Source organism: Engystomops pustulosus, chromosome 2, assembly GCF_040894005.1.
Source record: "Engystomops pustulosus chromosome 2, aEngPut4.maternal, whole genome shotgun sequence".
NCBI lineage: Eukaryota > Metazoa > Chordata > Amphibia > Anura > Leptodactylidae > Engystomops > Engystomops pustulosus.
In genome coordinates, this window is record NC_092412.1 from 53,094,361 (window position 1) to 53,151,228 (window position 56,868).

General features: G+C 44.0%; 2 protein-coding genes across 3 annotated transcripts; one reads left to right on the top strand and one right to left on the bottom strand.

Annotated features, from left to right (window-relative positions):
- Nucleotides 1–18,270: 18,270 nt before the first annotated feature.
- Nucleotides 18,271–34,812, top strand: SP1 (Sp1 transcription factor). Its single transcript, XM_072134621.1, has 6 exons — nucleotides 18,271–18,449; nucleotides 18,969–19,051; nucleotides 28,237–29,641; nucleotides 30,278–30,443; nucleotides 30,880–31,079; nucleotides 31,283–34,812. Exons 1-6 carry the CDS (start codon nucleotides 18,443–18,445, stop codon nucleotides 31,597–31,599), a joined length of 2,178 nt encoding a protein of 725 aa, XP_071990722.1. The 5' UTR covers nucleotides 18,271–18,442; the 3' UTR covers nucleotides 31,600–34,812.
- A 10,201-nt stretch (nucleotides 34,813–45,013) lies between these two features.
- LOC140116489 (cell division cycle-associated protein 7-like) lies at nucleotides 45,014–51,402 on the bottom strand. Of its 2 annotated transcripts, none has more exons than XM_072133004.1 (8): nucleotides 51,297–51,402; nucleotides 50,471–50,722; nucleotides 50,290–50,370; nucleotides 48,999–49,160; nucleotides 48,488–48,631; nucleotides 46,480–46,629; nucleotides 45,534–45,670; nucleotides 45,014–45,133 (listed from the first exon to the last, which is right to left on the bottom strand). In XM_072133004.1, the coding sequence occupies exons 2-8, from the start codon at nucleotides 50,714–50,716 to the stop codon at nucleotides 45,100–45,102; spliced, it is 954 nt and encodes a 317-aa protein (XP_071989105.1). In that variant the 5' UTR covers nucleotides 50,717–50,722; nucleotides 51,297–51,402; the 3' UTR covers nucleotides 45,014–45,099. The 2 variants fall into 2 exon arrangements, with proteins under 2 accessions (XP_071989105.1, XP_071989104.1); XM_072133003.1 differs by having other exon boundaries at nucleotides 51,317–51,370.
- Between the last annotated feature and the right edge of the window lie 5,466 nt (nucleotides 51,403–56,868).

Below are 56,868 nucleotides of genomic sequence, written 5' to 3' on the forward strand. Positions count from 1 at the left end.
CTAATTCAGACTAAGCGCGGGATTTAACTTTCAAATTGTGTCGCAAGACAATGCACTTACATGCACCAGGAAGAAGTAGGCGAACTCTGTCCGACCTGAGCGGGGAAGCGACACATGCAGGATATCGGGCACACAATCTTAGTGAATCCCGGCACAGTGCATGATCGTCGGACAGGTGAGTAAATGTACCCCTGCATGTCAATGTGATTTCTGCAGTTTTTGGTAGTATTATTTGGCAATATTATTCCACTATTATGTATAGTGTGGAAACATTGGGGAGAATACATTAAGTCTGGCATTTTGAACCCCTGCTGGCAGTACAAAACCCATATTCGTCACAGAAGCCAGAGAACTGTCAGGGAGGAGGAGATTCATGTGCCTTCTCTGCCATAAAACTTTTGGAGAAGGAATCATGAATTTCCCCCATTGTGCCATACATTTTAATGCAGAAGTGACAACAGTGTGGCAGTGACTAACAGGCACCCATTGTAATATGAAAGGCCAGGTAAATTTTCTGCCCCTGTTCACACAACCTGAGGTTCTCTAAGGCTATATTCACACTGCCGTTGCCCGCCCGTACCGTACCGTAGCGGGCAACGGCAGTGTACGGGTAGAGGAGGAGGAGGTGAGCGCAGCTCACCCCCGCCCCTCTCCATAGCAACCTATGGCGCACGGCCCCGTATTACGGGAAAAGATAGGACAGGTCCTATCTTTTTCCCGGGTACGGAACGGTACGGTGCCGCACGTGTGCGGCACCGTACCGCTCCCGTAGGGTGCCGTGCGCCCATAGGAGTGTATGGGGGACGTATATCGGCCGTATATACGTCGGCCGTATATACGTCCCCCATACGTTCGTGTGAATATAGCCTAATTATTAATAAAATCCACAAAGTGAGATCAAAGAAATCTCACCAAGACAAAGTATGGTATAATATCTCAATCTCTATGGAGAAGTGATGCCATGCAAGGCTAAGCAGATGATTCTCTCAGCTCGTCTCGCCGCTCATTAGTATCCACCCCAAACCCCCTCCAACATCCTTCCTATATTCCCCCTCCCCTACCACCCATGACATGGGCTTACTGCACAAGCACATCTTGAGCTTGCGCCGTGAGACATGTTATTCTGACATGCAGTGAGTAGCGAGGAAGCTCGCGGTGCCTCACTGCCACTGTGCTTGTGCCAATTCTTACTCAGGCTTTCTAGGCACTGAGGAGGTACGCAAACTTACTACGCAGTTTGCATATGTCCTCGATGCCTATAAAGCTAACGTATGAAACGACGCATGCGCCGTGGCAACGAGGCACGTCGAGCTGCCTCGCTGCTCACTGGGCATGTCAGAATTACATGGCTTGTGTCACGGGTGGTAGGGGGAATATAGGGAGGATATAAGAGGGTTCATGGGGTGGATACTAATCAGCAGGGGTGTAAGCTCAAAGAAGATTCAAACGAGCAGGCCTCCTTTGCAATATGAAAGGCACAGCCCCCAGGACTTTGATGCGCGAGCTGCCATTGAGAAATGTAAATTTTATAATCAGATATTATTAAAACTAAGTAACTTAGAGATAATGTATAAACATGTTTGATAAGGACTTTTCTGTCTCTATTGGAACCTGTCACCTTGTAATACCTTGTTACACTTTGATGGACTCTGTAATATTACTTGTTGTTGTTGTTGGATTTATTCAATATAATTGAAGTCAGATTAGCTGGCCAGATTGTGTACAGCTTGGTCCAGATATCCAAAAAAATATGAATTTTAAAAACAGAGGGTCCTCCTTTTCACTACTAGCTGACAACTGAACCCTGCAGCATTGTTATAAGCCACCCAGTAGTTTGCAACCGACAACCGAATATTAGTAACAGCTGCTGTGCATATAGACAGTATAGACAGGTTCCCTATAACACAGAGTCATTGACAGCTGCTTGCTTGAGGCATGCGGAAATAAGGATGAATGGAAAATGTAGAACAGCGTCTTGTTAAAGCATTTTACGATTATTATATTAAAGTGGTATTGTATGTTAGAACTCGAATTTTTGGATGTAAAGGTTTCTGTTCAAAATGGCTATCTATCTACCACAGCTTACAGAAAACCTACAGCCACAAATTCACTCCTCCACTACACAAGTTACCACCCACAACATACCAAGGAAGGCTTACCATATAGCCAGTTTTTGCGGCTCAGGAGATTGAACAGTGAGGATAGTGGTTTTTACATGCAGGCGGAGCAGTTAAAGTCACGACTGGCAGAACGCGGGTACCCCAAACCATTGATAGATAGGGCACTACGTAAAGTAGAAAAGGTACCACGAGATAGCTTGTTAAGGGGGAATAGAGGTGCCCAAAAGAACAGAGAGGCAGGGAAAAATAGACGCTTTGTGTTTACCTTCGATTACGGCCCATGTGAAACTGCCATAAAAACAGCCATAAACAAACATTGGCATATTCTTAAGCAGGATCCCCAGTTGGATCAACTGACCACACAGAGACCCATGATAGCCTTTAGAAGGTGTACGACTCTACGTGACAAGTTAGTCCGCAGTAGATACTCTTCCCCCCGGAGCACTTGGCTTTCACAGTGTGCCCCTAGGGGGAACTTTAAATGCGGAACATGTCGATATTGTGACTTCAATAGCCAAGTTAAAAATATTTCTTTTGGAGGAGTCACCCAAGAAGTTAAGGCCTTCATCACATGTAGGACGAATTTCGTCGTCTACGTTGTATTTTGTCCGTGCCAGAGATATTATATCGGCAAAACGGTTAGAAGCATGTTCACCCGTTTCAGAGAGCACAAAAGGTCTATTACTACTGGTGTAGGCTGCCCACGCCTGATTGAACATGTAAGATTACAACATAGTGGGAATGCAGATGTCCTTAGGTTCGCTGGTATAGAGAGAGTAGAAAGTACCCCGGACGGAGGAGACCGTGCCCTAAACTTATTACGTCGAGAAAGCAGGTGCATCATGAAATTTGAAGCTATGGGTGCCCTGGGCCTCAACGATCGTAATGAAATGAAGGTCTTTCTGTAGTTAGTCATATCCCATGCTTGATTTATCTCTTTATGACATGTGAGTGTCCCTCAATGTGTGTTTTTAAACTGTTGGTATTGCTTTTTGCAATTTTTAATTTCACACTGTTTACTGTACATTCCGTTGGTCCGCTCTAAGATCTTATTACTAATTATATCTTGCGGTTTTCTTCGCCCATATATATTTTTTCAACCTATCGTTGTTAATTATTATGATGGAGGTACTTATGTCCTCCCTTTTTTGCGAACGAATACGGAGTGTACAGTATCATCAGATTGTTTTGCTGTTTCCATGACAGCGCATGCGGGCTTCCGCCTTCTCCCTATTTCCGGCGAGAGGCGCGCATGCGCTGACATAGCCTGGAGAAAGCGCCGAGCGGCGCGAAACGGCCCGTCGGCTTAGCGGCACTGCGTGCCTCCCTGTATTTTATCCTGCACCAATAAAGAAGACTTTTTCACCACCGGTGAGTGCCATCTCATCCTTTCCTTTCTCATTATTGGACTACTGCTGTCTTTGAGACTGAGCACCACCACGGCATAGTCAACCGCCTGCATATATACCCCCTGTCCACTCCACTGCGTTGTGCTATCTGGACTAGGTGTCTGTGCGGTGCCCGCGCTTCCTTCTGCTGTTGTTAGCGTATTGTATGTTAGGATTCAGGATTTGTTGATGGAATTTTTTAAATTTTTTTATTACTTTTTATTATAATAGTACAAAAAAATTGCAATAGACTTCCTGTTTAACTTTTCCTGTTGTCAACCTAATGACATGTTGGCCAGCACTACATAACCATGGTATTCATTTGCAGGCTGCAGTTCATATACTGTATCTATATACGGACATATTACAGGTATTTAAGAAGTGTCTGTGCTGCAATTGTGTCACATGCGAACTTCTTGTGGCGCAGCTGCGCTGGCCTCCATGCAGCATAAATTAGGCGGCGTGCCGTCAGAAGGTCCGACTGATTTGGACCGAGCGCCGTATTTAACTTTCAAATTGTGTCACGCAGCCTACGTTAAAGATGCACCACAAAAGAGATGGTGAACTCTGTCGGACCTGAGCAGAGAAGATTCATGATTTCTGGCACACAATATTAGTGCTACATTATAGACGGATAATGCACTTCCCAGACAGCATTTACCCTCTGAAGCCATTGTTATTAAAGGGAGGGTGTAAGCTAGTATTATAGATATTAGATTACATCCATCCAGTATAGTTTACAAAGGCCATAAAGCATTCAGTGCAATTGAATATGTTGTTTTACCTATTAGGGAGTGGAGATTGTGAGAAGATCAGATATGTTCAAATATTCTAGACAGGTTAGATCATACTAAAGACTACATAGAGAGGCTTGTAGATGTGGTGACAACAGTAACCCGTCAGTATCAGTACCAGTCACAGAACTGGGAGATGTAACCTGCTCTGACAGTGGGTCATCTTTGCGGGAGCTGGGTATTGGACCCACAATGTAATATTGAGGAGCTATTCTGTTTATAGGTTTTCTGTATTTTTTAAGCTAAGAAAACACCTAATATTTAAAGGAACCTTAAATAAAATGGTGCCGTTTTAAGCGGCTGCCTATACGTCAGCTCTAGCTTTGTTTTGCCCTTTACCACCTCTCTTTCCTTGATTGCCCCTATTTTTTCCCCTACTTTCCTCATATTTCTATTCCAATTTCTCTCCTCTCTACCAACCATGCCCGGCATCAGTGGCGGTGATGCGGACCATGGATCTGTGGCGGGGATGACCACTGGACTGAGAAGACATCGGAGGGAATCAGAATTGGCATGGCGGACACCTGTGGGAGCAGGCAGCAAAGGTGAAACTGACACCAACATCCGGACAGCGCCATCATCAACCTCCAGTGGGAACGTGGAGCGCAGCCTGGCTTCTTTCACAGCCTCCAGTTCGGGTCAGTGAGTGAGGCCCCAGTGATCAAAAATTCCTGCCGCGAGACACCTGTTCTCCCTGTGCTTGGAGACCCTAGTTATGGGGAGCATGTGGAAATGGTCATGCTGGCGGCTCAGCTGGCAGATGCAGGCCTCGAAGTAGTGCATTGGATTACAAATGAGGGATCCCAACTCGAGAAGCCACCTCCGGTACTATCAGTACATCCATAGTGCCCCCACGGATTAAGCCGGACTATCAGCCACATAACATACCACCCCAACCCAGCATTACACCAGGAGCCTTCTACCTGTGGTAGTGCCAGCTGATCATGCCTGTTGCCTGATGTGACCAACATCACCAAGTATCAACTGAAGAAACAAATTTACTTACCACTTTGATTTGTAAAGATTATTATTATTATAAGTTAGTATTAAGTTCACCTGGTACCTACCACAACTAGATACCCCATTGCCCATATTAAGGCCTCTCCTACCAGGTCCCACTGAGCTCCTCGACACACCATATGGAAACCATACCCCACTGCATCAACTCCTTCTCATGTCGGTACCTGTACGGTATCCCCTGTACCAGGCAGCTTGGTCTCCTAAATGAGGGCAACAGAGCAAAGATTTTTCCAGGCTGCCATTCACGCCAGTATCAAGGAAACACCAAGCTGCCAACATGCAGGTATACCCACCACAAGTGATACTGACCCAGGTCCAGCTTAAGTGGCAGTACTGTGGTGCCGCTGCAGTGTGCAGCTTCCACCAGCATTAGGTAGCATCACAACGCTATTCATGTGCCTAGCTTAAGTGCAGGTAACCGGCATATAAGCTTTGTGATCCTTGTTGTATCCATTGTGAATGTCAATTATGTAACATGCTCGTCCCCCCTCTGTATGTCGTGTTGTACCGTATTTTATCTAATCATGTAACTAGTAACTTTAGAAATTGCAAAATAGCATGCAAGTTGAATAACTCCTAAAAGTGTGATGGCTATATATTTTTGTCTGCCACATGTCCCTCTATGTATATGTAGCTACACCTCTGTAACATGTAACTGTAAAGCTTTGCTGGACACTCTGTGCAAAAACATTTCCCCCCCGGGGATCAATAAAGTTGTATTGTATTGTATACATCGTATTTCCAGAGGGAGAAGTAAGGGAATGATAAACAAGCTGCAAACTATCTCAGAAATGTGGGAGATCAGTAGAAAATAATTAACAGGGTTAATGTACAGTCAGTTCTTCAAAAGGAAAAGCCTGAATGAAGGTTGTTTATATGAGGCCTTCAGGGACCTGATAATAATTATAAGAATGAAAACCTTTACCTTTTAACTATGTTAAGTGTTGTGGTGGCCACGCTGCATCCAGTTAATGAATCAATGCTATCATGAAATACATAAGACAAATTAATACATTATATATCAAGAATAACTTATTACAATGTCCCAATTACAACCTACCACCAAGCCTGTAGATAGATGATGTAGGTGTCTCCCATATAAAAGAAACAATCAGGTATGTAGTAAGGTAGGTGAACACCGTAGCGTTGTTCTTTCCAGCTTTTAAATTCAAACTACTTATATACAGTATTATGTATTGTCTGTGTTCACATGGAAACCCCTTTTAGTTTTGGTTCTGGTTTGAATAAAATATGGATTGAAATTCCCCAGTTGGGAACCTGTTCCTTCTGGAATAGATATACTGGTTTGGCTTTAATACTGCATTGTGTCATAAGGCTTCCTGAAAGTCATTTTTGATGTTGCTCTACAAGGCAACTAGGTGGCAATGTTTTCCTTATGACATCATGGAAAATGCATTTGCATATTTCCTGACAGAATATGTTTTTACATATAGACTATCTTTTCGAAAAGAAAAATGGTCTTTTTTTTCAACGCTGATAACCCCATTGCACTGAACATGTACTATATCTAAAATGAGTGGAGACCTCTTATATTGGGAACACACAGTATGGTAATGCTGCAGTGGACCTTCCGCAGCTGTGACAGAAGACAGATGAATGCAGTCAAGATAAACTTTTGCAATGTAAGAGAGTTGAGCAATCAAACTGGAGAAGGATGGATCAGATGGAACAGCAATCCTTGACTCCTGATGTCGTTCAGAGAAGTAGCCACTTCGCTAGGAAAAATAGCACTAAGTCAAGCGTAAAGTATAATGCAGGTTTGTGAAGAATGGGCGTCAATAACCTAATGGCTCACCACTACGAAAACGTAGGTGCACCGCCGTATCCCAGTGGAGTGTGAAGCCGGCATACATCAGGCAGAGGTCACCCGGAGAAGATGATGTGGAACAAGGACTGCCACATGGGAAAAGGGCAGGCGCTGCTCCAGTGGTGTCTTTATCGTATAAAAAAACTTTTATACAGCGTGTTTCTGCTGCAGGTTGCAAAATAATAAATAAAATTTTTAACTGTACCAGACGAAGACTGCGACCTGCAGCCAGAACGTGCAGTTCAAAAGTTTTTATACAATAAAGACACCACTTAAACCGCTGAAGCAGCGCCTGCTCTTTTTCCCGTCTTGTGGCATTCCTTTCCTTGTTCACATCAGCAACATAAAGGCTGAATGCCACACACCGGCAGGGGGAGAAGAGCCCTGCCCCCTGTGCAGAGCCCTGGCTCATTGGTGGTAGAGCAGCAGCAGGGGTCTGTGTTCTTGCTGCTGCTCTCCCCCATAGACCAAACAAATACTGCAGTAACTTTGAGGGGGCATTCAGCAGCTCTGTGAGGGAGAAGCTGCTCTGCTTTGTGAAAGCAAAGCAGAAATACCTTAGTCCTGGCCAGTCGGGATTTGGCTGAGGGGAGGGGAACACAAAAGCAGCAGGAACAGATCCAAGCACAGTGTGCAGCTGCTAAATAGTTCCTGCCTGTGAGTGCCATAATAAAGCAGAAAAAGTCTGGGCTGCTACCTATAAGAGGTGCATACCGTATATACTCGAGTATAAGCCGAGTTTTTTAGCACAACTTTTGTGCTAAAAATTCAACACTCGGCTTATACTCGGGTATACAAAATAATAAACTGACTACTCACCATTCCTGACGGCCCGGACAGCTCCTCTTCATCTTCATGCCGCAGGTCCGCGGCAGCTCCGTGGCCGCGCCTCTTCTGTCTTCATGCCGGCTCGGGCCCGCGACAGCTCACGGAGCACGGAGCTCACGGAGCTGTCGCGGCCCCGAGCCGGCATGAAGACAGAAGAGGCGCGGCCACGGAGCTGCCGCGGACCTGCGGCATGAAGATGAAGAGGAGCTGTCCGGGCCGTCAGGAATGGTGAGTAGTCAGTTTATTATTTTTTTACCGGCAACAGGGGGCTGGCAGGCTGGCTTATCTACAGAAGGGGGCTGGCAGGCTGGCTTATCTACAGAAGGGGGCTGACAGGCTGGCCTATGTACAGAAGGGGGCTGACAGGCTGGCTTATCTACAGAAGGGGGCTGGCAGGCTGGCTTATCTACAGAAGGGGGCTGGCAGGCTGGCCTATCTACAGAAGGGGGCTGACAGGCTGGCTTATCTACAGAAGGGGGCTGGCAGGCTGGCTTATCTACAGAAGGGGGCTGGCAGGCTGGCCTATCTACAGAAGGGGGCTGACAGGCTGGCCTATCTACAGAAGGGTGCTGGCAGGCTGGCCTATCTACAGAAGGGGGCTGACAGGCTGGCCTATCTACAGAAGGGGGCTGACAGGCTGGCCTATCTACAGAAGGGGGCTGACAGGCTGGCCTATCTACAGAAGGGGGCTGACAGGCTGGCCTATCTACAGAAGGGGGCTGACAGGCTGGCCTATCTACAGAAGGGGGCTGACAGGCTGGCCTATCTACAGAAGGGGGCTGACAGGCTGGATTATCTACAGAAGGGGGCTGGCAGGCTGGCCTATCTACAGAAAGGGGCTGGCAGGCTGGCCTATCTACAGAAAGGGGCTGGCAGGCTGGCCTATCTACAGAAAGGGGCTGACAGGCTGGCCTATCTACAGAAGGGGGCTGACAGGCTGGCCTATCTACAGAAGGGGGCTGGCAGGCTGGCTTATCTACAGAAGGGGGCTGGCAGGCTGGCTTATCTACAGAAGGGAGCTGGCAGGCTGGCTTATCTACAGAAGGGGGCTGGCAGCTATATACTGGGAGGCTGTGACCAATGCATTTCCCACCATCGGCTTATACTCGAGTCAATAGGTTTTTCCAGTTTTTGGTGGTAAACTAGGTACCTCGGCTTATACTCGGGACGGCTTATACTCGAGTATATATGGGTATCTAGCTATTGTAACTCTGTCTACTTGTATAACTTCTATCTTCTTTCTTCCTATAAGCTATCTTTCCTACATCTTTCTCTCTATTTTTCAATCTTAACCAAATAGCTTGCAGCACTCAAGAGATGGACTGTAAAAATATTGGGGAACATTTACTTACCCATGCCTTGGAGTTCACAAAAGTGCTAAAACCGTGTTAAAACGGTCCAAAAACGCGTTAGGGTGATGCCACACATGGAGTTTTGAACCTGTTTTTGGTCCGTTTTTAAATCAGTCCATCCAAAAACGCATGCTTATTTAGAACATCATAATAATCACCTCAGATGCTGAAGAACCTCATTATACACATCTCAGCTGCTGTAGATAAGCAAATCACATATCTCAGCTGCTGCAGAACCTCATAATTCTCACCTAAGCTGCTTTAGAACCTCATAATACACATCTCAGCTGCTGCAGAACCTCATAATACACACCTCAGCTGCAGTAGATCATCATATAACACACCTCAGCTGCTGCAGAACCTCGTAATACTCGACTCAGCTGCTGCAAAACCTCATAATACACTTATCAGCTACTGCAGAACCTCATAATACTCATCTCAGATGTTGCAGAACTTCATAATACACTCAGCTGCTGCAGAACCTCATAATACGCACCTCAGCTACTGCAGAACCTCATAATACACACAGCAGCTGCTGTAGATCATCATATAAGACACCTCAGCTGCTGGAGAACCTCATAATACACACCTCGGCTGCTGCAGAATATATTATTTATATCAAAGGAATGTTAGAATTGCTTTTTTGCATAAGCAAACCTTCTACAAACATGGCTGTGGTTCGTATTCTGAACCCGCCCCCTTTTGTTGACTCCACCTTCTGAGAATTTGGACCAACCCACAACATGGGGCCACTTTTAAAACTTTTTCCCGGGCCATATTAATTTCCCAGTCCCAGTTCTCTACACTGGGTAAATTCTTCAGCCATTCCACAACATGTGAATATAGCCTTAGGCTAACTATAGCAGAATGGTAACATAGCCATCAGCGGAAATCGTCGGCTTTCTGATGCGTCTTATGCCGCACTAGAGGGAAGCTTAAACTCAGCATTGCAAAGGTTGATTTCCACACTGTAAGCCAAGCAATGAAATGATACGCTGCAGATGATTGTAAAGGGCTTTTTTTCTGCAGATGTGACTGTGGGATTTTAATAAATACACTACACTGGTACAGTATAAGGCTATATTCACACTGCCGTTGCCCGCCATACCGTAGAACGGTGGACACACCGCAGTGCCGGGGAGAGGAGGAGGGGGAGAGCGCCGCTCACCCCCGCCCCTCTCCATAGGAATATATGGTGCACGGCGCCGCACTCCGTCGAAAGATAGGACATGTCCTATCTTTCTACAGGGTTCGGAGCTGTACAGTGCTGCACTGTACTGCTCCCGTACGGTGCCGTCAAGCCATAGAAGTGTATATGCCGTATATATGTCGGCAGTGTATACACCCCCCCATACGTTCATGTGAATGTAGCCTAAGACTGTGCAAAACCTGCAGTTAATGGTGGTCATTTACTAAGGGCCCGATTCGCACTTTCCCGACGTGTTACCCAAATATTTCTGATTTGCGCTGATTTCCGCGGGATTTTGGCGCACGCGATCGGATTGTGGCGCATCGGCGCTAGCATGCATGCAACGGAAATCGGGGGGCGTGGCCGAACGAAAACCCGACGGATTCGTAAAAACCGCCGCATTAAAAAAAAAAAAGTGTTGCGGAGCTTGCACTTACCTTCACTAGGAATAGGCCGGTGAACTTGAGTACGTTCCAATGCTCTTCAGCGCAGCAGCGCCACCTGGTGGATGTCTGAGGAACTGCCTTAATGAATCCCGGCCGGACCCGAATCCACCGCAGAGAACGCGCCGCTGGATCGCGAATAGACCGGGTAAGTAAATCTGCCCCAATATGTTCAATGTGTGGGTGCCACAAGGTCCTATTCACAAGCACTAGATTTGTTGCACACATATACATGGAATAATTAGGAGACCCTATCACAGAAAGGCTTTTTTTCTATTTGGGGAATGTTAGACAACATGTAACTATGCAAATAAGAGCTTTAACTTTAAACTCCTGTTTTGTTCCTCTTTTCATTCTGCCAGTTTCTGGAATTTTTCCAGCAATGGTATCACACATACCGAATATTAGACCACACCCTGAGTATTCTGAAGAGACCTTTCACAACTTTAAAAGTCTGACAAGGAACAACCCAAGTCACATCCACAAGCTAAAAATAAAATTTTGAATAAGGAGTTCGTCAATTAATACTGTGGAAGATTTATTTGGAATTACACCTTACTGACAATAAATAATAAATCATTTTTCAAAAATACAAATGAAAAGTGGAGTAATAATCCAATAGTGGCAATAGTATTGGGGTAACTCTACATAGAAGAGCCCCATTTATTTGGCTTGTACAATATTAAAAGGGCTTTTCCCATCAAAGAAAGTTCTTAAATGTTATTCCCCTAGTGATGTTTATGCAATAAAGATCATTTTTAACCCCTTACTATACACTTTTAGTCAATTTTATTGCTGTTTTTGGTCCTATCACTCCCTATACAGGTCAGTGTAAAATTCCAGAGTGTGGGCGGGGACTATCTTAGCAGATACATTATGACTTGTTGTGTCCTGACAATGTGCTTAGATTATCATAGTACAGGATTTATCTAGACTTTTATTTCACTTCTGAAAAGTCTTCTAGTATCTGACACATAGAAAAAGAGAGATGAGACAGATCGGAGATCCATGAGATGGATATAAAACCCGACACTCTGAGCTCCGCTAACTCACCTAATCAATAAAACACACAGTTAGATCTGCTATAAAGACCTTATCTGTCTGTAGTTTGTAGAGTCTCTGCAAATTTCTGCTTGCTGGCAGGAAGTGTCTGAGCTGATCTTGTAATGCAGGGGGAGGGGCAGGAGGCAGAGATCACTGCAGTGTGCAGACAAGAGAAGCTATTCATGAGAAGAATCTGACCATAATAAGAAGATCTATGGTTGTATCCAGGGAAAACCAAAATTGTAAACACTAGGACTGATAGAGACAGATTAGAATTATATCTGTGAAATCCTGTATTTTTGTTTATAACAGTGAATTAGAGAATGTGTTATTTTGTTATGCTAAGTATACTTAAGAATTTTGTCTTCATGGGAATAACCCTTTAAGTCAGTGATGGCGAACCTTTCAGAACTCGAGTGCCCAAACTGCAAGCCTACACCCACTTATCTATCCCAAAGTGCCAGCATGGTAATTTAGACCAGTAATACCCACAATAACACTATTTAAACGCCAAATAATACTGCCACATGATGAGCATCACTATTACAACAACATAAATGGCATCATGCTTAATATTACCACCATACAGTAATTGCTTTTAATGCCAGTGATGAACATTGGCGCCATATAGTGATAATTATCACCGCCATACAGTGAAGATATGGCATCATGTAAGAGGACACCAATGCTACTGCTACACCAGTTTTAGCGTCCCCTTTCTTGCTTCCTCTTAGGATTAGTCCTCTTCTTTAGTCCATGTTCACACACTGTGATTGACTGAGGGTGCGATCAGATGCACCACTTTCATTCTGTTTAGAAAGAGCATTAACAGTGAATGGGGGGGGGGGGGGGCGAGCCATGGCCCGATCATATATGCATTGCTATGGAAGTGCATTAGATTGTCAGCTAGCACCCAGTGTCTTGCTTTCAACAAGACATAGAAACACATATATAAATCGAGCCATGGTTAGCCCCCATGCACTTTAATTCTGTTTCTAAACTTAATCAGAGCGGTACATCTGACTGCACCATCGCATCCATGAACTCGCACCACATGTTTTCCATTATTTACAATCCAAACATGTGGGGATCTATCTCAATCACAAGAATTTAGGCTTAAACCCCCTTCCACGCTTGTGAGTGTGATGCGCTGAACTCGCAGCATGTGCTGCCTGGATCTCCCGGCCTGAACGCTGCAAACTGGTACTGAATTCAGCATGTCAGTGCAGTTCTGGTTTGCAGCATTCAGCCCGGGCAATCCAGCGCATGCAAGTTCAGCGCATCACACTCGCAAGTGTGAAAGGGGCCTTAATCTATCAAAATTTAGAAGGTGAAAGCAGCGCTGCGGGAGAGGGAAACAGGGGCAGGGACTGAAAGTGCCAGGAAAAGTGAGTAAATGAGGTCCAAGTCGCATCTGGTACAATAAATACAAACTATCAGGCACTGAGGGGATGGGGAAACCTATTTAGCAAGATCTCCTCACTGGGGCAAACTGGGTGTTGTGAGGTGGAGGGCACAAAACACTGAAGTCAATTATTTAACACTTTACCTGCTGCCTGCTTACACAGACAGCAGACAATGCAGTACCTGGCTTCCCCTGCCTGTAGTGAGGGACTGCATTCCCTTATCTTCCTTATCAGTGATCTTGCTGCTGTGAACTCCTGGCTGCCGGCTGCCGGCTTCTGGCTTCCCGGGCTCAGGTTCAGTGAGGAGGAGGGGGAGGGAGCAAAGAGAGAGGCAGTGACACGCTGCTGCTGCTGCTGCTTCACAAGTTATGGCAGGACAGGTCAGCTGCTGCCTGCACTGTGAAGCCGACAGTCCGTCCGAGGGCTGAGGTGTATGTAGCAGAGCAGAGAGTGTGTTACCCTCTGCTCTGCCTCTCCGATGCTTATTGAATCACTGGAGCTCCGGCACGTAGCAGCAGCTTGTAGCCTGGCCGGAGCTCCATTAATAAAACAGACATGGTGGAGGCAATGGTGCGCGTGCCAGCAGAGAGGGCTCTGCGTGCCCTGTCTGGCACGCGTGCCATAGGTTCGCCACCACTGCTTTAAGTGATTAGGTAGAATTACAGTTGTCGCCTAGCCTAGGAGTCACATACATAACTCACATACGCACTGCAGGAGTCACATACATAACTCACATACGCACTGCAGGAGTCACATACATAACTCACATACGCACTGCAGGAGTCACATACATAACTCACATACGCACTGCAGGAGTCACATACATAACTCACATACGCACTGCAGGAGTCACATACATAACTCACATACGCACTGCAGGAGGCACATACATAACTCACATACGCACTGCAGGAGGCACATACATAACTCACATACGCACTGCAGGAGGCACATACATAACTCACATACGCACTGCAGGAGGCACATACATAACTCACATACGCACTGCAGGAGTCACATACATAACTCACATACGCACTGCAGGAGGCACATACATAACTCACATACGCACTGCAGGAGGCACATACATAACTCACATACGCACTGCAGGAGGCACATACATAACTCACATACGCACTGCAGGAGGCACATACATAACTCACATACGCACTGCAGGAGTCACATACATAACTCACATACGCACTGCAGGAGGCACATACATAACTCACATACGCACTGCAGGAGTCACATACATAACTCACATACGCACTGCAGGAGTCACATACATAACTCACATACGCACTGCAGGAGGCACATACATAACTCACATACGCACTGCAGGAGTCACATACATAACTCACATACGCACTGCAGGAGGCACATACATAACTCACATACGCACTGCAGGAGGCACATACATAACTCACATACGCACTGCAGGAGTCACATACATAACTCACATACGCACTGCAGGAGGCACATACATAACTCACATACGCACTGCAGGAGTCACATACATAACTCACATACGCACTGCAGGAGTCACATACATAACTCACATACGCACTGCAGGAGGCACATACATAACTCACATACGCACTGCAGGAGGCACATACATAACTCACATACACACTGCAGGAGGCACATACATAACTCACATATGCACTGCAGGAGGCACATACATAACTCACATACGCACTGCAGGAGTCACATACATAACTCACATACGCACTGCAGGAGGCACATACATAACTCACATACGCACTGCAGGAGTCACATACATAACTCACATACGCACTGCAGGAGGCACATACATAACTCACATACGCACTGCAGGAGTCACATACATAACTCACATACGCACTGCAGGAGTCACATACATAACTCACATACGCACTGCAGGAGGCACATACATAACTCACATACGCACTGCAGGAGTCACATACATAACTCACATACGCACTGCAGGAGGCACATACATAACTCACATACGCACTGCAGGAGGCACATACATAACTCACATACGCACTGCAGGAGTCACATACATAACTCACATACGCACTGCAGGAGGCACATACATAACTCACATACGCACTGCAGGAGTCACATACATAACTCACATACGCACTGCAGGAGTCACATACATAACTCACATACGCACTGCAGGAGGCACATACATAACTCACATACGCACTGCAGGAGGCACATACATAACTCACATACACACTGCAGGAGGCACATACATAACTCACATACGCACTGCAGGAGGCACATACATAACTCACATACGCACTGCAGGAGTCACATACATAACTCACATACGCACTGCAGGAGGCACATACATAACTCACATACGCACTGCAGGAGTCACATACATAACTCACATACGCACTGCAGGAGGCACATACATAACTCACATACGCACTGCAGGAGTCACATACATAACTCACATACGCACTGCAGGAGGCATATACATAAAATGGCAGTTAAAAAGATTGGAGACGATTGAACTTTTTTTGTTATCCGGTTGCAGGATAAGGGATAGAGAAAATAAGCCAATAAAGATCCAATGCCTATCCAGCTCTTCTATCTCACCATATGCAGTCCCATAACTGGCACTATTAAGCCACCAGCTTCTCTTCTCTTTCTCTCCCTCTTACCTATCTTCACCTCCTCTTCTTCTTCACCCTTTTATACAACAGCTTCTCCCCCTGTTGTTCTCCAGCTTCTACTACTCTTCTTTCACAGCTTTCTCCCTCTTATTTTCTCTAGCTTCACCCCCCCCCCCCCTTTCTTTCTCAGCTTCTCCTCTGATTTTCAAGTTCGGGTTCCTAAACCTCACCCCCACCAATAACACCTGCCTTGTTATTACATGACTTGTCTTCCCCAATCAGCTTTCCTAAAGGTGAAATATAACCTCAGAACTAAATGTGCTTTTTCGGCAGATACACTGCCACAGATACATTATGGTTGTACCAAATGAATGTAGCTCTGCAGCAATAAACTTACAGCCTAGGAATTCACCTTTTAAATATAGGTACACACAGGACAGGACTACTCCGGTCAGACAAGAGTTCTCTGAATGTTGCCAGATAAAAAATTGGTGCATTTATGCTGATCACGCTGATGTGATTACACTGGACTGAGTTAACACATGGTGTTTTGTAACCCATTTCAAAGGCTGTGGCTGCTTTCACGCCTTAACACTACTAATGTAAATGGGTTGTAAATGCAATTCAAAAGTCAAAGCGGCCTCTGGGTGTGTGGTGCACTGCATGGATAACATCTCATCCACTCCTCTAGTATGATATAACACACCGGCTCATGCAATGGTGCTAGCGTTGCCGTCCAGATGTTATGTTACCAGGTTATGTTTAATTTTATTTTATGTTTTACAATCCCCATCAGGAGCCATGATTGTCTTTATTTTTGGGCCCTGTCTCCTATTGTGGCTGGTATTTTGGCTCCTGCTTCTTCAAGGTTTTCAGATGCAGTTTTTGATGTCCAAACCAGGAGTGCAGCGAAAAAAGATGAGTAGTATCTATCAACTGTATGCTCTCATCCATTATGACCCACACTTGCTTTTGGCTTCAAAACCTGCATCAGAAAACCTGAAAGTGTGGACCCTCCCTAATACAACTGAGACTTTTGAGGCAAGGCTATCACATTCCTCAGCTTCATGTAAGTTCCCGTCCTCTTTTCACTGACCGCCCGGAGTCCTCCTCCCACCTATGTTATCCTGCAAGCACTAGGTACCACCACACAGGTTACTCATCTCACTGCCTGTATATAAGATGATGGCCAGATGACCGGTTCATGCAGAAGCAATATTTTCTTATTAATTCTTAATATTCCGATCTCTCATAGAGAATGGACGTATCATTATATAAGCTCATATTCCCCCTGTGTCCACCCCTTCCTCCCCATAGACTGTAAGCTCTCGTAAACAGGGCCCTCGCTCCTATTGTTCCGTATGACCATGTAATTACTCTATAGTGTTGTATATATTCCATATAATCTGTACAGCGCTACGTTATTTGATGGCGCTATAGAAATAAAGATTTAATATTATTATTAATAGTAGCAACCCTAGAGGACATGATTTACTGTCGCCCATTGGGTTTGATGCCATTTCCTTCCATGGTAGCAGTGTGCACGTATCATTCATCTGGGGATTGCTTCAGAAACAATTACATGATGTCTGTCTGCACATGCCAATCATATATATGGGAAAGATGAAGCAATAACAGCAATAATGTGAATTGACCCCTATTCTCACGTTAATATTTGTCATGCGGTACAGTCACAAATCGCTCGTTATCGATGGCCCTCTCCCATCAGCCCAGGCAGCCACATGGGGTCGCACTGTGCCGTAGTGCTCGCCCATAGGGCGTTACCGCAGCTGCCGAAGAACTTCTTGCGGTTACAGGGACCATGTGACACAAGCTCCATGGCACCAGCATATAGAACTAGAAACTGGAGTCACTAGTAAATCCGGGAACTTTAAATTCGACGAAATGGCGCCCAAATTTGTGCAAGACCAACTGCACTTATTTAGTCAGTACTTTAACTTGCTACCTCTTTCTACTCCGTCTGGTTATTGGCTGCTACGAGCGAGGCCGCTCTCCTAACTCGCTCAGTCATTGGTCAGCAGACACGTCGGTTATATTTTGGAGGGGAACTCAGCAGGAGAAGAGGAAGAGAGCTACGCCCTTCTTCCCGCCCATGCCACATTCCTTCTTCCCCTCCCCCCAGTTGTTACAACTCCGTCACTCCGTGGCGGTGGGCGGGAAGAGGCGGAACGGCACGAGCTGTCATTGGCCCGTTCCCGCTGTCAGTCTTGAGCCTTTTCCCGCCCACCGCGCCACCCCATTGGGCGGGTGGAGCCGCCCCTCAGCGGGAGTGGTCAGGCAGGCTGTCGATCTCCGCCCGTAGCCACGCCTGCTCTCCGTCTCCGCCGCGCGGCAGGCAGGTTAGGTTGCTATCGTCAGCCGAGGTTAGTGTGAAGTGCCTGCGCCCCTCAAGACAAGATGAGCGGTAAGTAATGGCGGGGTCTAGCGGGAGTGCTCCCCGGGTGTGAGGAGGGGAGTGGGAGGGAGGGCGCTAGAGACCAGGGCGGCCGGTGCCTGGGGGGGAGGGGAGAGGCCGGTGTTACCGGAGGAGAGCGGGGCTTGTGTGGACATGATATCCGCCCTCACCCGCGCTGGCCCTGTGCTACCTCGCCCCCTTTTTCTTGCCCCACAATCGGAGGTGGTGGCGAGGATCCCTCCCTCCTGTCTCTCCACCTCTCCCGCCCTTTTCGCTGTCCCCCTGGGTGGGTGGGGTAGAAAGGTAAAATTGCCCCCGTCCCACCCCACTTCTGCCCCCTGTGTCCTGACATGTCCCGCACCTCGGTGCTTGCCCCCGGTGCCTCCCTCAGCCCCGGGCCTGGCCGCCCTGTCCCGGAAGTGGAGAGCTGGCCCGTCCCGCCGCCATGTTGTGTGCTGCGCAGTGGACGGGCGGGATGTGCTGCTCTAGGGGAATGTTCACACTGACGGCCGCTTGTCTGACCCGCAGATCAGGAGCCCAGCGCCGAAGAGATCACTTCTGGAAAGTCAGAGAGCCGGGCGGGAGGAGGCGGATTTGTGCAGAAGGGGCAGGTACGTGCACCCCTGGGCAGGCAGCCCTTCCCCCCTCATCCACACACATGCAGCAGGGAGGAGGGTGCGGGGTGTTGGTTTGTCTCTGCTCTGCTGCCTGGCTCCCACCCTTTGGCTGCCAAGCCACCCACCCCTTCCCTCTGACTGCCCACTGGGGGCTGGCTCCACAGTCCATCCTCCTTGCCCTGTCCCTCCTGTTCTGGGATTCTCTTGACATGCTGCTTTGTTTACATGCTGGCACACTGGGATGGGATGGCCTCCCCTGTCACAGGGATGGGCTCATGCATGGCTTGTATGTGGCTACTGCTCCTGCCGCTTCAATCTGCTCTGCTAATCACATGACCAGACCCAAAGGATCATAAGAATCGGTGGTCACTGATCACACACGATCCCTCTGATCCCTCTTGTCTGGCTCCAGCCTATTCAGCGGAGCAGTACAGGATGGATGAGATCTGTGCTGCCAGGTGAAATGTGAGCCGGTAATCGCTGGCAATATATATTTACCACTTGGCTGCCGTGAATGAGCAATTATATCATGTGACTGGCCGCAGCGCTCTGTCTCAACATCCTATATACTTCCTGGTGTGGATTGTCTTCTGTATTAACCCTTGTTAATAGCCCTTGTCCAGTTTGTTTCTCTTTATGATGGGATTGTACAATAATCTAATGCCAAATAACACACATAGTAGCTGCCGTTACAAGCTTGTGATGAGTGTTTTTCCTCTAATGATATTCTTCCCTATCTAAATTCAACAAATTGGTTTGCCCTTTTAGGACTGCCAGGGCAACATAGACCTTATTCTCAAATCTGTCCTAAGACAGAAAAAAACCTTATTGGTCAGGCCTAAAATGTAACTTTTATTAAATATTTGTAGTAAGACTGAATCAAATTATATCACACTGGGGCTACATTCACACTGACGTATGGAGGACGTATATACGGCCGATATACGTCCTCCATAGACGTCAATGGGCGCACGGCGCCCGTACCGCTCCGTACCCGGAAAAAGATAGGACATGTCCTATCTTTCTTCGTAGTACAGCGCTATGTATCCCTATGGAGAGGGGCTGGGGTGAGCTGCGCTCACCTCCTCCTCCTCTCCCCGTACACTGCCGTGGCCCGGTACGGGCGGGCAACGGCAGTGTGAATATAGCATTAAGGTATTTGGGATGGATATCTCCTCACTGTATTACTCTATCACATTGATTTAGCAGCCAAAATCATGAAATTAAAATTAAGACACGAGCCTCCAATCCCCCCTTCCCCCCCCCCCCCCCCCGACATGTTTCGCCAAACAACTGGCATCATCAGGGGCTACTGATTCGTGGGATGACGCCAGTCAGCTGTATTAACCCTTAGAGTAATACAGTGAGGAGATATCCATCCCAAATACCTTAAGTCATGATACCCTGTTTTCCCAAAAATAAGACAGTCTTATATTAATTTTTGCTCCTTAATAGGCATTAGGTCTTATTTTCAGGGGACGTCTTATTTTTCCATGAACAAGAATTTACAATTCACCATTTATTAATATCCTGTTGTCCTACCATCACATACATCAGCATATAATAATGAATTCCACCAAGAAAGTCTTTTTACTCTTGCCAGTGTACAAAAATCTTTGGTACATTTTCAATCCTGGTATTTATGCACAAAAAGCAAGATTTTTTTTAATTTAAAGGGGTATTCTCGTCTCGGCATTCACATTCAGTTTCATTAATCTGTCATATATAAACATTTCTTCAATTGGATGTTCTTTAAAAAAATGATCCTGTGTGAAGATAATTTCTCATAAATGTAGTCATGTTGTCCCTTAGAAACCAGATAGCTTCCTCGGATACGACCACGTCACACTCTGGCAGCGGTGGCCAGACTTGCGCTATAGGGTCCTGCCGGACTACCAGGATTCAGCAATCATTACCACAGAACTGATGTGTGACGTGCAGTAACTCCAGGACATTTTATATACAATAACCTTTTGTTTATTTGTGCAATCACTCCAGCAGAGGAAGTATCCGAGGAAGCCATCTCATTTCTAAGGGACCATATGACTACATTTCTGAGAAATTATCTTCACACAGGAACATTTTTTTTTAATAACATCCAATTGAAGAAATGTTTATTAATGGCAGATTAATGAAACTGAATGTGAATACCGAGACGAGAATACCTCTTTAACCATATTGTCAAAAACTTCTCTAACATCCTTATAACTGTCCAAACTCTGAATTTCATGCCAAATTTCTTGTGATTCCATTTCTATTTGAATCATTGGCCCCAAACTCTCATGTTTAGCACTTTCCTTCATTGACCACTTGTTGTTCAGGCACCTGCTTGTAGCATTTGCAACGCAACAGTCAGGGCGCGTTCACACGTTGCGTTTTGGTTGCGTTTTCATTGCGTTTGAAACGCATATACAACAGCTGAGGAGAGGTGATTTGCCTAATTACATTACCGTTTACGTTTGTAAACGCAATGTTAACGCATGTGTTAACAAAAAGCATGCGTTAATGCTTTGTTAACGCGTGCGTTAACATCGCGTTTACGATGCGTTTTGTAAGCGGAAACGTTAACAGTGATGTAATTGGGCAAATCACCTCTCCTCAGCTGTTGTATATGCGTTTCAAACGCAGTGAAAACGCAGGTCAAAGCGCAACGTGTGAACGCGCCCTCAGTGTCACAACCTTTTGCAGGACCTTTTACTGCGATTGTATGGCGTGGTGGGAGCTGTAGCAATGCTGCCGCTAGGTCTTATTTTCAGGGGAGGCCTTATATTTCTAAGCTTGAAAAAAAATTGTACTAGGTCTTATTTTCAGAGGGTGTCCTATTTTCAGGGAAACAGGGTAGCAGTCCAAACATGTATTTTTAAGAGTTAGTGTGATATAATTTGATTCAGTCATACTACGAATATTTAATAAAAGTTAAGTTTTAGGCCTGACCGATAGGGAAGAAAAAAACCTTATCTAAAAGACAAGTTTATAACCCCTGGAACCTTCAGTGATCATGAGAATGGGGGTCCTTGAGTCTCCTTCATGAATGGGGCAGTATTTTGCATTTGTGTTCTTGGCTTCATTCACCTCAACAGAGGTGAAGATAAAGAGGGTCGTGGATGCTTATTTCTGCTCTAGTCATCTGTTCTCATGATCTGTAAGATCCCAAGTCATCACATTCTTATTAATAGTCTGTGAATATGCTAAGTGTTTACTTTAAAAAAAAATTTTTTTTAACAAAACTAATTTCCTATGGGCTTTATGCTGTTTTTCCCAGACTCTGAGTGATAACCTGCCACCAGTGAAACCCTTTCTATACTTAAGTCTATGGAGATCTGTGTGTAACCCATCACAGGATCATATCTTGTTTTTGAAATCTGCATAGTTGATATCATATGGGGGTGGGGGGCTTCTATAATGGTATAATTAGTTTATTATTGCACACTTACAACTCTGCCTCCAAGACTATACAAAGAATATAGATGGTACAGAAGTATATGGATGGAGGGACGAAATGCAGTGCCTTCCACAGATGGTTCCGTCCCTGTGATGCTATACTTAAGGCATTATGAGATTAAAAGGGTTTTCTACCTTTTGCAGAAAATCCCTCAAGGGTAAACCAATCCCTTAGACGTCCTGTGTGAAAGTGATCATAACATTGTCAGACAGTCCATTAGAAACCAACGTGCCAGGGATGCCAACTTCAAATTTAATTAGATGTTGTGGATGCTGTACCCTTTATAACTACCTTAATTATCGGGGTATGAAATGTCCTGTCTAGAATTTTTTTTTTTTTTAATGGAAAATCTTTTTATAATCGCAGTCATTATACACAGTAATATACAATAATACACAGTCATGTAAATGAATAGAAAAGAGTCAGATTTGACCGACATGAGTCACTTTTAGAGGCTGCAGGTGGAGTGTAACCTCACATGCCTCTATCTTTGTTTCTATAGCAGTGAGAGTTTTTTTGGTGTCATAATAAAGATAAAAATCTCATCTTTCAGATCTAATCAGGCATGTAGTCTTTTGATCTACAGAACCAGACATACAGGCAGTTAAATCTTTATCTTCAGTTCACATCTCCAACTAATTCTTTAACTGCCCATATTTCTAGTTCTAGATCAGGGAACCACAATCCTTATTCAGTCTGAAAGATAACATTCTTAACTTTAATATGGTAACAGAGCCATATTTCTAGGTGCTACAGGCATTTCAGCCTCTGAAAGTGACTCTTCGCTTAGGTAAAGTTTGCTCATCTGCATATGACTTTGAATGTATTTCTTTTTTTATAAGGAAAATTGAGGAAACTACTATCAGAAGTAGATCTCATGGTAGTTTCCTCCTGCCTTCCTCTTCCCTAATCTGTAATTTTAATAATTCTGGAAGCTAACCTAATTTGTTAAAAAAAAAAAAAAACCTTTATTTTAGTAGTATGTAAATTAATTTCAGAAGCTACACATTGGAGCGTGTATTAGCCTGGGGCGGGGCTGAGAGCTAAGGCTACTCCATGCCCCAGTACCATCTGCAGTTAAAAACTTTATTTTAGTAATATTTAAATTAACAAATTAGTTTAGGTTCCAGGATTATAACATTACAGATTAGGGCAGGGGCAGGCAGGAGGAATCTACCACCAGATCTACTTCTCATAGTAGAATCCTCATGCTAGGTTTCCTTTTAAAGAGGGAATTCCAGAAAGAATTTGTTACTCGTGTCAGACAATTTGTTGGTCAGAGGGGTAAAATATGGTGAGAGTCCCTTTTAAATAGCATGTTCTTCCATTTACCATCATTGGCTTAAAAAGTAAAATATCCTTTTAATGGCAAATCAGGGAGGAAGAGAAAGCGGGGGAAATCTGAAAATAAAGATGGAGTCACATAGTTCTATTATAGGGCAAGTTAGGGCCTAACTCGTCCATCTCCCTCAGCTTCGTAGAGATTAATAGAGCAGCCGTCACTTGCACAACTGTCTGCTTCGGTCATCTCGGGTCCAACAGGGGGTCCCTTTGCATAGGGCCTAACCTTCTATGACCAAAGAACCCCTTTAAATCCTGTTTACACATTCCAGATTAGATAAGGAATTTGATTCCCTTTTAGAAAATATAATCTGTGTAGAAGTTCTCAGGTTTTGTTTCACAAATCACACACAAACAGATTTGCACTATTGTATGCATTTGTATTGTGCGGTTCTACAGCAGATCTCTGGTAGTTATCAAAGTTTCAATTTAGGTTCTTTGAGGCAGATCCTCTTGAAATTCTCTTTGTAGATATGTGCCACATGAACCACAGCCCTGGGGCTCGTTATTCTATTGTATGCAGTTAGAATTTCCCTGAGATGTTACAATGGTTGAGAACTGGACGGAGGTGCTACATTTTGCAACTTTCACAAACAGTTGATTTACATAAGTTGTGTGAACCCTTCTTATTTAGTGATGGTATTATAGTAGAGAGAATGGAGGTTGCCCTGCAGCTCTTTATATTGTATTGTAATTTCCTAAACAGCCTCATAGCCCTGTGTACAGGAAAGGATGGGGCGCCTAAGTCACACACAGGCTGGAGGGAGCGCTAACTGTGCCAGTCCCTATTTGTCTCCAAGCCACATTTGGCTCGCTAGCCATAGGTCCCTGACTGCTGCCCGCGACGGTTCGCTTTAAAAGGCTTTATCCAGGATTATTGTTATATGGGCCCCAAGTAATTTCAAGATATGAAACCTATGCGGACCTCTCAAGTCCAGTATGACGCCTCCCTGTCTTCTAGAGAGAGCACAGTATGATTTAATTGATATATTTACACCCCCATATGAAAATAATCTGATCCCAGACAAACCATTTCATGAACAAAAGTGATGGCATATTTTGGTGATTTGTGATTGCTTTACATTAATGGGTTGTCTTTCAAGTGAGTGTGGAAAATACTGTTAATTCTGCAGACAGGATGGTAAGGAATAGGAGGAACTTTGCAATCTTATATACTAAGTCTTGTACAACAAAATCATGAAACTTATTTTTATACTAAATCGGGGAGACAGGCCTATGAGTGAGCGACTACTGTACCTGTAGAGAGGGCTGTGAATTACTGATCGGACCATCCCCAGGACTACTTAACCTGGAAAGAGCAATAGTTTTATATGGATAAATAACAATGGTGTTTGGCTACAGACATCCTCGATATATACACCCCCACAACGTACCTATGAAAGGGGCCTGGTGCACACAGTATGCAGGCAATCTTGTATTACAGTCCAGTGGCACTTAAGTGATGTTGTATGTGAATGATCCACCAGTAATTTAGTTGGTTATTTCTGTGTGTTACTTGAAATACTTACTGGTGAGTAGATCACATCTTATACAATCTGTCCAACTAAATGTACATGCATGCCAAAACACAGCGAGCCGCTGCATGGATGAACTGCGAGCTACAATAGTAAGGATAGGGCTGGAGGTACATGGGAAGACGGATATTATCAGTCCGCCCACATGCCATGATTGACAGCCCTTGATGAATCCGTGTTGATGAATTTGTTCAAAGAAACCCAATTGTATTGTCTTAGTCATGTGTCACCCTCTAAGCATTGAAAAGGAGCAACTGCTTGTACCATGCATGCATCCTTACAGGGCACTGCCTGATGTATCCCTTGTCAGGCAACTGACCTTAGTCATTTTATTCAGCATCCTGTCCAGTGTGGTAGTAGCCCACCAAAGGAACCACTGGTGGGCTCAGGCTCTAAGACATAACTGGATCCTAGAAGCACAGCAGAAGACAACCCAACTTGTATGACCTCGTAGGGCCTTTCTCTGTAGGGCCTCTTTCTTAATGGTTAGTGGAGGCTGGTCACGCAGGATAATTTTTATTTTGGGCTCAAGGAAAAGCAGTCTGAGCAGATTCTGCCAAACCCCAGATGTTTTGCATTAAACGGTGGTACCGCACACGCATAGGTATGGGGTGGTACACATGTAGGATTCTCAATCTGGCTTGGTAGAGAACGAAGACACGTCGCAGACCAGTACCGATTCAGCTTCTTATCTTATTTTATTCAAGTGTGATACAAACAGTTGGCCTTCACCAGATAATTCTAACCACATAATTAAATACAAAGTTTGGCAGATCAGGAAGGTTACAAGGTTTCGGGCAACGTGACCTTTGTCAAGTTAGATTTGAATAGTATATATGTGGTCCACACCTTGCCTGATATGACATATATTTACTAATCCGTTCTATCTTGACAAGGGACATGTTGATCAAAACATTGTAACCTTCCTGATCTGCCAAACTTTGTATATAATTATGCGGTTAGAATTATCCGGTGAAGGCCAACTCTTTGTATCACGCTTGAATAAAGTTAGAAAAGAAGCTAAATCATTACTGGTGTGTGCTGCGTCTTCGTACTCCATACACTAGATATTTGTGACAACTTGACATGGGCTGATGGTGCAGATAGCATTAGAGGGTGCATAGGAGAACTTCTGGTTTACATAAATTGTTTTTTTTACATAAATAAAAATAAATGATGAGATTTGCAGTCTGAAAAAATGCTTAGATCCTTAAAATATACAAATATTTATCTTATGGCAAATGTCCTAATTTGAAGGGGTGGATGGGCAGGGTTGAATGTCTGGGTTTAATTTGAAGGGGGGAAAAAATCAAAAATATATCATGCATTCCCCCAGTCTATCCTGCAAAAAGCACACTTGCATAGCTCCATAGTTAAAAGTATATAAAAGTTGGCAAGAACGTATTATTTTATTTCTTTTGAGTGGTCATGATGGTGCCAGTCTGTCAAGGCATGTGGTAAATGAGCAACGAGCAGCATTAAAATGACCCATAGGAGAAAAACAGCAGCCAGATACGATGTGACACACACTTTTTCCTGATTGGGACAATAAATTATTAGTATTAGCCGCCTGTGGGAGAAGGTAAACCAGAGCGGTGGCACGAGGAGAGCCATAAGCCACAGTGTCCGGCTTCCACAGAGCCCATTGATCAATTACAACTGGGCCAGACCCGCTGTATAAAACCAAACTTGGCATTTTGTTTCTTGTATACAAACTTATCCAGTCTGAAAGATTGGCATGAAATATTTCCAGTGGAAAGCAATCTGTTTTTTTTTTTTTTCTTTTTTTGGCAAAATATGTGAGAATCACCAGCTTCTGACTTTCCATTGGACATTACGTTACAGTAAAATACACTTGGCTTGAGGACTTATTACCAATATCTCCTCAATTTGGGGCTGTTCCACATAAAACCTGCTGGTGCTTGATAAATTTGTTAAAGGTCATTGCCTTTACATCCCGTACAAAACAACCAGCTGCTGTAAAATAGACCCTGTGCTGGAGATTGAGGTTGGAGAGACAGTGTAACTCCCTGACCTAGACACATGGTATCAGAAATATGTACTATATCCAGTGCCCATTTAGATCTCGTCAGTTAGGCAAATTTCTAAGCATCTCTGTGATTACAATAAATATACTCTCCCCTCGCCACACCACTTTTTACCCGATAGAGGTCGAGTTATAGAGGGCAGGTTTACACAATCCATTGGCTCTCTGCAGGGAGCCGAAACGACCCATCACTACTGCACAGGACTTTCTCATGCTGGATGTGTATACATTTATGTATGACTAGTTTAAAGTGCTAACATGCTAAACACTTTATATGATGACCATTTGCGGTCAGTTCTTTTGGGAGTAACATTTAAAAAAAAAAAAAACTTGCTGCTTTCCTGACACTTTCAACCCCACTGCACTGCATTTCCCAGGTGCAATAAATCCAAGATTATTGGAATGGAAAGATGCCCAAATTTACACTTTTACTTTAAGTATTACATAAAACTCCTAATAATTCTTCTGATTTTAAAGGGGTTGTCAGACTTATTAGAAAAAAAACTGGGGGGGGGGCTGCTTAAAAAAAATAAATAAACAGGTACTTGCCTCCGTGTTTCCTCCCAATGTCCTGCACCACCATCTCTCCAGGCTGCGCTCAGACCAGCTGCCGGCCACGTCATCCCACCCCCATATCCCAGCAGTTAATACATTGCTGGGATATGGTGACGGGCGCACGTGGCCGGCCGGCCGGAAGCTGGTTTGAGCGCAGACTGTGGAGATGGTGGTGCAGGGCATTTGGAGGAAACCTGGAGGCACTGTTCAATAAAGTTGTAATGTTTTACTATGTCTTTCTTTTTTCTGCTTCCACTAGGACTCCCAGCCTTCTCCGTTGGCTTTATTGGCAGCCACGTGTAGTAGAATAGAGCCTCCTGAGAATGGAAATGGTGCTGGCCAGCAGGGTGCCACAGAACTGGATTTGAGCACTGCCCAAATAGCACAGACAGCCAATGGTTGGCAGATCATATCCACTGCAGCTCCATCCAAGGACCAAGCCGGAGGTGATGGTTCTTCAAAGAACCGCCCAATAGCCCCAGGACAGTTTGTGGTAGCCGCTGCCCCCAACGTACAGAACCAGCAGGTACTGGCCAGTCTTCAGGGCGTCATGCCGAATATTCAGTATCAAGTGATACCCCAGTTCCAAACAGTGGATGGGCAGCAGCTGCAGTTTACCACCGCCCCTCAGGTCAATGTGCAGCAAGACGCCTCCGGACAGCTGCAGATCATCCCAGCCACCAATCAGCAGATCATTACTACCAATCGCACTGGCACAGGAAACATTTTGGCCGCCATGCCCAACCTCCTCCAGCAAGCTGTCCCTATTCAGGGAATGGGGCTAGCCAACAATGTCCTCTCAGGGCAGACCCAGTACTTGACCAATGTCCCTGTTGCACTCAATGGCAATATCACCCTTCTCCCTGTGAATGCAGCTTCTCTGACCCCCACATCTCAGTCGGTGACACTGACCGGTGGCACTCAGGATAACTCCCAGCCTGTTACTTCGTGTGTAAGTTCATCACAGCTTGTCACTTCTCAGGCCAATGCCTATTTTACAAATGCCAATAGTTTCTCCACCAGCACCACTACCAGCGGTGTCAATCTGTTGAACTGTAGCAGTGGTAGCGGCACCCCCGGGACAAATGTCCAGGTTCAGAGCTCTCAGAGATCCAGCGGTCAACTTAGCCTGGTCACTGACTCCATTCAGCAGACCAACGCCAACCTGCAACAGGGCCAGCAAAAAGATGGTGAGCAGCAACAGCAGCAACAGATTCTCATTCAGCCACAGATTGTTCAGGGAGGACAGACTATCCAGACTTTACAAGCTGCTCAGCTTTCCGGCCAAACCTTCAGTGCACAAGCCATCTCACAAGATGCCCTCCAGAACCTCCAGATCCAAACTATGCCTAACACTGGTCCGATCATAATCCGTACTCCCACTGTGGGTCCTAATGGGCAGGTTACTTGGCAAACCATCCAGTTACAGAACCTACAGATTCAGAATCCTCAAGCTCAGACAATCACTCTCGCTCCCATGCAAGGTGTGTCTCTGGGGCAGTCAGGCAATGCTACCACCATGCCAGCTGGCACAGTGACCGTGAATGCTGCTCAACTTTCATCAATGCCTGGCCTTCAGACCATTAACCTAGGTGCCTTAGGAGCCTCTGGAATACAAGTTCACCAGCTTCAAGGGGTTCCTCTGACCCTAACTAATGCAACTGGTAAGTCCGCATGCATTATTATATATGCGTTTTTGAGCTGCATTCGTCAGCTGCATGTGATATAACATCAAATGTTCATTAAAAACTGTTGCTAGTCACGACAAAGCAGACCTCCTGTCCCGAGTCTTGGAGCTGCTTGGCTGGCCTGCCTTTGCTGTGCACATTTTGTTACCTTGTCTCTCTGATCCTTACATATTGTAGCAGCAACACCGGTTTTACAAGTTCTGTATAATGACACATAACCCAAACATAACGGCATTAACAGATGGAAAGTAAACTTGTAATAGAAACTTATCTACAGTATTAAAGGAAAACTACCACCAGGATGAAGGATTGTATACCGAGCACATTGACATTGGTGTGTGTCCCCTCTGACAAGAATCTAAAAGATGAGTGGATCCTGCCGGGGGCACTTGGTTTACAATCCTTGATCTGGCTGGTAGATTTCCTATAAATACTTAGCTTTTCGATTGTTTGTTTTTTAAAGCTGGCAAAAACAGTTGCATTGTTTGAGTACTCCATAGAGGAGCACAAATACATGTCAAATGGATATTTTTGAATATTATACCTTTTTGGCTTTCAGTGTGAAATGTACGTCAGTGCTATATTGACTTTTATTTTCTGCATCCAAAACAGGAGATGGAAGCGGCCACCTAAGCATTCACGCTGGTGGTGATGGGTTACACGAGGATCATTCTGCCATGGAGGAGGGAGAAACCAGCCCAGATCCTCAACCCCAACCTGGGCGGAGAATGCGCAGAGAGGCCTGTACTTGTCCTTATTGTAAGGACAGCGAGGGAAGGTATGAAGTACATGTTGGCTCTTAGTATATGCATTTACAGAACCTGTGGAATTAAATCTTTGGTGTTCTAGAACCTTCCACAGAACGTAATGGAGGGATGTGCATGCGTGGCCTTCTCTACTGGCCCTGTAGTTATGGCACAAATTGAAATGTCGGAACACAAATTTTAAGACAAGGACTTGCAATCAGTAGGTAAAATGTCTGTTATAGAATGCACAGAGCTGTGTAACTTAGGAGGCAGATGGGGTATTTGTTGGGACTCTTCACCACCTATAGGCCATGGTGGATACACTGTTATCTGCCTCCTGCTTTGTGGTTTTGCCTTTTATTGTAGCCCTTCCTCTGGCAAACCACAGTCTTCTGACAGTAAAGTATCATCATGGAGAAAGACGGTCATAAAATTCTTTTTACTAATATTCTCTTTTCTCATTCTCAGGAGTTCAAGTGACCCGGGGAAGAAGAAGCAGCATATCTGTCATATTCCAGGCTGTGGCAAAGTGTATGGAAAGACTTCCCACCTGAGGGCTCATCTACGTTGGCATACAGGAGAGAGGCCTTTTGTTTGCACTTGGGTCTTCTGTGGAAAGCGCTTTACCCGAAGTGATGAGCTACAGAGGCACAAGCGTACCCACACCGGTAAGTAGTGTTTAATAGTGTTAGTAGTAATGTCTGTCATTCTATTAAGAGGGGGATCAACCCTTCCACTATATGATTTCTTAAAAGCATATAGGCAGGATCTGCAGATTTGTGTGTGTGTGTATATCAATTAACTGGAATTTTTTAAGCTAACATCTTTTTCTGAAAGTGATTGGTGTAATGTGAAATGATCTGTTTTCCAGGCGAGAAGAAATTTGTTTGTCCTGAATGTCCAAAGCGCTTCATGAGAAGTGATCACTTGTCCAAGCATATAAAGACACATCAAAACAAGAAGGGTCAGGCCGGACCAATAGCCATGACCACCGTTCCAATGGAAACGGGGACAGGCTCTGACGGCAGCGCCGCCTCCACTCCCACCCCTCAGGCCCTCATCACCACCAATATGGTAGCCATGGAAGCAATTTCACCAGAAGGCATCGCCCGTCTTGCCAGCAGCGGCATAAACGTCATGCAGGTGGCCGACCTGCAGTCAATCAATATCAGCGGCAATGGCTTCTGAGGGGCCTCGTTCAGGCAGGACTGTAAATAGTGGGGAAATGTGGGTATTGGAGTTTGGGCTATGAAAGAATGATGGGTCCAAAAGCGTCAAACGTCTATTGTGACATGGAAGTTTGTGCCAACTTCTCTTCCCGGCCTTGCTGTGGGGAGACTCTGCTCTGTAGAAATGTGTGTGTTTTTGTCCCTTCCCTTCCCCCATTCTCATTGATTAACATTATAGTACAGAAATCTACAGGGCTTCCTATTTGCAAGGAAGGTAACCATGTATGTGTTCATTTGGAAACCCTCCCGTTGTTATACCTTGACCTGGTTGTGGCAGAGTTGATGTGCGCTGCACCCGCTCTACATAATACCCTATGATGGAGAGCCAGTAGCTAGCTACTTGTAAAGCCCCCTGATTCTGTCGGGGTGAAGGTTGTGGAGGTGTTTCCCAGGACTTATCTATTCTTCCCTTTTTTTTATTATAAATATATTATATATAATAAATATTTCTATTTTCTTATATTTTCAGAAACAGAGGAAAAAAACCTAAGGTACACCTGTAAACGTTGAAACCTTTATAATTCTCATCAAAGCAATACATTTTTAACAAGACACATATATATAGAGGATATTAAAATCTGAAAGAAAATAACAAAAAAAAAAAATGCCAAAAAATTTAATGTTAATAACAAGTGCTTAAGACCAAAACCTGCTCTGGTCGCTCTGCATAGCCTTATCTTGTTAGTACGTTTTATTTTTGTCGCTAATCTGTCATATCAATTCTGCGTTAAATTTCTGACATTTTGTGGGATTCGTCTTCTCCTTTGTCCTTTTCTCCACTAACGGCTGCATCCACATTGAGCAAAAGGAATAATTCCCATGCATGGAGTTTATAATGGTCTTTACTTGCCCTGGAGCATTGGTCATATTGCTTGCATTAAAATTAAAAATATATATCTATACACGCAAGGAATTGGGCTGAAATGTTGTAGGGAGTGATCATTGCATAGTGACCAGTGATGGTTGAAGAATTTAGAGGCTAGTTCTGTTGAATGGTTGACTCGGACAGAAGACGTCCTATGTAGCTGTCACGTTGCCATGTTATATTTAGTAACTTTTTGTGACTGGAGAAGTACAGACCAGCAGCCATTGCTTCATCAGATGGACACAGGGTCTATGAATGGGCCGAGGAGACTTATGTTATTGACATTGAATGTGCAGTGACTGTCCACGTCCCCTCTGCTTATGGAGTGGAGAGGGGTGTGTGGTTTGTTTTTTTTTGTTTTGCTTATTTTTTTTTTTTTTTTTTTAAAGAATGGACTCTTGTAAATATGCATTACAATTTTTTTTTTATTTTATTTTGGAAATTGTATTTGGTGGGGGCTTCCGCCAACATATTTTTATATGAATCTATACACACAGCCTACACACGTGAAAGTATAATGTATTTTTATACAGTGGGTTACCCCCAGGGTATGTCTGGTCCTCTTATACGTTGTTTATAGGGTAGAGGAATATTGATCCTGTAAGGACGTGGTGTATGAATTCAGCGCGTTTCGCGTCCGCTGGAGGTGGAGTCGGTGGTCATTGTAGTAGAGGTTTCTGTGCGGGTTGGATGCATTGATGTAGCCGCTGGCATTTGACGTTGCGTTCCTTTCTTTTCTCAGTGACTGTGCCTTAATCATTATGTGGCGAGCCCATAAGTGATCACAAGGAAACAAGTTTGATGAGTTACAATCTATGCATTATCACCAGTTATTATTTTTAATCTTTAACCCCTTCCCCTCCCTTTTCGTTTTGTCATGTCTTATGCGTTGTACTTCATTTTGCCATTGATATCCATGTAATCGCTCATAGTTTTATTTCTAACACTTATGAGTTCTGTGACACGTCCCCCTCTTCATAACTATTTGCTGTAAATAAACTACTGCTTTCTATTTCTATCAGAGACTCAAAGTTTTTTGTTTGTTTTTTTTTGGTTGTTTTATTTACCATGAGAGTTCAGGAAAACCAGTGAGCCTCCATCTGTACCTCCTGGTGATGTGTCATATATTTGCTTGCATTTAGCTGACCTTGGTGTCTGTACTGGTGTCACACTGCCAAATCATCTCTAACCAAACGTCTTACTGCTTCTGTAAAGGTCCGATTATTCGTGGTTTGCAAAAACTTTCTAAAACTGCAGCACAACAATCCACAGTCAGTCCTTTACACATGTCGCTGGAACCAGATACTATCCATGGCCAGATGTGGGTCTGTTTTGGGGATATAGTAATCATATCTTTAATCCTAAATGGGAAACTGCTCCACCACCAGTGGCTACAGACTTTATCTGGTGTTGAATTTTGGCTCCATTCATTTGAATAGGACTGAGCTATGATACCCAATACAGGCAGAGACCTTGAGTGCTCCCTCATGTGGTTATGCATTGTGTCCAATCAACACAAATTTGCTTCTAAGTTGCAGTCAGAATATATAGATTTTGATTCTGGAGCATGCAGTGTGGTTTACAATTACAGACGTTACTTGGGGAATTACTGAGACACTGGGAGGAATAACTTGTAGGAGTCCATGGTGCTACCTTCTGAATAGAGGTTGTTTTATGGTTGACACACTAAGTGGTATCTGTTCCACATATTCTTATGAATTAACTAAAAAAATTGTTTAATTGGATGCTTGTGTATTTCCATTACAATTATGTGCTGTTGTCCTGAATACAGCTAAGTCGGACAAACTCTTGTACATGGGGGGGGGGCTCTGAATTTATTTACCACCTCACACGATTGGATGTGCTCTCTGTATGTAAGTGGTGCCGATTAAACATTGGAATCTAGTGAGATGAACCGACTGGAACGTTTCTATGTTGCGTTTCTTTTCATACAATAGTATTCATTTTGTTTTTTCATTTTCTCACGTCAGACTCTCATGTCTATACCTCTGCTTGCTTTCACTGTGCGGCAGTGTTCTTCAAGCCATTAATGTGTCTAAAACCTCTGGGAATGTATAAACCGTGCCTAAAACTCTAACACTGGCAATAAGTAAAAAGCTAGACTATAAGGAAACTTTGTAATATTCTATGATTTATTTTTTTTTTTTCCTTTTTAATCCTGGTGTAATATGGGAAGCATTTTAAACCCCTTCTTTTGTACAAAGGTGACAATTACTGTAGTTTATAACTCATTTGTAAACTTAATTACATTTTTGTTTTTAATAAAGTCTCTTAAGAGCTCTATGACATCTGTGGGTTTTGTTGTTTTTGTATACAATAGTCTCGAATGTTGTTGAATGAATTTTTTTTTTGCAGTGTATATGGAAGCTCCTGATCTTTGATTAGTGCTGTTTTACCGTGTGAAATTCGGTCTATGTAATGGCTAGATTCACAGCCCCGAATACCATTGAGCCTTGCTCTACTGTGCACCGGGGGATTATCCACACATTTCTGTGTTCTACAATACTCCTCTGCTCTGAGCAAAAGCTCAATAAAGCTTTTGGTTGATTACTTGCAGCAATATCTATCCACAAAAGTGAGAAGCAGCACAAGGAAGAGATCTCTCTGCTCAATCCAGCTACAATCCTGGAGTATAGATCCATTTTTCTTTTACAGTTCTGCTGCCACTAACACACACAAAGGTATGGTCACACAGCTCTCCAGGTGTAGGCATAGCATGGTATGGTGAAAACTTCTGGTAGACTTCTTTTAGAGTGAACCTGTCACCAGGAATGCAATAGCAGGTGACTGTTTCCAATAGCCCATGCTAAAAATGCCAGGAGTTTATAATAGTTTACCCGTCTCCCTGCAAGCAGCATGTGATGAGTCCTGGGGAGGAGGGTGGGGTACATCTGCAGCCTGTTTCAGTCTCCACTCATCCAGCTCCCTCCCCACTTCCCGTCATGTGCATTGAGCAAGCGGGAGGGGGTGGTGTGGAGTAGGGGAAGTGTGGATAAGAAGACACAGCCTGCAGCTGCCCCTCCCTGGGGTTTCCTTACACACTGCTGGCAGGGTAATGTGAATTTAAGTTCTGTAAGGTATGGAAATGATTCAGAATGCTGCCAAAGGCATTTATAACCCCTTAGAGCAGGGGTCTCAAACTCGCGGCCCGCGGGCCAACTGCGGCCCGCGGGACAATATTTTGTGGCCCCCACCTGGTCGCGCTGCATGGAGAGGGCTCAGCCGGTAAGTCTTTGCTGCATATTGCAGCAAAGGCTTACCGGCAGTGGCGTACCGATCGCGGTCGCAGGGGTCGCGACTGAGACCGGGCCCATGGTCAGTCAGAGGCCCGCACCTGACCCCTGCGCTGCGCTGATAACTCGGCGCAGCCCAGCGGGCAGATGTTTTAAATTGTGACAGCCGCGGGCCTTCCCGTTACAGCGCACGGACTGTTCTGTATCTGGTCCGTGCGCTGGATCAGGGAGGGCCCGGAGCTGTCCCAATTCAAAATAAGAACGGGCCCCCGATCCGCCCACCGTCCCACCCACCTCAGCGGCCGTTCCCACCCATCGCATCCATAGACGCCGACACGTCTGCCTGCGCCGGGTCTGCTGAGGTCCATGACCCGGCACCTGACCTGGCAGACGCGTCATCAGCCGTCGCCTGCGCCGATCTGCAGAAGAGAGAGCGCGAAGAGGAGCGGGATAACTAGGTAAGAGTTTTATTTTTTATCTTGCTTAAGTATATGGGGCCCTGTTTCTATTTGGGGGGGCATAGGTGAAAGTTAGGAAATTTGGGGGGATATTACCTATGGGGGACATTAATCACGGCTACTGCTGGGGGGATATTAATTATGGCTACTGGAGGGCGGGGGCATTAATCATGGCTACTGCTGGGGGGGACATTAATTATGGCTACTGGAGGGGGGACATTAATTATGGCTACTGCTGGGGGGGACATTAATTATGGCTACTGCTGGGGGGGACATTAATTATGGCTACTGCTGGGGGGGACATTAATTATGGCTACTGGAGGGGGGGGGCATTAATTATGGCTACTGGAGGGGGGGGGCATTAATCATGGCTACTGCTGGGGGGGACATTAATTATGGCTACTGGAGGGGGGACATTAATTATGGCTACTGCTGGGGGGGACATTAATTATGGCTACTGGTGAGGGGGGACATTAATTATGGCTACTGGTGAGGGGGGACATTAATCATGGCTACTGCTGGGGGGGACATTAATTATGGTTACTGGAGGGGGGACATTAATTATAGCTACTGCTGGGGGGGACATTAATTATGGCTACTGGTGAGGGGGACATTAATTATGGCTACTGGAGGGGGGGGGGCATTAATCATGGCTACTGCTGGGGGGGACATTAATTATGGCTACTGGAGGGGGGACATTAATTATAGCTACTGCTGGGGGGGACATTAATTATGGCTACTGCTGGGGGGGACTTTAATTATGGCTACTGCTGGGGGGGACTTTAATTATGGCTACTGGTGGGGGGGACATTGATTATGGCTACTGGTGAGGGGGGACTTTAATTATGGCTTCTGGTGAGGCGGGACATTGATTATGGCTTCTGGTGGTGGGGGGGGACATTGAACACCATCCACCAGTAGCAGTAATCAATGTCCCCCCCCACCACCAGAAGCCATAATCAATGTCCCGCCTCACCAGAAGCCATAATTAAAGTCCCCCCTCACCAGTAGCCATAATCAATGTTTTTATGCATACTGGGGGGGGGGGGCCTGTTGGGAATTTTGCCCTGGGGCCCAGAGGACTCTAGTTACGCCACTGCTTACCGGTAACACCCGCGATCAGTGCTAGCACCGATCGCAGGTGCTTTCACAGCGATGGCTGCCGGCAAATAAAAAAAATTATTTTTGTACAGGAGTTTTTATGGAATGGAGTGTCCCTGACTGGGCTCAGTGCGGTAGGAGCTTGGGACCCCTCGGTGCACAGGACACGTTCATAGAGAAAACACGTCTCCCAGCTTGGGGCTTTCCTTGCACTGGGAGACGCCGTGACATTTGAATCTGAATAATGATATTTTGTAAGCGCATTTTGTGTGGAAAACTTGATGCGGCCCAGCCTTACCCAGAATCTACCTCCAACGGCCCCCAGGTAAATTGAGTTTGAGACCCCTGCCTTAGAGAAATGTGATATAATAGTACTGTGGGTGTATGGAAAGAGCTCACAGGCTGAGCCCACTCCGTATAAGGTTTGTGTTTGCTGCATATTGCAGCAAACCCCCACTGGTAACACCCGCGGTGGTGTGTGGGCGCTGCCATCTTGGATGCAATCGCCGCCCCTTGTGAGTTAATTGGAGGGCAGCGATCAGTTGCCGTGACCTACTTGGGTCTTATGAAGGTTGTCTGATTTTAACCCATTGCACTGAATGCAGAAAATCCCCATATACAGGCGGCCCCCTACTTAAGAACACCTGACTTAGACGACCCCTAGTTACAAATGGACCTCTGGTAATTGGTAATTTTCTGTACTTTAGCCCTAGGCTGCAATGATCAGCTATTACAGTTATCAGAGGTGTCTGCATTTAAGCTTGATTGTTAATCCTCATTCTTATGACAACCCAACATTTTTAAAATCCAATTGTCACAGAGACCAAAAAGATTTTGGGTGCGGTTACAATTATAAAATATACAGTTCCGATTTACATACACATTCAAATTAAGAACAAACCTACAGAATCTTTACCCAGGGACTGCTAGTATTGCCATAGAGTTGTCAGACAACCTAGGCTTTTATAGTACCCTTGAAAAAAATAATTCAAATTACCCCCTTATCCTGGAACTATATATCTAATATATAGTATAAATCAACATGTCCGTTCTTTCAAAATTCCCGAAGTTTAACCCAGTAACGAAAAATAGCCCCCAAAGTCCAAAATGCCACTTTTTTGCCATATGTAATACAATAGGTCATGTTACTTTCATTCAGCAAACAAATCTGCAACTGTGCCTCATGGAAATTCCATGGTCTCAGCTTCCATTCTTTGGTCCGTCATGAGCGATGGTCATTGCAGAGAGCAGTGAAGACGGGAGGGAGGTGGCGGAGAGACTCTTAATTTGAATTTGCATGTGGAGAATGATGAGCGATTACCTTAAGTGGAGGGGACTCGCACACCCCGGGACTTGAAGATGAAAGCTGGCAGGGAGCCAGGTAAAATTTGATCTGATTTATTTCACCTCTAATTACAAGTGGAAATAGAAAGCTATACATAAATCTAAACTTTTGTTTGTTAAACTTTAAGGTTGGCTATTTCTGGTTCTGTGAAGCATCCATACACAATGGCACTTAGAAACACAATTCTGGTGTCATCTTAAAGGGAACCTACCACCACGAGTCTACCTATAAAAGGTAGATCGGGTGGTAGGTTGATCGATAGGATGCGAGGATAGACCTTTTAAGGGCTAATCCTCACATCCCCGCACTTTTTGGATAACTTTTATGATCCGAATATGTAAATTTTGTTTAGCGGCTACTGGGGCGTGGATTAGCCAGAGCTGAGGCTACACGGCATGGCTACTCCACGCCACAGTAGCCACTTTGTTCCTCCTACCCAAAATCTGTGGTGCCCAGCTCCTCGTGGCTGCACGCCCTTGTCCACGAACCTGCTGTCTGCGCATTGGTAGAACAGCAGGCCCGCGCAGCTCCGGCTTCGGAGTAGTGACCGCACAGACGTGGGCCTGCTGTTCTGGGCAGACGGTAGGTTCATTGGACAATGAAGATTTTTTTGGTAGGAGCAACAAAGACTACTGGGGCGTGGAGTAGCTGGCCCGCTAGGCCCCTCCCACATCTGCTTTTCTGTGACACAGAATAGATAACGAACAAGCATCAAAATAACAAATAAAGTATTTATAAATTCTAGGTAATAATTATGAACAGGATTTTGAAATATTTTAACCTCTATGGGAGCTTTTTGAAGTACATAGTTTTGTGGCATAACCCCTTTAACCCCTTAGCGCCGTAGCTGTACTGCGCTGAGTCCCGCGATTAGCGCTCAGCGCAGTACAGCTACTGCGCAGAGCCGATGCCGGTTCAGCGCTGTATAGCAGCCGAACCGGCATCGTTAGCCGCGGGATTTCAGCGGTAATCTACCGCTGACATCCCCGGCTAACACCCGCGGTCGGAGTGGGCTCCGATCGCGGGTGTTTAACCCGTTAAATGCCGCGGTCAACGCGACCGCGGCATTTAACATGCCTTCTGGGGGTCTTTACCCCACGATCGGCCCCCCCCGCACCGTTTTCGGGGGGGGGGCGATCGCTGTTTTGGCTCCTCTGGGGTCCGATCGGTACCCCAGAGAAGCCTGGAGGGTTTACCTTTAAGATGGCGTCTGTGACGTCATCTTAAAGGCAAAGTGTCAGCCTATGCATCTGCATAGGCTGGCACTGATAATACCCTGCAATACATTAGTATTGCAAAGTATTATCAAGAACAAGCAATCAGATGATTGCTTGTTCATATCCCATGGTGGATCATGTAAAAAAATGTAAAAAAAAATGTTTTTCAATAAAAAATTACTTTATAAATCACTAAAAATGCCCATAAGCCCCAAAACATATAAAGAGACATATAACGCTCAAAAAAGTCTAAATCATAACACAAACCCCACATATATAGTATCACCGCGTCCGTAACAATCCATAGAATAAAACTAAATAACTATTGAACCCATATGATGAACGCCGTAAAAAAAAAACGTCAAAAACCCGCCAAAAAATATGATTTTTACCTATTATATCCCACTAAAAATGCAATAAAAAGTGATCAACAAAACATATGTAATCCAGAATGATATTGTTGCAAAGAACAACATGTCCCGCAAAAAACAAGCCATCAACCAGCTCTGTAGCCAAAAACGTAACAATGTTATGCCACTTGGAAGACGGCGATGCAAAAATGATAGATTTTTCCCCACATTAGGGTTTTATTGGGCAAATTTAGTAAAACATAAGAAAAAATATTCATGTCTGGTATCCCCCAAATCGTATCGACCCATAGAATAAAGATAACATGATTATTAGGCTATACGGTGAACACGAAAAAAAAAAAAAGTTAAAAATCCAGTACAGAATTGATGCTTTTCTACTCATGACCTCAAAAAAAGTGACAAAATTTTCAACAATAGGTGATACCAACCCCAAAATGGTAACACTGGAAAAAGCATCTCGTCCCGCAAAAAAAATGCCGTCACATGGCCCAAATAACGGAAAAGCGAAAATTTTATAGCCTTCAAAAGGGGGCAACCAGAAAACTAAAATCCTGGCAGCTGCAGCGCCCTCCTTCCCTTCTGCGCCTCGTTGTGCCCCCATAACACAAGTAACGGCCACATGTGGGGGGTCTCTGCACTCAGGAGAAATTGTAGAACAAATTTTATGGTGAGTTTTCTCTTTTTATCTTTTGGAAATGTGTAAATTTTAGGGCTAAATGAACGTATAACCGACAAAATTTGACTATTCTAAATTTCACCGCCATTTTGATTCAATTACTATGAAGATCTCAAGGGGTTAACAATCTTTGTAAATGCTGTTTCTGATAGTTTGAGGGGTGCAGATTTGAAAATGGGTTGGTTATATAGGGGGTTTTGTTGCTAAATATGTAAAATTTGATTTCAAACAGTATTTATCCCCAAAATAGTCAATTCCGAAAATACGGAAAATCGCTATTCGATTTGTAGGCCGCGTGACGTCAAAATAAATTATCCAAACATTTCAAAAATTATGAAAATGTAAAGTAGACAAATGGGAAATGTTATTCTGCAAGTTATTTAGGTGGTAAATCGATCTGCCTGAAAACGCGGTGATTTTGAATTTCGAAAATGGCAATTTTTTCTAAAAATTCATCATTTTTTTCTTTTTTTTGTAAATAAACGCAAAACTTATCAGCCAAAATTTACCACTAAAATGAAGTACAACATGTGGGGAAAAAACAATCTCAGAATCGCTTTGATAAGTAACAGTGTTCAAAAGTTATAACCATATAAAGAGACGCAGGTCAAATTTCAAAAAAAAGTTGCGAGCCTTAACCTGCAAACAGGCTGCGTCCTTAAGGGGTTAAGCATCTTTCAAGCATCATACAAAATCCATATATTATAGGGGAGATTTTCCTGTTTAATATGACACCAGAATTGTGTTTCTACAATAGCTGAGATAAAGTTGTTCACTGTCATGAGATTTATAAACGTCCTTTCTGCACGGGGCAAGTGAAAGTAGGACGTATATAGCTGCTGGATGTGGATCAAACTTGTTGTGTGAAGCTGCACTCACTGGTAATTGTCCTCAGCTGCCACTAGAGGGAGTCTGTTCTTAACGCATAATGTACATTTGGGCTAATTGGACAAAATTATTCTTTCACTACTGCGACTTTGGATCTTGGTTGAAAGTAAATTTGTCACCAAGAAGTCATGTTTATGGCCTATGCTGCGCTGATATTAAACATGCCTTTGTCAGCATTGAGAGAATGCTGCCTCCACTTCACCAAAATTGATTAAACCTTACAAAACATTTGGGGTCAGAGTAAATATGTAGCGATATCTTTACTCCTTTTTCATCCCAATAAAAAAATAAAACATTTTTTAAACCATAACTGCTTATAAGTAAATAAAAAAAATAATTATTCAAGACAGTAATTTGATCCATACATCTCTCTGGTTATGTCCAGCCAGTGGGTCTATCCAGGGAAAAAAAAAAAAACAGACTTAATGACATTTACATTGCTACCTAACATGTTTTTGATTTGATTGATTTGAAGGGGTTACATTTTTTTAGACCCCCCCCAAGTGTACCATATATACTTGAGTATAAGCCAAGGTACCTAATTTTACCACCAAAAACTGGGAAAACTGATTGACTCCAGTATAAGCAGAGAATGGGAAATGCATTGGTGCCAGCCCTGCTGGCACACACTATGGCGTCATCAGCGACGACACGCTGCATCATAGGGTGCACCGGCCGGTAGATCGCGTGAAGGCGTATGCTGGCTAATATAGCATGTCGAAGAGGAGCTGTGCCGAGGATTGGGGCGCCGAAGGGTGAGTAGGAAAGTTTTTTGTTTTTTTTAATTGACTCGTGTATAAGCCGAGGTGAGGTTTTTCAGCACATTTTTTGTGCTGAAAAACTCGGCTTCTACACGAGTATATATGGTACTTAAATCCTTGGGGGTCTGATCATTCCTACCAGTATTGTAGTATATGGAGGATTTTCTAGGGATATATAACAGCATGCCTTCTGCTGAATTTTATAGATCCTTCCCAATGACAGATCCTGGAGTCACATACAGACTCTAGGCTGCCATGGGAATGGTTTGTCATCCCCTGATGACATCACAAGGAGCGAGGGTCCAGCCCAATAGGCCTCCGGCATTTGCCTGTACATCATAATGCGTTGAGGGGTTAATGTATCCATATTAACTCCCCAAGACAGAACAAACATTTCCCTAAAAACCTTCGGAGTGATGACCCTATGCAGCTACTCTCAGGAAAGGGTTCCGGTTTTGAAGTAGGAGTCCTTGTGCTGGATCCTACCCGTCTGCCAAGACAATGCTACAAATAATCGGCATATACAGTGTTAATAAATGGCTATCCATGTAAGAAAATCATTACTTCTTCTGTGCTCAAATAGCCAATGTAATCATCATGCTGTAAACAAGGGGCACATAAAACTTTCTTTTCATCTGAGGTAGCATTGTCATATTTCATGAGGGCCCCTCTAGTAAACCACCACAGAAGCACTAAATACCACAAAAAAACCCTCCCCAGAAACTACAAGTACCAATGTGTATCCAAAAAAAACCCTCCCCAGAAACTACAAGTAACACAGTGCTGCATAAAACATTTTCCCCAGAGACTAAAAGTACTAAATTGCAGCAAAAAAACAAAACCCTCCCCAGAAACTACATCACAGTACAAAATTCCTCTCCTGAAACTACAAGCACCACATTACAGCAAATAACCACAAAGCTTAAAAAAAAGCTGCATTGTAGTACTAATACCACTCCAAAAATGGTAAATAATGAAGACCCCAGGCAATTCAATGTACAGCCCCCACAGACAGCCAGAAGTTACAACTTGTGTGTGGACAATAATCATCTAACTACCGTATTTTTCAGACTATAAGGCGCACCAGATTATAAGGTGAACCTGATTGTAAGGATGAATGACCAGCAGGTGGCAGACCTGTGCATAGTTCATGGTAGCTGTTGTCTGTAAGTACGGTTCATATAAGGCACACCTTTGATTTCTGAGAAGATCTAAGGATTTTTTGTGCACCTTAAAGTCTGAAAAATATGGTACATAATTTTTTTTTCGTTTTACTAAAAGTACAAAATTAGATATGGATAAGCGGAAATAGATTAGCTAATATTCTTATGTTTGATGTATTTGACATTCTGATTGACACAAACATAATAATGCCAATGCACTTGATGTACATGCAAAAGAAATGTGTCATGCAGAATGTCTGATTGTATTGTGATTATTTCTAAGATGTATGAGTAGATTCGATGGTGGTTTTATTGACGTCCTGAAACCCCCTAGTATTCAACAGGTTCAGAAAAACTGCCAATTTTGTAGGAAAAATTATAATCCCTTGCTCTTTATACATGTGGTAAATTTCATTTGAAACGCTAAAAAAAACAACAACCCTACACAATTACCACTGATCCAGGATGACCTTTGCTGTAGAGACTTACAGGTTGTGTTTTTTTTTTCCTTCATACAACTTGAAAGAGGGAACACATGGGAAGCATGTCGCCTGTAGCATGGATGGGCAATAAGAGGATGCTACACAAGTTCGATTGCCGCCAAAGACCATAATAAAGTGACAGACTGGTTCTTTACATTATTTGCTCAGTGAATGAAGAACTAAACCTCTAAACACTTGCCATAGACAATTTCCCTAAAAAGGAGTTTTCATTCACACCATTCAATACATTCGTACCATTCATACAACACGTGACCACTCTCCTTATCCTTCTGAAGGCGAAAGAAATCCATTTATGTGCAGTGTCCTCCATTTACTTAAACTCATGGACCGGTGGTTTAATGTGCCAAATCACCCTTGAGCAAGTCCCTGTATGTGGTCTTTCCGGTACTCCCTGTGCATGTGCTGTGGTTACAGGACTAGCAGAATGAAGCCAGGGTGTACTGCTCTGACTTCAGCAAAGTACCATGCAGGTAGCACAACAGGAGTCGGACCCATCTCTAGGCAAGTTTTTGTTATTAGTGTTCAGAGGGACTTTCTAAGAGGGCACCATGTAAAACTAAACCACCAAAGACACGTGGTTGGTTTAGTGTCCCAAACCACCATGACCAGGTCCATTGTCCAGGAGCCAGGTTTTATCCTACAGTAGTTCTAAGTTTAGGTCCAGTAAATCTAGCAAGCACCACTTCTAGCAGTAATAGGCTGAACAGCCCACAGACCACAAAATAAAGCCAGTCACCAACCCATACCATAAAAACACAGTAAACATAAAAATACAAAAGTAAACACTTTTATTAAAGCTTTTAAAATAGACAGATATATAAACAAAACACCAAGTGCACATCTTCATTTGATCACTTCTACTCATCGTCACCATCACCATTTTTTTGCAAGCTGTGGAAGAAAAAAAAAGTAGTAAGTTTTTGGAGCAGATTTAAGAACTCCAATAAAATATGGCTTCAAGCCTCCCATTGGTATTAAAATAGAAGTGCAGAATATGCACTTTGATTTACAACTACCCCACCCCCTTCCTCAATTTACCCATTAAACTGATATTTTTTAAATATATACTTTTAACATGAACCATTCAGTTTAAGGGGTTGTCTGAGACTGTAAAAAACACATTGGTGGCTGGGAGGGGGGACACACACACACACACACACACACACAAAAGACAAATGTTTATATTTTGAGCAGCCCCTCCTGGCCACCAGTGTTCTTTTATGGTCTCGGTCAACCTCTTAAAAAGTTGTATTAAAACAAATGAAAGTGGAACAGCACACAAAGAAGTTACCCGCTAAGATAGGAGTGAACATCACTGTAGCCACGGTACCGAGCCAGAGGAAAAAGGATGCCAGTGGCACATCGCCCTTCTCGTTGTCGACAAAAACTGCAGTTACAGATTCCTCTACATGGTGGGCAAGTCCAGTTCTAGAGAAAACCATAAGAAAAAGTAACACCAGGCAGGGGAATCAATCATTTTTTTTATGGTACATTTTGGTCATTAAGTGGTCTCAACATTTGCAACCCCTCAGTTTTTGCTAGATTTTGTAAAATCCCAATGTTAAAGAAAACCAATGACTAGGAATGTAATTGTAGCTGACAGGTTCCAATAGCCTATGCCATGCAGATTTTAAATACAACTTTGACAGCATTCCAAACCATTTTAGCACTTCATTAAAAACCTTTATTTCACATGATCTGGCTCCCTCCCGGCAACATGGGGAGAGTCCAACATTTCTTGTGACTGGTTTGCTTTAAAGGGATTGGACACTCTTACACTAGTTGCATATGTGCCTTTACTGCCTTAGTAATCCCCGAATGCTCAAGTGATTCAGCATTCCTACTCCTTACTTTTGTGTTCTTCATATGTTTGTTTACATGTCTCAGCTCTGCTGCCAAGATGGGGCTTTATGAGTGAGTTATTTGTGTGAAACAATCCCATTTGTCCTAAAAGTCATAGGAGTCTAAAATGTGTCAAACACTTTCAAGTGCCAGGAGCCACAATTAGACTTCCAAAAATATAGTTTGTCATCTTAAACACAGAAGCTTGGGAAAGGCTTCAGATTTAGAGGTGGAAAACATAACACTTTAGGAATAAAGTAACCAGGTTTTTCCAAATTTAGCAGCACTACAAAAATAAAAAGCATATATGTGGAATAAAAAGGTTTTTGGAGCAACTTAAGCTAGAATCCAGTTCTGTTTTCCCTCCATCCCCACTGTGTGACAAGTTTACTCACAGGATCTAGAAGAGCACGACGGACATCTTCTCCATATCTGTTCCTGAGACAAGGCCCACAGAACTGTCCTTGTATTCCATGACACTCAGTATTACGGCAGTTTGTCTTTGTGTCTATAGTTTTCTGCCGACACTGATGACATGTAGAACCCTAGACAAAAAGGTGACAATGTATGCAAAAGTTCAAGGTTTTTGGCAGGAATTATAAGTCTGCCATACAGCTAAATGGGTTGCAAGTTTACAAAACTTTTCAAACTGTTCTGTAAAGAAACTTCCCAAATATGCAAACTGTCTTTTCCATAATTGGTTTGTACTCAGAATGCAATGGATGCAATGCAAAGATCTCATTAACCCCAGCATAACAGTAGACACTCAAAAGCAGCAGGACTAGATGCACTATTTAACCAGAAACCACTTATTTATTGCAAATTTAAGCAGTAACTTATAGCTCACTGCTTACAATCATATTGGCCTTGTGAGGATGCCAACACCGTTGAAAGAAGGAAGACAAATTTGGACTATATTTTGGCATCTTCCCCATGTCCATGAAGATTTGTGGGGCCAGTGGGAGGACCTCCAAAAAAAAAAATAATCCAGGCCAGTTCACACCTCAGCAGGAAGGCATGGAGGTTAACAACTCAGGATCTATTATTGGCAGGCTGACGATAATTCCTTCCCTTTGGAGGCTAGCAGGGCTATGGATAGTGTTCAATATCACCAAACAACCAGCTAATTGCTTGCAGGAAAGTTGAATGTGGACCAGTGGTCAGCTTGGCTGGGAGGTATGCCCTAGGGCAGTGATGGCGAACCTTTTGAAGACAGTGCCCAAGATACAACCAAAACCCACTTATTTACCCAGAAGTGCCAACATGGCATTTTAAACAGTAACTTGTTACCTGTTCTTCCACATCTTTCAATCGTATCGGCCCAGAGGCCACTAATACAGTTGAAAGGAGGGCACATTCAGACTCATTGTAGCTTCTCTCCAGGGTCTCTCTGTAGAGAAAGAAGGAAGGGTCCAGCAGGAGGACCTCCAAAAGATACTGCAGCCCTGTCCAAACCTTTTCACTTTTCCTGCAGTTCCAAACAGCCAATGAAGTGTTGCTTAAAAGTAGCGCTGAGAGCAGCATCTCTTAAGTTGCCTGGGACTGCAGGATGTCTTGGTGGATTTGTTCCTGTCTGGTGATCTCTGTCCTGGAGCAATGGTCTGAGTGCCCACAAAAATGGCTCCGAGTGCCACCTCTGGCACCCGTGCCATAGGTTCGCCACCACTGCCCTAAGGAGCCAGGTTGGTTCATTAGCAGCATGATAGCAATACACAGCATTTTTTTTTTTTTTTTTTTTAAATCCAAAGTGCTAGACAGGCTCTATATTTATCAGTTTGGCCTGTCTAGATCAACTAGGTTGGCAGCCAGTGAAAACCTCTGTAAGATACATTAAGTTAAACCTTACAGGTTACAGACATAAAATACTTTCAAACAATTAAAGTTAGTGGGATGCATCTTACTTAGGGGAAGCCCAGTGGAGTTATCAATCCCAGCAAGTCCATTGGAGAATCTGCGGGGTTTCATGATGTCCTAACACCATTTACTTGATCTTTGAGTTCTTGCAAGAACTAACACTCAAATGTAGAATTAAAGATATATGGGGGGGGAAGGGGGGGCGGTGGTGGTATAATGTGTCGGTGTTTAGGCCAGTGCAGAATAGAACTACACAGTTCCCTGCTGCACCAGATTCATCAAGCAGGAGACAGGAATTAATCTAGTGCAGCATAAGTGCCGTTTGCCTTTTAGTTGCACTAGTTTACCATGGACATAGCCTAAAATTTGTCCAAAACCTTCAGTAAATGTGGTGCCTGGCATTTTAGGCACAAATTATGTTAGTTTCTTGGCATAGACTAGTAAAACGTTGAGAATTGTCAGTGTTCAAAATATAAATACATGTTTGTCCATGAACCTGGTCCCCAATACAGTGGGAAGAGGAAATAGAAGACATTAGTAAGTACTCACATGCACTGCATTGTAAACCTTCTCCTTCACATTATCAGCAACATTATTCAACTCATCTTCAGAGATCTCCTCCACCGGTCGCACAACATGAGGTATGGTATGAATGCTTTGCCGAGTAGATCGCCGTCTTCTTACTGGCTCTCTCTTACAAGCATAAAATCAAAATATTAGAGTTTGAATTGAAGCAAGATTGATACATTGCAGAAGCCTTCTGTGGGCTTAAACCTATGGCAATTTTGTTTTGTGGTTATTGGCCTTTTTCTGTATATTTAACTGCATCAAAGATCTGCAAGCAGATCTAGATAACAGTAAGGAAAAAAAAAAAAAAAAAAAAAAAAAAAAAGTGGAAAATTATAAAACTTCTCGTTACATAAACCATATGAATTAACCCCCAACAAGTAAATATACTCTCAAGGTGATAAAACATCTTATTTTTGCTACCGAGCTTTCTGATCACTGCCAATACTCTATAGGTCCAAGCAAGAAACCTCACACCTTGTCAGAGTCTTACTTCCTCCAGTAGCTGATCCTCAAGACTTTGCTGTTTTTCCTCCTTTTCTGGAGAGTGAGACAGCACTGCTCCCATAGATCGGGTCACACGTCGTGTGCTCCTCTCTGGATTCCTCCTAGGCTCAACTTTAGGAAGAGATTCACGAGGACGTCTTTTGTACTTCTAAGTAAAAAGGTCACACAATGGAGAAAAATTAGAGTTCTTGACTACAAATGACCATCATTGCCATACAGCTAAACTGAGGATGGTGGGGGGTACAAGGCTTTTCTCTTCATACTGTACGTGGAGGTGGGTCAAGTCACAAGTTCTTGACATTTGTATTTGATTTATGGCAGTACAGCAACATTTTAATACAGTAGTTCAGGCAGAATAATGGTTTGATCACTACAGAACCTTCTAGTTTTGCAGACATAATAGCTGCCATTTCAAAACACTGAAGACATGGGCCTAGTGAATGCAGTAATGGGGACTGGTGTAAAAAGACTTGGGGCAATACTGTTCCCAATTTTTGAACAGATTTATAGAAAGTTAACTCACAAAACCCAAGGGAAAAAAAAAAAAAAAAAAAAAAAAAAAAAAAAAAAAAAAAAACACAATTTAGGCAATACTACAGTAATTAGTAATCCTATAAATTCCCATGCTTTTAGTTAATAAGCGTTCTAGAAAAAAAAATGTACTTTGCAATCAATTGTTTAAATAATAAATAAGCACAGGTTATGCCTATCCCTTGATGTTCAGCAACTTGGCAATCAATTTTTTTTTGGTTTAGCAAAACAAACAAAACTATATACAAAAGTAACTGTTACATTGTGTCAAAAGAAAAAAAAAAAAAGTATACAGTAAAAGAATAAAAGGTATAAACACTGCACAGACTTAATGTCAAAGCAAAAAGATGACTCGCCTAATGTAGATTGCTGAAAAAGTCTAGGAGACTATAGCACAAAACTACCATTTAAATACAACTGACCCCTGGTTCCTGTAAAGGTTTGGGTGAACAATACAGAAGGGATATGGGTGAAGGAGATTAAATTAGAGGAACATAACACATTGCGAAATTTTTCACAAAAAAATAAATATACAGGACATTCTCATATCTTATGACAAGTCTCTTCCGTTGACTTTATAGTGGGACCATTGATCTTTATCAAAAAAAAAAAAAACTGCAAGCAAGGGACAGGTCTACTTATGGTAGCTTTGAGGAAACTGCAGACCAAAAGGATACAGTACAATATGTCTCTTGTAAGTAGTCAGAAAAGGGGCAAATAGCATTTTACTCTGCAAACAGTCTTACCGGGGTGTTGCCAATCTGCTCAGTAGGCTCTGGCTGCAGATTTCCCGGGAGCTTCTCCAATTCAGCCATAAGTTTGGCAAGCTACAGAATGCCGGATAAAAAAAAATATATATATAGTTACCATAGGTGGAAATGAAGTAACACAGTATAGTGTAAACTTTAGTAATATGCTGAGACCAACCATAGCTTTGTTATCCTTGATGTTCTTGGCTCTGCGTTGTAAGAATTCATTTGGGGCCTCATCCTCAGGGTCACTCGGTGGTACCACTGGTGGTTGCTCTACTTCTGAGTCGGAGGATGAGGAGCTGCTTTTATATTCTTCAGACTCGCTGGTTTCAGAGAGTTGGCCTTTATTTTTCAGAGCCACTCTGAGGGAGTACCTGTGGCTTTTTTCAGGAGCAGTAACTGTAGAGGTTCTTCTAGGCATTGTGTCCTAAGAGCAACAAACGAGAGTAAATAGTTTACAATTCAAGGTAGGTAGTTTCTAGCGATATTCTCTTGTACAATATGAAACCCAAGGAGTGGCATTACAAAAGCCATTTAAAAAAAAAAAAAACATGTTTACATTCATGTTAACATTTGCATTTTCAAAACACAATGTTAACAGCAATGGAATTTGTCAAATTTCCTCCCCTCCCCTGTTGTATTGCCTTTCAAAGCAGAATGTAAAAGGCACTTGTGAACGTAGCCTGCGGTTTGAACCTGACTCACCATGCAGATACTGCCAAGTTTTGTAAAAGTAATAAAGTAATGAAAGAGTTTCCCCATTTCCAGGAGAAAAGACAAAACATCAAGAAACTAAATTTACCAAGAGCATATGGCCCAAAAATGCAATAGAAAAACACCCATGAAAGACTGCACTATGAACAAAGTTACAGCCATGTATAAACAAAGAGGAACCTTTTAAGTGACAAAGCAGAATAATCTTCCACTGTCTCTGATTTCACAATCATCTCCACCAAAATGTGGAAACTCATTACATAAGAAAATACAAAAAGAGTACATACAGATAATAAGCACTTCTCACTGTCCTCTGTTTAGCACTACAACCACTATGGCTTGGCATACCCAAACACCAAGCAGCCTGCTCTTATACACAAGTACTGACCCAATTAGCCAGGCTCCCCAGTGATTGCCAGCAGCTGACTCTAGGTCCCAGCTGTGACCGGTTTGCCTTCTCCAGATCTGCCACTAGGGGGAACCATTTACCACTTGGTTCAGGAAAAAGACAGCAGCCATGATGTTTATGCTAAGGAAGCACCAAGATTGTAGATTTTATCTGTTTGGGTACCATTCCTGTTATTGGCTTACAAATACATAGGCTGCATTCACCCTTTGGAAGCTGCATTCACCGCTCAGATGGATTATGGTAGCCCCTCTGCATTTCCAGTCGGATTGCGTGATTACAACCTAAAGAAAAATAATGACCACTATATTCATCATCTGAATGGGGCACAAAGGGTTAATCACACTAACGTGCTAGTACCATGAGGCTGCGTTCACACATGGCGTTTTGGTTTGCGTTTTCATTGCATTTTTAAATGAACAGTTAAGGCGAGGGGATTTGCTTAATAAAATTTTCGGTTAACATTTACGTTTACAAAACACAATGTAAACGCAATGTGTTAATGAGACATTTACACTGCGTTTTGAATGTGTAATGCAAAGAAATGCAAAACACAGACGGCTCGTTCACGACTGCAGGCTTTTCCATGGAAACGCCGATGCGATCGGGCCTATGCCTCCCGCAATGGGTGCAGTTTGGTCCGCGTTTGCAAACGAAAACGCAGCCAGAACGTCCCGTGAGTCGCTCCCCCGCTCAAATCTGCCGGAGTTCACCTTCTTCTTCCCGGTGCATGTAAGTGCTGATCTTGCGACACAATTTTAAATTCCGTTGTTAAAATCAGTTGTCCGAATCAGTCAGGTTGTCCGACGGCCAAGCCCCCGATTTGTGTCGCATGAAAGCCAGCGCCAATGCGCCAAAATCCGATCGCGTGCGCCAAAAATCCGGGGCAATTCAGGGCAAATCAGAAATATTCAGGAAACCCGATGCAAATGCGTCCGACAGACCCTTAGAAAAATGTGCCCAATTGTGTTTCCATTGCATTTGCTAAGGGTCGTGCTGCTCACTTTCGTCGGACTGTGCACCTTTTTTGGGGATTACACGGCTTGCACAGGTATTTAAGAAGTGTCTGTGCTGAGATTTGGGCGCAGCTGAGCTGTCATCAGGGCCGCATCTGCCATGAGGCGAGAGAAAAATCTCGCCTCGGGCGGCAGAATGCGGTTCCCTTCAAAAGCGGCATATTGCCGCTCTAATGTGGACGCCCGAATCGCCCACCAGGTAAATCGCACCTGTCTCTTTAAGACACAGGTGCGATTTACATTCGGAGCGACGCAGCGCCTTTAAGGCTGCTGGCGTCGCTCCGTACCATGCAGGGACACAGGCGGCGCATGATGACGTCACGCCGCCTGTGTCTCTGAGCTGACGGGAGCTGCGTGTAGACGGGACCCGCACTGTGGGAGCAGCCTGCCGAGGTAAGTATAAGTTTTATTATTTTCATATACACTTTTTAATTAAATAGATATAAGTGGCTAATACTAATATAATGGGGTGGGGGGCTGTTTACATTTATACAGGGGCACATTATTCTTATACTGGGGGTGGGGGCTGTATACATTTATATGGGGGCACATTATTCTTATACTGGGGGTGGGGGCTGTATACATTTATATGGGGGCACATTATTCTTATACTGGGGGTAGGAGCTGTATACTTTTATATGGGGGCACATTATTCTTATACTGGGGGTGGGGGCTGTATACTTACATTTATATGGGGGCACATTATTATACTGGGGGTGGGGGGGCTGTATACATTTATATGGGGGCACATTATTCTTATACTGGGGGTGGGGGCTGTATACATTTATATGGGGGCACATTATTCTTATACTGGGGTGGGGGGGCTGTATACATTTATATGGGGGCACATTATTCTTATACTGGGGGTAGGAGCTGTATACATTTATATGGGGGCACATTATTCTTATATTGGGGGTGGGGGCTGTATACATTTATATGGGGGCACATTATTCTTATACTGGGGGTGGGGGCTGTATACATTTATATGGGGGCACATTATTCTTATATTGGGGGTGGGGGCTGTATACATTTATATGGGGGCACATTATTATACTGGGGTGGGGGGGCTGTGTATATTTATTTGGGGGCACATTCTTATACTGGGGGTGGGGGGGCTGTATATATTTATATGGGGGCACATTATTCTTATACTGGGGGTGGGGGCTGTATACATTTATATGGGGGCACATTATTCTTATACTGGGGGTGGGGGCTGTATATATTTATATGGGGGCACATTATTCTTATACTGGGGGTGGGGGCTGTATACATTTATACAGGGGCACATTATTCTTATACTGGGGGTGGGGGGTGCTGTATATATTTATATGGGGGCACATTATTCTTATACTGGGGGTGGGGGGCCTGTATATATTTATATGGGGGCACATTATTCTTATACTGGGGGTGGGGGCTGTATACATTTATATGGGGGCACATTATTCTTATACTGGGGGTGGGGGGCTGTATACATTTATACAGGGGCACATTATTCTTATACTGGGGGTGGGGGCTGTATACATTTATACAGGGGCACATTATTCTTATACTGGGGGTGGGGGCTGTATACATTTATATGGGGACACATTATTCTTATACTGGGGGTGGGGTGGCTGTATATATTTATATGGGGGCACATTATTCTTATACTGGGGGTGGGGGGCTGTATATATTTATATGGGGGCACATTATTCTTATACTGGGGGTGGGGGGGGCTGTATACATTTATACAGGGGCACATTATTCTTATACTGGGGGTGGGGGGGGCTGTATATATTTATATGGGGGCACATTATTCTAATACTGGGGGTGGGGGGGGCTGTATATATTTATATGGGGGCACATTATTCTTATACTGGGGGTGGGGGGGCTGTATACACTTATATGGGGGCACATTATTCTTATACTGGGGGTGGGAGCTGTATACATTTACATGGGGGCACATTATTCTTATACTGGGGTGGGGGGGCTGTATACATTTATATGGGGGCACATTATTCTTATACTGGGGCGGGGGGGCTGTATACATTTATATGGGGACACATTATTCTTATACTGGGGGTGGGGGGCTGCATACATTTATATGGGGGCACATTATTCTTATACTGGGGTGGGGAGGATGTATACATTTATATGGGGGCACATTCTTATACTGGGGGTGGGGGGCTGTATATATTTATATGGGGGCACATTATTCTTATACTGGGTGTGGGGGCTGTATACATTTATATGGGGGCACATTATTCTTATACTGGGGGTGGAGGGCTGTATACATTTATATGGGGGCACATTATTCTTATACTGGGGGTGGGGGGCTGTATATATTTATATGGGGGCACATTATTCTTATACTGGGGGTGGGGGCTGTATACATTTATATGGGGGCACATTATTCTTATACTGGGGGTGGGGGCTGTATACATTTATATGGGGGCACATTATTCTTATACTTGGGGTGGGGGGGCTGTATACATTTGTATGGGGGCACATTATTCTTATACTGGGGTGGGAGCTGTATACATTTATATGGGGGCACATAATTCTTATACTGGGGTGGGAGCTGTATACACTTATATGGGGGCACATTATTCTTATACTGGGGGTGGGGGGCTGTATACATTTGTATGGGGGCACATTATTCTTATACTGGGGGTGGGGGCTGTATACATTTATATGGGGGCACATTATTCTTATACTAGGGGTGTGGGAGCTGTATACATTTGTATGGGGGCACATTATTCTTATACTGGGGGTGGGGGCTGTATACATTTATATGGGGGCACATTATTCTTATACTGGGGGTGGGAGCTGTATACATTTATATGGGGGCACATTATTCTTATACTGGGGTGGGGGGGCTGTATATATTTATATGGGGGCACATTATTCTTATACTGGGGTGGGGGGGCTGTATACATTTATATGGGGGCACATTCTTATACTGGGGGTGGGGGGTGCTGTATATATTTATATGGGGGCACATTATTCTTATACTGGGGGTGGGGGCTGTATACATTTATATGGGGGCACATTATTCTTATACTGGGGGTGGGGGGCTGTATACATTTATATGGGGGCACATTATTCTTATACTGGGGGTGGGGGGCTGTATACATTTATACAGGGGCACATTATTCTTATACTGGGGGTGGGGGGGCTGTATACATTTGTATGGGGGCACATTATTCTTATACTGGGGTGGGAGCTGTATACACTTATATGGGGGCACATTATTCTTATACTGGGGGTGGGGGCTGTATACATTTATATGGGGGCACATTATTCTTATACTGGGGGTGGGGGCTGTATATATTTATATGGGGGCACATTATTCTTATACTGGGGGTGGGGGGCTGTATACATTTATATGGGGGCACATTATTCTCATACTGGGGTGGGGGGGCTGTATACATTTATATGGGGGCACATTATTCTTATACTGGGGGTGTGGGGGCTGTGTATATTTATATGGGGGCACATTATTCTTATACTGGGGTGGGGGGGCTGTATACTTTTATATGGGGGCACATTCTTATATTGGGGGTGGGAGGCTGTATATATTTATATGGGGGCACATTATTCTAATACTGGGGGTGGGGGGCTGTATACATTTATATGGGGGCACATTATTCTTGTACTGGGGTGGGGGGCTGTATACATTTATATGGGGGCACATTATTCTTATACTGGGGGTGGGGGCTGTATACATTTATATGGGGGCACATTATTCTTATACTGGGGTGGGAGCTGTATACACTTATATGGGGGCACATTATTCTTATACTGGGGGTGGGGGCTGTATACATTTATATGGGGGCACATTATTCTTATACTGGGGGTGGGGGCTGTATATATTTATATGGGGGCACATTATTCTTATACTGGGGGTGGGGGGCTGTATACATTTATATGGGGGCACATTATTCTCATACTGGGGTGGGGGGGCTGTATACATTTATATGGGGGCACATTATTCTTATACTGGGGGTGTGGGGGCTGTGTATATTTATATGGGGGCACATTATTCTTATACTGGGGTGGGGGGCTGTATACTTTTATATGGGGGCACATTCTTTTATTGGGGGTGGGAGGCTGTATATATTTATATGGGGGCACATTATTCTTATACTGGGGGTGGGGGGCTGTATACATTTATATGGGGGCACATTATTCTTGTACTGGGGTGGGGGGCTGTATACATTTATATGGGGGCACATTATTCTTATACTGGGGGTGGGGGCTGTATACATTTATATGGGGGCACATTATTCTTATACTGGGGGTGGGGGCTGTATACATTTATATGGGGGCACATTATTCTTATACTGGGGGTGGGGGCTGTATACATTTATATGGGGGCACATTATTCTTATACTGGGGGTGGGGGGCTGTATATATGCATTGGGGGGGTGGTATATATTTACATTGGTCAGGGGT

Bases quoted from the DNA above. Each gene is read 5' to 3' on its own strand.
- SP1 (XM_072134621.1), top strand. The intron at 19,052-28,236 runs GTACGTGCACCC...TGCTTCCACTAG, and splicing joins GATTTGTGCAGAAGGGGCAG to GACTCCCAGCCTTCTCCGTT. The intron at 31,080-31,282 runs GTAAGTAGTGTT...TCTGTTTTCCAG, and splicing joins GCACAAGCGTACCCACACCG to GCGAGAAGAAATTTGTTTGT.
- LOC140116489 (XM_072133003.1), bottom strand. From the start codon at position 51,355: ATGCCAAGCCATAGTGGTTGTAGTGCTAAACAGAGGACA. The intron at 49,161-50,289 runs GTAAGACTGTTT...CTTTTTACTTAG, and splicing joins AGCAGATTGGCAACACCCCG to AAGTACAAAAGACGTCCTCG. The intron at 46,630-48,487 runs GTGAGTACTTAC...CTTTTTGTCTAG, and splicing joins AGGTTTACAATGCAGTGCAT to GGTTCTACATGTCATCAGTG.